This window comes from Notothenia rossii (genome assembly GCF_949606895.1).
Source record: "Notothenia rossii genome assembly, contig: scaffold_27, whole genome shotgun sequence".
NCBI classification, from domain to species: domain Eukaryota; kingdom Metazoa; phylum Chordata; class Actinopteri; order Perciformes; family Nototheniidae; genus Notothenia; species Notothenia rossii.
Genome location: NW_027639488.1, coordinates 434,974 through 507,062, shown reverse-complemented (window position 1 = coordinate 507,062; position 72,089 = coordinate 434,974).

Sequence of the window (72,089 nt, the reverse complement as noted above, 5' to 3'; positions counted from 1 at the left end):
TCAAGGGGAGTTTTCAAAGGACTCTACCCCCCTTATGAGGCACTATTTTCGAATACTTTTTTCCATTTTCACCCTTTTTCTATGGATCTCCAAAAAGTGATCTTTTACATTTTCTGAGTCTGGAGGAATTCAAGGGGAGTTTTCAGGGGAGTGCGTTCTCTCTGCCATCTCCTCCCTGTGTGTGTGTTGCTGCAGGCAGCAGCTGCGTGTGTGTGTAAACTGCCCCTCCCTCTCGCAAGCAGGCGGGGGAGAGAGAGATGTTTCGTCTCTATTTACACATGCTATGACTCCGGGGGTACTTCCATTCGCTTCGTCTTGATCTGTTGATGTTATTTCATGTCTCGTTTGTCCATTGTGACGGTGGCAAAGCCAGGGAAATGTCCCGGAGATATACTGAGAAATCTTTGTAACAGCATTTTCCTGCGATCACAGCTGTTCACAGCTACGAGGCTGGGACCGCTTCCATTCGCTTCGTCTTGATCTGTAGATGTTATTTCATGTCTCATTTGTTCATTTTGATGGAGAAAAAGTTGTACATTTAGTGAATTCAGAGTTTCTAAGATGCACAAGTAGGCATGTTTGAGTACTCAGGTCCAGTGGCTCACTGCGTTAACGCTCGCCCCTGGATGCGGTTGGTCGCGTGTTCGAGTCCATGCTGTGGCATACTTTTTTTCATTTTCACCCTTTTTCTATGGATCTCCAAAAAGTCAACTTTGACTTTTTCTGAGTCTGGAGGAATTCAAGGGGAGTTTTCAAGGGACTCTACCCGCCTTATGAGGCACTATTTTCGAATACTTTTTTCCATTTTCACCCTTTTTCTATGGATCTCCAAAAAGTGAACTTTTACATTTTCTGAGTCTGGAGGAATTCAAAGGGGAGTTTTCAGGGGAGTGCATTCTCTCTGCCATCTCCTCCCTCTGTGTGCGTTGCTGCATGCAGCAGCTGCGTGTGTGTGTGTAAACTGCCCCTCCCCTTCGCAAGCAGGCGGGGGAGAGAGAGATGTTTCGTCTCGATTTACACATGCTATGACTCCGGGGGTACTTCCATTCGCTTCGTGTTGATCTGTTGATGTTATTTCATGTCTCGTTTGTCCATTGTGACGGTGGCAAAGCCAGGGAAATGTCCCGGAGATATACTGAGAAATCTTTGTAAAAGCATTTTCCTGCGATCACAGCTGTTCACAGCTACGAGGCTGGGACCGCTTCCATTCGCTTCGTCTTGATCTGTAGATGTTATTTCATGTCTCATTTGTTCATTTTGATGGAGAAAAAGTTGTACATTTAGTGAATTCAGAGTGTCTAAGATGCAAAAGTAGGCATGTTTGAGTACTCATGTCCAGTGGCTCACTGCGTTAACGCTCGCCCCTGGATGCGGTTGGTCGCGTGTTCGAATCCATGCTGTGGCATACTTTTTTTCATTTTCACCCTTTTTTCTATGGATCTCCAAAAAGTCAACTTTGACTTTTTCTGAGTCTGGAGGAATTCAAGGGGAGTTTTCAAGGGACTCTACCCGCCTTATGAGGCACTATTTTCGAATACTTTTTTCCATTTTCACCCTTTTTCTATGGATCTCCAAAAAGTGAACTTTTACATTTTCTGAGTCTGGAGGAATTCAAGGGGAGTTTTCAGGGGAGTGCATTCTCTCTGCCATCTCCTCCCTGTGTGTGCGTTGCTGCATGCAGCAGCTGCGTGTGTGTGTAAACTGCCCCTCCCCTTCGCAAGCAGGCTGGGGAGAGAGAGATGTTTCGTCTCGATTTACACATGCTATGACTCGGGGTACCTCCATTCGCTTCGTCTTGATCTGTTGATGTTATTTCATGTCTCGTTTGTCCATTGTGACGGTGGGAAAGCCAGGGAAATGTCCCGGAGATATACTGAGAAATCTTTGTAACAGCATTTTCCTGCGATCACAGCTGTTCACAGCTACAAGGCTGGGACCGCTTCCATTCGCTTCGTCTTGATCTGTAGATGTTATTTAATGTCTCATTTGTTCATTTTGATGGAGAAAAAGTTGTACATTTAGTGAATTCAGAGTTTCTAAGATGCACAAGTAGGCATGTTTGAGTACTCATGTCCAGTGGCTCACTGCGTTAACGCTCGCCCCTGGATGCGGTTGGTCGCGTGTTCGAGTCCATGCTGTGGCATACTTTTTTTCATTTTCACCCTTTTTCTATGGATCTCCAAAAAGTCAACTTTGACTTTTTCTGAGTCTGGAGGAATTCAAGGGGAGTTTTCAAGGGACTCTACCCGCCTTATGAGGCACTATTTTCGAATACTTTTTTCCATTTTCACCCTTTTTCTATGGATCTCCAAAAAGTCAACTTTGACTTTTTCTGAGTCTGGAGGAATTCAAGGGGAGTTTTCAGGGGAGTGCGTTCTCTCTGCCATCTCCTCCCTGTGTGTGTGTTGCTGCATGCAGCAGCTGCGTGTGTGTGTAAACTGCCCCTCCCCCTCGCAAGCAGGCGGGGGAGAGAGAGATGTTTCATCTCGATTTACACATGCTATGACTCCGGGGGTACCTCCATTCGCTTCGTCTTGATCTGTTGATGTTATTTCATGTCTCGTTTGTCCATTGTGTCGGTGGGAAAGCCAGGGAAATGTCCCGGAGATATACTGATAAATCTTTGTAACAGCATTTTCCTGCGATCACAGCTGTTCACAGCTACGAGGCTGGGACCGCTTCCATTCGCTTCGTCTTGATCTGTAGATGTTATTTCATGTCTCATTTGTTCATGTTGATGGAGAAAAAGTTGTACATTTAGTGAATTCAGAGTTTCTAAGATGCAAAAGTAGGCATGTTTGAGTACTCAGGTCCAGTGGCTCACTGCGTTAATGCTCGCCCCTGGATGCGGTTGGTCGCGTGTTCGAATCCATACTGTGGCATACTTTTTTTCATTTTCACCCTTTTTCTATGGATCTCCAAAAAGTCAACTTTGACTTTTTCTGAGTCTGGAGGAATTCAAGGGGAGTTTTCAGGGGAGTGCGTTCTCTCTGCCATCTCCTCCCTGTGTGTGTGTTGCTGCATGCAGCAGCTGCGTGTGTGTGTAAACTGCCCCTCCCTCTCGCAAGCAGGCGGGGGAGAGAGAGATGTTTCGTCTCGATTTACACATGCTATGACTCCGGGGGTACCTCCATTCGCTTCGTCTTGATCTGTTGATGTTATTTCATGTCTCGTTTGTCCATTGTGTCGGTGGGAAAGCCAGGGAAATGTCCCGGAGATATACTGAGAAATCTTTGTAACAGCATTTTCCTGCGATCACAGCTGTTCACAGCTACGAGGCTGGGACCGCTTCCATTCGCTTCCTCTTGATCTGTAGATGTTATTTCATGTCTCATTTGTTCATTTTGATGGAGAAAAAGTTGTACATTTAGTGAATTCAGAGTTTCTAAGATGCAAAAGTAGGCATGTTTGAGTACTCAGGTCCAGTGGCTCACTGCGTTAATGCTCGCCCCTGGATGCGGTTGGTCGCGTGTTCGAATCCATACTGTGGCATACTTTTTTTCATTTTCACCCTTTTTCTATGGATCTCCAAAAAGTCAACTTTGACTTTTTCTGAGTCTGGAGGAATTCAAGGGGAGTTTTCAAGGGACTCTACCCGCCTTATGAGGCACTATTTTCGAATACTTTTTTCCATTTTCACCCTTTTTCTATGGATCTCCAAAAAGTGAACTTTTACATTTTCTGAGTCTGGAGGAATTCAAGGGGAGTTTTCAGGGGAGTGCATTCTCTCTGCCATCTCCTCCCTCTGTGTGCGTTGCTGCATGCAGCAGCAGCAGCTGCGTGTGTGTGTAAACTGCCCCTCCCTCTCGCAAGCAGGCGGGGGAGAGAGAGATGTTTCGTCTCGATTTACACATGCTATGACTCCGGGGGTACCTCCATTCGCTTCGTCTTGATCTGTTGATGTTATTTCATGTCTCGTTTGTCCATTGTGACGGTGGCAAAGCCAGGGAAATGTCCCGGAGATATACTGAGAAATCTTTGTAACAGCATTTTCCTGCGATCACAGCTGTTCACAGCTACGAGGCTGGGACCGCTTCCATTCGCTTCGTCTTGATCTGTAGATGTTATTTCATGTCTCATTTGTTCATTTTGATGGAGAAAAAGTTGTACATTTAGTGAATTCAGAGTGTCTAAGATGCAAAAGTAGGCATGTTTGAGTACTCATGTCCAGTGGCTCACTGCGTTAACGCTCGCCCCTGGATGCCGTTGGTCGCGTGTTCGAATCCATGCTGTGGCATACTTTTTTTCATTTTCACCCTTTTTCTATGGATCTCCAAAAAGTCAACTTTGACTTTTTCTGAGTCTGGAGGAATTCAAGGGGAGTTTTCAAGGGACTCTACCCACCTTATGAGGTACTATTTTCGAATACTTTTTTCCATTTTCACCCTTTTTCTATGGATCTCCAAAAAGTGAACTTTTACATTTTCTGAGTCTGGAGGAATTCAAGGGGAGTTTTCAGTGGAGTGCATTCTCTCTGCCATCTCCTCCCTCTGTGTGCGTTGCTGCAAGCAGCAGCTGCGTGTGTGTGTGTAAACTGCCCCTCCCCTTCGCAAGCAGGCGGGGGAGAGAGATATGTTTCGTCTCGATTTACACATGCTATGACTCCGGGGGTACTTCCATTCGCTTCGTCTTGATCTGTTGATGTTATTTCATGTCTCGTTTGTCCATTGTGACGGTGGCAAAGCCAGGGAAATGTCCCGGAGATATACTGAGAAATCTTTGTAACAGCATTTTCCTGCGATCACAGCTGTTCACAGCTACGAGGCTGGGACCGCTTCCATTCGCTTCGTCTTGATCTGTAGATGTTATTTCATGTCTCATTTGTTCATTTTGATGGAGAAAAAGTTGTACATTTAGTGAATTCAGAGTGTCTAAGATGCAAAAGTAGGCATGTTTGAGTACTCAGGTCCAGTGGCTCACTGCGTTAACGCTCGCCCCTGGATGCGGTTGGTCGCGTGTTCGAATCCATGCTGTGGCATACTTTTTTTCATTTTCACCCTTTTTCTATGGATCTCCAAAAAGTCAACTTTGACTTTTTCTGAGTCTGGAGGAATTCAAGGGGAGTTTTCAGGGGAGTGCATTCTCTCTGCCATCTCCTCCCTCTGTGTGCGTTGCTGCATGCAGCAGCTGCGTGTGTGTGTGTAAACTGCCCCTCCCCTTCGCAAGCAGGCGGGGGAGAGAGAGATGTTTCGTCTCGATTTACACATGCTATGACTCCGGGGGTACTTCCATTCGCTTCGTCTTGATCTGTTGATGTTATTTCATGTCTCATTTGTCCATTGTGACGGTGGCAAAGCCAGGGAAATGTCCCGGAGATATACTGAGAAATCTTTGTAACAGCATTTTCCTGCGATCACAGCTGTTCACAGCTACGAGGCTGGGACCGCTTCCATTCGCTTCGTCTTGATCTGTAGATGTTATTTCATGTCTCATTTGTTCATTTTGATGGAGAAAAAGTTGTACATTTAGTGAATTCAGAGTGTCTAAGATGCAAAAGTAGGCATGTTTGAGTACTCATGTCCAGTGGCTCACTGCGTTAACGCTCGCCCCTGGATGCGGTTGGTCGCGTGTTCAAATCCATGCTGTAGCATACTTTTTTTCATTTTCACCCTATGGATCTCCAAAAAGTCAACTTCGACTTTTTCTGAGTCTGGATGAATTCAAGGGGAGTTTTCAAGGGACTCTACCCGCCTTATGAGGCACTATTTTCGAATACTTTTTTCCATTTTCACCCTTTTTCTATGGATCTCCAAAAAGTCAACTTTGACTTTTTCTGAGTCTGGAGGAATTCAAGGGGAGTTTTCAGGGGAGTGCGTTCTCTCTGCCATCTCCTCCCTGTGTGTGTGTTGCTGCATGCAGCAGCTGCGTGTGTGTGTAAACTGCCCCTCCCCCTCGCAAGCAGGCGGGGGAGAGAGAGATGTTTCATCTCGATTTACACATGCTATGACTCCGGGGGTACCTCCATTCGCTTCGTCTTGATCTGTTGATGTTATTTCATGTCTCGTTTGTCCATTGTGTCGGTGGGAAAGCCAGGGAAATGTCCCGGAGATATACTGATAAATCTTTGTAACAGCATTTTCCTGCGATCACAGCTGTTCACAGCTACGAGGCTGGGACCGCTTCCATTCGCTTCGTCTTGATCTGTAGATGTTATTTCATGTCTCATTTGTTCATGTTGATGGAGAAAAAGTTGTACATTTAGTGAATTCAGAGTTTCTAAGATGCAAAAGTAGGCATGTTTGAGTACTCAGGTCCAGTGGCTCACTGCGTTAATGCTCGCCCCTGGATGCGGTTGGTCGCGTGTTCGAATCCATACTGTGGCATACTTTTTTTCATTTTCACCCTTTTTCTATGGATCTCCAAAAAGTCAACTTTGACTTTTTCTGAGTCTGGAGGAATTCAAGGGGAGTTTTCAGGGGAGTGCGTTCTCTCTGCCATCTCCTCCCTGTGTGTGTGTTGCTGCATGCAGCAGCTGCGTGTGTGTGTAAACTGCCCCTCCCTCTCGCAAGCAGGCGGGGGAGAGAGAGATGTTTCGTCTCGATTTACACATGCTATGACTCCGGGGGTACCTCCATTCGCTTCGTCTTGATCTGTTGATGTTATTTCATGTCTCGTTTGTCCATTGTGTCGGTGGGAAAGCCAGGGAAATGTCCCGGAGATATACTGAGAAATCTTTGTAACAGCATTTTCCTGCGATCACAGCTGTTCACAGCTACGAGGCTGGGACCGCTTCCATTCGCTTCCTCTTGATCTGTAGATGTTATTTCATGTCTCATTTGTTCATTTTGATGGAGAAAAAGTTGTACATTTAGTGAATTCAGAGTTTCTAAGATGCAAAAGTAGGCATGTTTGAGTACTCAGGTCCAGTGGCTCACTGCGTTAATGCTCGCCCCTGGATGCGGTTGGTCGCGTGTTCGAATCCATACTGTGGCATACTTTTTTTCATTTTCACCCTTTTTCTATGGATCTCCAAAAAGTCAACTTTGACTTTTTCTGAGTCTGGAGGAATTCAAGGGGAGTTTTCAAGGGACTCTACCCGCCTTATGAGGCACTATTTTCGAATACTTTTTTCCATTTTCACCCTTTTTCTATGGATCTCCAAAAAGTGATCTTTTACATTTTCTGAGTCTGGAGGAATTCAAGGGGAGTTTTCAGGGGAGTGCGTTCTCTCTGCCATCTCCTCCCTGTGTGTGTGTTGCTGCATGCAGCAGCTGCGTGTGTGTGTAAACTGCCCCTCCCTCTCGCAAGCAGGCGTTGGAGAGAGAGATGTTTCGTCCAGATTTACACATGCTATGACTCCGGGAGTACCTCCATTCGCTTCGTCTTGATCTGTTGATGTTATTTCATGTCTCGTTTGTCCATTGTGTCGGTGGGAAAGCCAGGGAAATGTCCCGGAGATATACTGAGAAATCTTTGTAACAGCATTTTCCTGCGATCACAGCTGTTCACAGCTACGAGGCTGGGACCGCTTCCATTCGCTTCCTCTTGATCTGTAGATGTTATTTCATGTCTCATTTGTTCATTTTGATGGAGAAAAAGTTGTACATTTAGTGAATTCAGAGTTTCTAAGATGCAAAAGTAGGCATGTTTGAGTACTCAGGTCCAGTGGCTCACTGCGTTAATGCTCGCCCCTGGATGCGGTTGGTCGCGTGTTCGAATCCATACTGTGGCATACTTTTTTTCATTTTCACCCTTTTTCTATGGATCTCCAAAAAGTCAACTTTGACTTTTTCTGAGTCTGGAGGAATTCAAGGGGAGTTTTCAAGGGACTCTACCCGCCTTATGAGGCACTATTTTCGAATACTTTTTTCCATTTTCACCCTTTTTCTATGGATCTCCAAAAAGTGAACTTTTACATTTTCTGAGTCTGGAGGAATTCAAGGGGAGTTTTCAGGGGAGTGCATTCTCTCTGCCATCTCCTCCCTCTGTGTGCGTTGCTGCATGCAGCAGCAGCAGCTGCGTGTGTGTGTAAACTGCCCCTCCCTCTCGCAAGCAGGCGGGGGAGAGAGAGATGTTTCGTCTCGATTTACACATGCTATGACTCCGGGGGTACCTCCATTCGCTTCGTCTTGATCTGTTGATGTTATTTCATGTCTCGTTTGTCCATTGTGACGGTGGCAAAGCCAGGGAAATGTCCCGGAGATATACTGAGAAATCTTTGTAACAGCATTTTCCTGCGATCACAGCTGTTCACAGCTACGAGGCTGGGACCGCTTCCATTCGCTTCGTCTTGATCTGTAGATGTTATTTCATGTCTCATTTGTTCATTTTGATGGAGAAAAAGTTGTACATTTAGTGAATTCAGAGTGTCTAAGATGCAAAAGTAGGCATGTTTGAGTACTCATGTCCAGTGGCTCACTGCGTTAACGCTCGCCCCTGGATGCCGTTGGTCGCGTGTTCGAATCCATGCTGTGGCATACTTTTTTTCATTTTCACCCTTTTTCTATGGATCTCCAAAAAGTCAACTTTGACTTTTTCTGAGTCTGGAGGAATTCAAGGGGAGTTTTCAAGGGACTCTACCCACCTTATGAGGTACTATTTTCGAATACTTTTTTCCATTTTCACCCTTTTTCTATGGATCTCCAAAAAGTGAACTTTTACATTTTCTGAGTCTGGAGGAATTCAAGGGGAGTTTTCAGTGGAGTGCATTCTCTCTGCCATCTCCTCCCTCTGTGTGCGTTGCTGCAAGCAGCAGCTGCGTGTGTGTGTGTAAACTGCCCCTCCCCTTCGCAAGCAGGCGGGGGAGAGAGATATGTTTCGTCTCGATTTACACATGCTATGACTCCGGGGGTACTTCCATTCGCTTCGTCTTGATCTGTTGATGTTATTTCATGTCTCGTTTGTCCATTGTGACGGTGGCAAAGCCAGGGAAATGTCCCGGAGATATACTGAGAAATCTTTGTAACAGCATTTTCCTGCGATCACAGCTGTTCACAGCTACGAGGCTGGGACCGCTTCCATTCGCTTCGTCTTGATCTGTAGATGTTATTTCATGTCTCATTTGTTCATTTTGATGGAGAAAAAGTTGTACATTTAGTGAATTCAGAGTGTCTAAGATGCAAAAGTAGGCATGTTTGAGTACTCAGGTCCAGTGGCTCACTGCGTTAACGCTCGCCCCTGGATGCGGTTGGTCGCGTGTTCGAATCCATGCTGTGGCATACTTTTTTTCAATTTCACCCTTTTTCTATGGATCTCCAAAAAGTCAACTTTGACTTTTTCTGAGTCTGGAGGAATTCAAGGGGAGTTTTCAAAGGACTCTACCCGCCTTATGAGGCACTATTTTCGAATACTTCTTTCCATTTTCACCCTTTTTCTATGGATCTCCAAAAAGTGATCTTTTACATTTTCTGAGTCTGGAGGAATTCAAGGGGAGTTTTCAGGGGAGTGCGTTCTCTCTGCCATCTCCTCCCTGTGTGTGCGTTGCTGCATGCAGCAGCTGCGTGTGTGTGTAAACTGCCCCTCCCCTTCGCAAGCAGGCGGGGGAGAGAGAGATGTTTCGTCTCGATTTACACATGCTATGACTCCGGGGGTACCTCCATTCGCTTCGTCTTGATCTGTTGATGTTATTTCATGTCTCGTTTGTCCATTGTGACGGTGAGAAAGCCAGGGAAATGTCCCGGAGATATACTGAGAAATCTTTGTAACAGCATTTTCCTGCGATCACAGCTGTTCACAGCTACGAGGCTGGGACCGCTTCCATTCGCTTCGTCTTGATCTGTAGATGTTATTTAATGTCTCATTTGTTCATTTTGATGGAGAAAAAGTTGTACATTTAGTGAATTCAGAGTTTCTAAGATGCACAAGTAGGCATGTTTGAGTACTCAGGTCCAGTGGCTCACTGCGTTAACGCTCGCCCCTGGATGCGGTTGGTCGCATGTTCGAGTCCATGCTGTGGCATACTTTTTTTCATTTTCACCCTTTTTCTATGGATCTCCAAAAAGTCAACTTTGACTTTTTCTGAGTCTGGAGGAATTCAAGGGGAGTTTTCAGGGGAGTGCGTTCTCTCTGCCATCTCCTCCCTGTGTGTGTGTTGCTGCATGCAGCAGCTGCGTGTGTGTGTAAACTGCCCCTCCCCCTCGCAAGCAGGCGGGGGAGAGAGAGATGTTTCATCTCGATTTACACATGCTATGACTCCGGGGGTACCTCCATTCGCTTCGTCTTGATCTGTTGATGTTATTTCATGTCTCGTTTGTCCATTGTGTCGGTGGGAAAGCCAGGGAAATGTCCCGGAGATATACTGATAAATCTTTGTAACAGCATTTTCCTGCGATCACAGCTGTTCACAGCTACGAGGCTGGGACCGCTTCCATTCGCTTCGTCTTGATCTGTAGATGTTATTTCATGTCTCATTTGTTCATTTTGATGGAGAAAAAGTTGTACATTTAGTGAATTCAGAGTTTCTAAGATGCAAAATTAGGCATGTTTGAGTACTCAGGTCCAGTGGCTCACTGCGTTAATGCTCGCCCCTGGATTCGGTTGGTCGCGTGTTCGAATCCATACTGTGGCATACTTTTTTTCATTTTCACCCTTTTTCTATGGATCTCCAAAAAGTCAACTTTGACTTTTTCTGAGTCTGGAGGAATTCAAGGGGAGTTTTCAAGGGACTGTACCCGCCTTATGAGGCACTATTTTCGAATACTTTTTTCCATTTTCACCCTTTTCTATGGATCTCCAAAAAGTGAACTTTTACATTTTCTGAGTCTGGAGGAATTCAAGGGGAGTTTTCAGGGGAGTGCATTCTCTCTGCCATCTCCTCCCTGTGTGTGCGTTGCTGCATGCAGCAGCTGCGTGTGTGTGTGTAAACTGCCCCTCCCCTTCGCAAGCAGGCGGGGGAGAGAGAGATGTTTCGTCTCGATTTACACATGCTATGACTCCGGGGGTACCTCCATTCGCTTCGTCTTGATCTGTTGATGTTATTTCATGTCTCGTTTGTCCATTGTGACGGTGGGAAAGCCAGGGAAATGTCCCGGAGATATACTGATAAATCTTTGTAACAGCATTTTCCTGCGATCACAGCTGTTCACAGCTACGAGGCTGGGACCGCTTCCATTCGCTTCGTCTTGATCTGGAGATGTTATTTCATGTCTCATTTGTTCATTTTGATGGAGAAAAGGTTGTACATTTAGTGAATTCAGAGTGTCTAAGATGCACAAGTAGGCATGTTTGAGTACTCAGGTCCAGTGGCTCACTGCGTTAACGCTCGCCCCTGGATGCGGTTGGTCGCGTGTTCGAATCCATGCTGTGGCATACTTTTTTTCAATTTCACCCTTTTTCTATGGATCTCCAAAAAGTCAACTTTGACTTTTTCTGAGTCTGGAGGAATTCAAGGGGAGTTTTCAAAGGACTCTACCCGCCTTATGAGGCACTATTTTCGAATACTTCTTTCCATTTTCACCCTTTTTCTATGGATCTCCAAAAAGTGATCTTTTACATTTTCTGAGTCTGGAGGAATTCAAGGGGAGTTTTCAGGGGAGTGCGTTCTCTCTGCCATCTCCTCCCTGTGTGTGTGTTGCTGCATGCAGCAGCTGCGTGTGTGTGTAAACTGCCCCTCCCCTTCGCAAGCAGGCGGGGGAGAGAGAGATGTTTCGTCTCGATTTACACATGCTATGACTCCGGGGGTACCTCCATTCGCTTCGTCTTGATCTGTTGATGTTATTTCATGTCTCGTTTGTCCATTGTGACGGTGGGAAAGCCAGGGAAATGTACCGGAGATATACTGAGAAATCTTTGTAACAGCATTTTCCTGCGATCACAGCTGTTCACAGTTACGAGGCTGGGATCGCTTCCATTCGCTTCGTCTTGATCTGTAGATGTTATTTAATGTCTCTTTTGTTCATTTTGATGGAGAAAAAGTTGTACATTTAGTGAATTCAGAGTTTCTAAGATGCAAAAGTAGGCATGTTTGAGTACTCATGTCCAGTGGCTCACTGCGTTAACGCTCGCCCCTGGATGCGGTTGGTCGCGTGTTCGAATCCATGCTGTGGCATACTTTTTTTCATTTTCACCCTTTTTCTATGGATCTCCAAAAAGTCAACTTTGACTTTTTCTGAGTCTGGAGGAATTCAAGGGGAGTTTTCAAGGGACTCTACCCGCCTTAGGAGGCACTATTTTCGAATACTTTTTTCCATTTTCACCCTTTTTCTATGGATCTCCAAAAAGTGATCTTTTACATTTTCTGAGTCTGGAGGAATTCAAGGGGAGTTTTCAGGGGAGTGCGTTCTCTCTGCCATCTCCTCCCTGTGTGTGTGTTGCTGCATGCAGCAGCTGCGTGTGTGTGTAAACTGCCCCTCCCTCTCGCAAGCAGGCGGGGGAGAGAGATGTTTCGTCTCGATTTACACATGCTATGACTCCGGGGGTACCTCCATTCGCTTCGTCTTGATCTGTTGATGTTATTTCATGTCTCGTTTGTCCATTGTGTCGGTGGGAAAGCCAGGGAAATGTCCCGGAGATATACTGAGAAATCTTTGTAACAGCATTTTCCTGCGATCACAGCTGTTCACAGCTACGAGGCTGGGACCGCTTCCATTCGCTTCCTCTTGATCTGTAGATGTTATTTCATGTCTCATTTGTTCATTTTGATGGAGAAAAAGTTGTACATTTAGTGAATTCAGAGTTTCTAAGATGCAAAAGTAGGCATGTTTGAGTACTCAGGTCCAGTGGCTCACTGCGTTAATGCTCGCCCCTGGATGCGGTTGGTCGCGTGTTCGAATCCATACTGTGGCATACTTTTTTTCATTTTCACCCTTTTTCTATGGATCTCCAAAAAGTCAACTTTGACTTTTTCTGAGTCTGGAGGAATTCAAGGGGAGTTTTCAAGGGACTCTACCCGCCTTATGAGGCACTATTTTCGAATACTTTTTTCCATTTTCACCCTTTTTCTATGGATCTCCAAAAAGTGAACTTTTACATTTTCTGAGTCTGGAGGAATTCAAGGGGAGTTTTCAGGGGAGTGCATTCTCTCTGCCATCTCCTCCCTCTGTGTGCGTTGCTGCATGCAGCAGCAGCAGCTGCGTGTGTGTGTAAACTGCCCCTCCCTCTCGCAAGCAGGCGGGGGAGAGAGAGATGTTTCGTCTCGATTTACACATGCTATGACTCCGGGGGTACCTCCATTCGCTTCGTCTTGATCTGTTGATGTTATTTCATGTCTCGTTTGTCCATTGTGACGGTGGCAAAGCCAGGGAAATGTCCCGGAGATATACTGAGAAATCTTTGTAACAGCATTTTCCTGCGATCACAGCTGTTCACAGCTACGAGGCGGGGACCACTTCCATTCGCTTCGTCTTGATCTGTAGATGTTATTTCATGTCTCATTTGTTCATTTTGATGGAGAAAAAGTTGTACATTTAGTGAATTCAGAGTTTCTAAGATGCAAAAGTAGGCATGTTTGAGTACTCAGGTCCAGTGGCTCACTGCGTTAATGCTCGCCCCTGGATGCGGTTGGTCGCGTGTTCGAATCCATACTGTGGCATACTTTTTTTCATTTTCACCCTTTTTCTATGGATCTCCAAAAAGTCAACTTTGACTTTTTCTGAGTCTGGAGGAATTCAAGGGGAGTTTTCAAGGGACTCTACCCGCCTTATGAGGCACTATTTTCGAATACTTTTTTCCATTTTCACCCTTTTTCTATGGATCTCCAAAAAGTGATCTTTTACATTTTCTGAGTCTGGAGGAATTCAAGGGGAGTTTTCAGGGGAGTGCGTTCTCTCTGCCATCTCCTCCCTGTGTGTGTGTTGCTGCATGCAGCAGCTGCGTGTGTGTGTAAACTGCCCCTCCCTCTCGCAAGCAGGCGTTGGAGAGAGAGATGTTTCGTCCAGATTTACACATGCTATGACTCCGGGGGTACTTCCATTCGCTTCGTCTTGATCTGTTGATGTTATTTCATGTCTCGTTTGTCCATTGTGACGGTGGCAAAGCCAGGGAAATGTCCCGGAGATATACTGAGAAATCTTTGTAACAGCATTTTCCTGCGATCACAGCTGTTCACAGCTACGAGGCTGGGACCGCTTCCATTCGCTTCGTCTTGATCTGTAGATGTTATTTCATGTCTCATTTGTTCATTTTGATGGAGAAAAAGTTGTACATTTAGTGAATTCAGAGTTTCTAAGATGCAAAAGTAGGCATGTGTGAGTACTCAGGTCCAGTGGCTCACTGCGTTAATGCTCGCCCCTGGATGCGGTTGGTCGCGTGTTCGAATCCATACTGTGGCATACTTTTTTTCATTTTCACCCTTTTTCTATGGATCTCCAAAAAGTCAACTTTGACTTTTTCTGAGTCTGGAGGAATTCAAGGGGAGTTTTCAAGGGACTCTACCCGCCTTATGAGGCACTATTTTCGAATACTTTTTTCCATTTTCACCCTTTTTCTATGGATCTCCAAAAAGTGAACTTTTACATTTTCTGAGTCTGGAGGAATTCAAGGGGAGTTTTCAGGGGAGTGCATTCTCTCTGCCATCTCCTCCCTCTGTGTGCGTTGCTGCATGCAGCAGCAGCTGCGTGTGTGTGTAAACTGCCCCTCCCTCTCGCAAGCAGGCGGGGGAGAGAGAGATGTTTCGTCTCGATTTACACATGCTATGACTCCGGGGGTACCTCCATTCGCTTCGTCTTGATCTGTTGATGTTATTTCATGTCTCGTTTGTCCATTGTGTCGGTGGGAAAGCCAGGGAAATGTCCCGGAGATATACTGAGAAATCTTTGGAACAGCATTTTCCTGCGATCACAACTGTTCACAGCTACGAGGCGGGGACCGCTTCCATTCGCTTCGTCTTGATCTGTAGATGTTATTTCATGTCTCATTTGTTCATTTTGATGGAGAAAAAGTTGTACATTTAGTGAATTCAGAGTGTCTAAGATGCAAAAGTAGGCATGTTTGAGTACTCATGTCCAGTGGCTCACTGCGTTAACGCTCGCCCCTGGATGCCGTTGGTCGCGTGTTCGAATCCATGCTGTAGCATACTTTTTTTCATTTTCACCCTTTTTCTATGGATCTCCAAAAAGTCAACTTTGACTTTTTCTGAGTCTGGAGGAATTCAAGGGGAGTTTTCAAGGGACTCTACCCGCCTTATGAGGCACTATTTTCGAATACCTTTTTCCATTTTCACCCTTTTTCTATGGATCTCCAAAAAGTGAACTTTTACATTTTCTGAGTCTGGAGGAATTCAAGGGGAGTTTTCAGGGGAGTGCATTCTCTCTGCCATCTCCTCCCTCTGTGTGCGTTGCTGCATGCAGCAGCTGCGTGTGTGTGTGTAAACTGCCCCTCCCCTTCGCAAGCAGGCGGGGGAGAGAGAGATGTTTCGTCTCGATTTACACATGCTATGACTCCGGGGGTACTTCCATTCGCTTCGTCTTGATCTGTTGATGTTATTTCATGTCTCATTTGTTCATTTTGATGGAGAAAAAGTTGTACATTTAGTGAATTCAGAGTGTCTAAGATGCAAAAGTAGGCATGTTTGAGTACTCATGTCCAGTGGCTCACTGCGTTAACGCTCGCCCCTGGATGCGGTTGGTCGCGTTTTCGAATCCATGCTGTGGCATACTTTTTTTCATTTTCACCCTTTTTCTATGGATCTCCAAAAAGTCAACTTTGACTTTTTCTGAGTCTGGAGGAATTCAAGAGGAGTTTTCAAGGGACTCTACCCGCCTTATGAGGCACTATTTTCGAATACTTTTTTCCATTTTCACCCTTTTTCTATGGATCTCCAAAAAGTGATCTTTCACATTTTCTGAGTCTGGAGGAATTCAAGGGGAGATTTCAGGGGAGTGCGTTCTCTCTGCCATCTCCTCCCTGTGTGTGTGTTGCTGCATGCAGCAGCTGCGTGTGTGTGTAAACTGCCCCTCCCCCTCGCAAGCAGGCGGGGGAGAGAGATATGTTTCGTCTCGATTTACACATGCTATGACTCCGGGGGTACCTCCATTCGCTTCGTCTTGATCTGTTGATGTTATTTCATGTCTCGTTTGTCCATTGTGTCGGTGGGAAAGCCAGGGAAATGTCCCGGAGATATACTGAGAAATCTTTGTAACAGCATTTTCTTGCGATCACAGCTGTTCACAGCTACGAGGCTGGGACCGCTTCCATTCGCTTCGTCTTGATCTGTAGATGTTATTTCATGTCTCATTTGTTCATTTTGATGGAGAAAAAGTTGTACATTTAGTGAATTCAGAGTTTCTAAGATGCAAAAGTAGGCATGTTTGAGTACTCAGGTCCAGTGGCTCACTGCGTTAATGCTCGCCCCTGGACGCGGTTGGTCGCGTGTTCGAATCCATACTGTGGCATACTTTTTTTCATTTTCACCCTTTTTCTATGGATCTCCAAAAAGTCAACTTTGACTTTTTCTGAGTCTGGAGGAATTCAAGGGGAGATTTCAGGGGAGTGCGTTCTCTCTGCCATCTCCTCCCTGTGTGTGTGTTGCTGCATGCAGCAGCTGCGTGTGTGTGTAAACTGCCCCTCCCTCTCGCAAGCAGGCGGGGGAGAGAGAGATGTTTCGTCTCGATTTACACATGCTATGACTCCGGGGGTACTTCCATTCGCTTCGTCTTGATCTGTTGATGTTATTTCATGTCTCGTTTGTCCATTGTGACGGTGGCAAAGCCAGGGAAATGTCCCGGAGATATACTGAGAAATCTTTGTAACATCATTTTCCTGCGATCACAGCTGTTCACAGCTACGAGGCTGGGACCGCTTCCATTCGCTTCGTCTTGATCTGTAGATGTTATTTAATGTCTCATTTGTTCATTTTGATGGAGAAAAAGTTGTACATTTAGTGAATTCAGAGTTTCTAAGATGCAAAAGTAGGCATGTTTGAGTACTCAGGTCCAGTGGCTCACTGCGTTAATGCTCGCCCCTGGATGTGGTTGGTCGCGTGTTCGAATCCATACTGTGGAATACTTTTTTTCATTTTCACCCTTTTTCTATGGATCTCCAAAAAGTCAACTTTGACTATTTCTGAGTCTGGAGGAATTCAAGGGGAGTTTTCAAGGGACTCTACCCGCCTTATGAGGCACTATTTTCGAATACTTTTTTCCATTTTCACCCTTTTTCTATGGATCTCCAAAAAGTGAACTTTTACATTTTCTGAGTCTGGAGGAATTCAAGGGGAGTTTTCAGGGGAGTGCATTCTCTCTGCCATCTCCTCCCTCTGTGTGCGTTGCTGCATGCAGCAGCTGCGTGTGTGTTTGTAAACTGCCCCTCCCCTTCGCAAGCAGGCGGGGGAGAGAGAGATGTTTCGTCTCGATTTACACATGCTATGACTCCGGGGGTACTTACATTCGCTTCGTCTTGATCTGTAGATGTTATTTCATGTCTCATTTGTTCATTTTGATGGAGAAAAAGTTGTACATTTAGTAAATTCAGAGTGTCTAAGATGCACAAGTAGGCATGTTTGAGTACTCAGGTCCAGTGGCTCACTGTGTTAACGCTCGCCCCTGGATGCGGTTGGTCGCGTGTTCGAATCCATGCTTTGGCATTCTTTTTTTCATTTTCACCCTTTTTCTATGGATCTCCAAAAAGTGATCTTTCACATTTTCTGAGTCTGGAGGAATTCAAGGGGAGATTTCAGGGGAGTGCGTTCTCTCTGCCATCTCCTCCCTGTGTGTGTGTTGCTGCATGCAGCAGCTGCGTGTGTGTGTAAACTGCCCCTCCCCCTCGCAAGCAGGCGGGGGAGAGAGATATGTTTCGTCTCGATTTACACATGCTATGACTCCGGGGGTACTTCCATTCGCTTCGTCTTGATCTGTTGATGTTATTTCATGTCTCGTTTGTCCATTGTGACGGTGGCAAAGCCATGGAAATGTCCCGGAGATATACTGAGAAATCTTTGTAACAGCATTTTCCTGCGATCACAGCTGTTCACAGCTACGAGGCTGGGACCACTTCCATTCGCTTCGTCTTGATCTGTAGATGTTATTTCATGTCTCATTTGTTCATTTTGATGGAGAAAAAGTTGTACATTTAGTGAATTCAGAGTGTCTAAGATGCAAAAGTAGGCATGTTTGATTACTCATGTCCAGTGGCTCACTGCGTTAACGCTCGCCCCTGGATGCCGTTGGTCGCGTGTTCGAATCCATGCTGTGGCATACTTTTTTTCATTTTCACCCTTTTTCTATGGATCTCCAAAAAGTCAACTTTGACTTTTTCTGAGTCTGGAGGAATTCAAGGGGAGTTTTCAAGGGACTCAACCCGCCTTATGAGGCACTATTTTCGAATACTTTTTTCAATTTTCACCCTTTTTCTATGGATCTCCAAAAAGTGATCTTTTACATTTTCTGAGTCTGGAGGAATTCAAGGGGAGTTTTCAGGGGAGTGCGTTCTCTCTGCCATCTCCTCCCTGTGTGTGTGTTGCTGCATGCAGCAGCTGCGTGTGTGTGTAAACTGCCCCTCCCTCTCGCAAGCAGGCGGGGGAGAGAGAGATGTTTCGTCTCGATTTACACATGCTATGACTCCGGGGGTACTTCCATTCGCTTCGTCTTGATCTGTTGATGTTATTTCATGTCTCGTTTGTCCATTGTGACGGTGGCAAAGCCAGGGAAATGTCCCGGAGATATACTGAGAAATCTTTGTAACAGCATTTTCCTGCGATCACAGCTGTTCACAGCTACGAGGCTGGGACCGCTTCCATTCGCTTCGTCTTGATCTGTAGATGTTATTTCATGTCTCATTTGTTCATTTTGATGGAGAAAAAGTTGTACATTTAGTGAATTCAGAGTTTCTAAGATGCAAAAGTAGGCATGTTTGAGTACTCAGATCCAGTGGCTCACTGCGTTAATGCTCGCCCCTGGATGCGGTTGGTCGCGTGTTCGAATCCATACTGTGGCATACTTTTTTTCATTTTCACCCTTTTTCTATGGATCTCCAAAAAGTGAACTTTGACTTTTTCTGAGTCTGGAGGAATTCAAGGGGAGATTTCAGGGGAGTGCGTTCTCTCTGCCATCTCCTCCCTGTGTGTGTGTTGCTGCATGCAGCAGCTGCGTGTGTGTGTGTGTAAACTGCCCCTCCCCTTTGCAAGCAGGCGGGGGAGAGAGAGATGTTTCGTCTCGATTTACACATGCTATGACTCCGGGGGTACTTCCATTCGCTTCGTCTTGATCTGTTGATGTTATTTCATGTCTCGTTTGTTCATTTTGATGGAGAAAAAGTTGTACATTTAGTGAATTCAGAGTTTCTAAGATGCAAAAGTAGGCATGTTTGAGTACTCAGGTCCAGTGGCTCACTGCGTTAATGCTCGCCCCTGGATGCGGTTGGTCGCGTGTTCGAATCCATGCTGTGACATACTTTTTTTCATTTTCACCCTTTTTCTATGGATCTCCAAAAAGTCAACTTCGACTTTTTCTGAGTCTGGAGGAATTCAAGGGGAGTTTTCAAGGGACTCTACCCGCCTTATGAGGCACTATTTTTGAATACTTTTTTCCATTTTCACCCTTTTTCTATGGATCTCCAAAAAGTGATCTTTTACATTTTCTGAGTCTGGAGGAATTCAAGGGGAGTTTTCAAGGGAGTGCGTTCTCTCTGCCATCTCCTCCCTATGTGTGTGTTGCTGCATGCAGCAGCTGCGTGTGTGTGTAAACTGCCCCTCCCCCTCGCAAGCAGGCGGGGGAGAGAGAGATGTTTCGTCTCGATTTACACATGCTATGACTCCGGGGGTACCTCCATTCGCTTCGTCTTGATCTGTTGATGTTATTTCATGTCTCGTTTGTCCATTGTGACGGTGGGAAAGCCAGGGAAATGTCCCGGAGATATACTGAGAAATCTTTGTAACAGCATTTTCCTGCGATCACAGCTGTTCACAGCTACGAGGCTGGGATCGCTTCCATTCGCTTCGTCTTGATCTGTAGATGTTATTTAATGTCTCATTTGTTCATTTTGATGGAGAAAAAGTTGTACATTTAGTGAATTCAGAGTTTCTAAGATGCAAAAGTAGGCATGTTTGAGTACTCAGGTCCAGTGGCTCACTGCGTTAATGCTCGCCCCTGGATGCGGTTGGTCGCGTGTTCGAATCCATGCTGTGACATACTTTTTTTCATTTTCACCCTTTTTCTATGGATCTCCAAAAAGTCAACTTTGACTTTTTCTGAGTCTGGAGGAATTCAAGGGGAGTTTTCAAGGGACTCTACCCGCCTTATGAGGCACTATTTTCGAATACTTTTTTCCATTTTCACCCTTTTTCTATGGATCTCCAAAAAGTGAACTTTTACATTTTCTGAGTCTGGAGGAATTCAAGGGGAGTTTTCAGGGGAGTGCGTTCTCTCTGCCATCTCCTCCCTGTGTGTGCGTTGCTGCATGCAGCAGCTGCGTGTGTGTGTAAACTGCCCCTCCCCTTCGCAAGCAGGCGGGGGAGAGAGAAATGTTTCGTCTCGATTTACACATGCTATGAATCCGGGGGTACCTCCATTTGCTTCGTCTTGATCTGTTGGTGTTATTTCATGTCTCGTTTGTCCATTGTGTCGGTGGGAAAGCCAGGGAAATGTCCCGGAGATATACTGATAAATCTTTGTAACAGCATTTTCCTGCGATCACAGCTGTTCACAGCTACGAGGCTGGGACCGCTTCCATTCGCTTCGTCTTGATCTGTAGATGTTATTTCATGTCTCATTTGTTCATTTTGATGGAGAAAAAGTTGTACATTTAGTGAATTCAGAGTTTCTAAGATGCAAAAGTAGGCATGTTTGAGTACTCAGGTCCAGTGGCTCACTGCGTTAATGCTCGCCCCTGGATGCGGTTGGTCGCGTGTTCGAATCCATACTGTGGCATACTTTTTTTCATTTTCACCCTTTTTCTATGGATCTCCAAAAAGTCAACTTTGACTTTTTCTGAGTCTGGAGGAATTCAAGGGGAGTTTTCAAGGGACTCTACCCGCCTTATGAGGCACTATTTTCGAATACTTTTTTCCATTGTCACCCTTTTTCTATGGATCTCCAAAAAGTGAACTTTTACATTTTCTGAGTCTGGAGGAATTCAAGGGGAGTTTTCAGGGGAGTGCATTCTCTCTGCCATCACCTCCCTGTGTGTGCGTTGCTGCATGCAGCAACTGCGTGTGTGTGTGTAAACTGCCCCTCCCCTTCGAAAGCAGGCGGGGGAGAGAAAGATGTTTCGTCTCGATTTACACATGCTATGACTCCGGGGGTACTTCCATTCGCTTCGTCTTGATCTGTTGATGTTATTTCATGTCTCGTTTGTCCATTGTGACGGTGGCAAAGCCAGCGAAATGTCCCGGAGATATACTGAGAAATCTTTGTAACAGCATTTTCCTGCGATCACAGCTGTTCGCAGCTACGAGGCTGGGACCGCTTCCATTCGCTTCGTCTTGATCTGTAGATGTTATTTAATGTCTCATTTGTTCATTTTGATGGAGAAAGGGTTGTACATTTAGTGAATTCAGAGTGTCTAAGATGCACAAGTAGGCATGTTTGAGTACTCAGGTCCAGTGGCTCACTGCGTTAACGCTCGCCCCTGGATGCGGTTGGTCGCGTCTTCGAGTCCATGCTGTGGCATACTTTTTTTCATTTTCACCCTTTTTCTATGGATCTCCAAAAAGTCAACTTTGACTTTTTCTGAGTCTGGAGGAATTCAAGGGGAGTTTTCAAGGGACTCTACCCGCCTTATGATACACTATTTTCGAATACTTTTTTCCATTTTCACCCTTTTTCTATGGATCTCCAAAAAGTGAACTTTTACATTTTCTGAGTCTGGAGGAATTCAAGGGGAGTTTTCAGGGGAGTGCATTCTCTCTGCCATCACCTCCCTGTGTGTGCGTTGCTGCATGCAGCAACTGCGTGTGTGTGTGTAAACTGCCCCTCCCCTTCGCAAGCAGGCGGGGGAGAGAGAGATGTTTCGTCTCAATTTACACATGCTATGACTCCGGGGGTACCTCCATTCGCTTCGTCTTGATCTGTAGATGTTATTTAATGTCTCATTTGTTCATTTTGATGGAGAAAAAGTTGTACATTTAGTGAATTCAGAGTTTCTAAGATGCAAAAGTAGGCATGTTTGAGTACTCAGGTCCAGTGGCTCACTGCGTTAATGCTCGCCCCTGGATGCGGTTGGTCGCGTGTTCGAATCCATACTGTGGCATACTTTTTTTCATTTTCACCCTTTTTCTATGGATCTCCAAAAAGTCAACTTTGACTTTTTCTGAGTCTGGAGGAATTCAAGGGGAGTTTTCAAGGGACTCTACCCGCCTTATGAGGCACTATTTTTGAATACTTTTTTCCATTTTCACCCTTTTTCTATGGATCTCCAAAAAGTGATCTTTTACATTTTCTGAGTCTGGAGGAATTCAAGGGGAGTTTTCAAGGGAGTGCGTTCTCTCTGCCATCTCCTCCCTATGTGTGTGTTGCTGCATGCAGCAGCTGCGTGTGTGTGTAAACTGCCCCTCCCCTTCGCAAGCAGGCGGGGGAGAGAGAAATGTTTCGTCTCGATTTACACATGCTATGAATCCGGGGGTACCTCCATTTGCTTCGTCTTGATCTGTTGGTGTTATTTCATGTCTCGTTTGTCCATTGTGTCGGTGGGAAAGCCAGGGAAATGTCCCGGAGATATACTGATAAATCTTTGTAACAGCATTTTCCTGCGATCACAGCTGTTCACAGCTACGAGGCTGGGACCGCTTCCATTCGCTTCGTCTTGATCTGTAGATGTTATTTCATGTCTCATTTGTTCATTTTGATGGAGAAAAAGTTGTACATTTAGTGAATTCAGAGTTTCTAAGATGCAAAAGTAGGCATGTTTGAGTACTCAGGTCCAGTGGCTCACTGCGTTAATGCTCGCCCCTGGATGCGGTTGGTCGCGTGTTCGAATCCATACTGTGGCATACTTTTTTTCATTTTCACCCTTTTTCTATGGATCTCCAAAAAGTCAACTTTGACTTTTTCTGAGTCTGGAGGAATTCAAGGGGAGTTTTCAAGGGACTCTACCCGCCTTATGAGGCACTATTTTCGAATACTTTTTTCCATTGTCACCCTTTTTCTATGGATCTCCAAAAAGTGAACTTTTACATTTTCTGAGTCTGGAGGAATTCAAGGGGAGTTTTCAGGGGAGTGCATTCTCTCTGCCATCACCTCCCTGTGTGTGCGTTGCTGCATGCAGCAACTGCGTGTGTGTGTGTAAACTGCCCCTCCCCTTCGAAAGCAGGCGGGGGAGAGAAAGATGTTTCGTCTCGATTTACACATGCTATGACTCCGGGGGTACTTCCATTCGCTTCGTCTTGATCTGTTGATGTTATTTCATGTCTCGTTTGTCCATTGTGACGGTGGCAAAGCCAGCGAAATGTCCCGGAGATATACTGAGAAATCTTTGTAACAGCATTTTCCTGCGATCACAGCTGTTCGCAGCTACGAGGCTGGGACCGCTTCCATTCGCTTCGTCTTGATCTGTAGATGTTATTTAATGTCTCATTTGTTCATTTTGATGGAGAAAGGGTTGTACATTTAGTGAATTCAGAGTGTCTAAGATGCACAAGTAGGCATGTTTGAGTACTCAGGTCCAGTGGCTCACTGCGTTAACGCTCGCCCCTGGATGCGGTTGGTCGCGTCTTCGAGTCCATGCTGTGGCATACTTTTTTTCATTTTCACCCTTTTTCTATGGATCTCCAAAAAGTCAACTTTGACTTTTTCTGAGTCTGGAGGAATTCAAGGGGAGTTTTCAAGGGACTCTACCCGCCTTATGATACACTATTTTCGAATACTTTTTTCCATTTTCACCCTTTTTCTATGGATCTCCAAAAAGTGAACTTTTACATTTTCTGAGTCTGGAGGAATTCAAGGGGAGTTTTCAGGGGAGTGCATTCTCTCTGCCATCACCTCCCTGTGTGTGCGTTGCTGCATGCAGCAACTGCGTGTGTGTGTGTAAACTGCCCCTCCCCTTCGCAAGCAGGCGGGGGAGAGAGAGATGTTTCGTCTCAATTTACACATGCTATGACTCCGGGGGTACCTCCATTCGCTTCGTCTTGATCTGTAGATGTTATTTAATGTCTCATTTGTTCATTTTGATGGAGAAAAAGTTGTACATTTAGTGAATTCAGAGTTTCTAAGATGCAAAAGTAGGCATGTTTGAGTACTCAGGTCCAGTGGCTCACTGCGTTAATGCTCGCCCCTGGATGCGGTTGGTCGCGTGTTCGAATCCATACTGTGGCATACTTTTTTTCATTTTCACCCTTTTTCTATGGATCTCCAAAAAGTCAACTTTGACTTTTTCTGAGTCTGGAGGAATTCAAGGGGAGTTTTCAAGGGACTCTACCCGCCTTATGAGGCACTATTTTTGAATACTTTTTTCCATTTTCACCCTTTTTCTATGGATCTCCAAAAAGTGATCTTTTACATTTTCTGAGTCTGGAGGAATTCAAGGGGAGTTTTCAAGGGAGTGCGTTCTCTCTGCCATCTCCTCCCTATGTGTGTGTTGCTGCATGCAGCAGCTGCGTGTGTGTGTAAACTGCCCCTCCCCCTCGCAAGCAGGCGGGGGAGAGAGAGATGTTTCGTCTCGATTTACACATGCTATGACTCCGGGGGTACCTCCATTCGCTTCGTCTTGATCTGTTGATGTTATTTCATGTCTCGTTTGTCCATTGTGACAGTGGGAAAGCCAGGGAAATGTCCCGGAGATATACTGAGCAATCTTTGTAACAGCATTTTCCTGCAATCACAGCTGTTCACAGCTACGAGGCTGGGACCGCTTCCTCTCGCTTCGTCTTGATCTGTAGATGTTATTTAATGTCTCATTTGTTCATTTTGATGGAGAAAAGGTTGTACATTTAGTGAATTCAGAGTTTCTAAGATGCAAAAGTAGGCATGTTTGATTACTCAGGTCCAGTGGCTCACTGCGTTAACGCTCGCCCCTGGATGCGGTTGGTCGCGTGTTCGAATCCATGCTGTAGCATACTTTTTTTCATTTTCACCCTTTTTCTATGGATCTCCAAAAAGTCAACTTTGACTTTTTCTGAGTCTGGAGGAATTCAAGGGGAGTTTTCAAGGGACTCTACCCGCCTTATGAGGCACTATTTTCGAATACTTTTTTCCATTTTCACCCTTTTTCTATGGATCTCCAAAAAGTGAACTTTTACATTTTCTGAGTCTGGAGGAATTCAAGGGGAGTTTTCAGGGGAGTGCGTTCTCTCTGCCATCTCCTCCCTGTGTGTGCGTTGCTGCATGCAGCAGCTGCGTGTGTGTGTAAACTGCCCCTCCCCTTCGCAAGCAGGCGGGGGAGAGAGAGATGTTTCGTCTCGATTTACACATGCTATGAATCCGGGGGTACCTCCATTTGCTTCGTCTTGATCTGTTGGTGTTATTTCATGTCTCGTTTGTCCATTGTGTCGGTGGGAAAGCCAGGGAAATGTCCCGGAGATATACTGATAAATCTTTGTAACAGCATTTTCCTGCGATCACAGCTGTTCACAGCTACGAGGCTGGGACCGCTTCCATTCGCTTCGTCTTGATCTGTAGATGTTATTTCATGTCTCATTTGTTCATTTTGATGGAGAAAAAGTTGTACATTTAGTGAATTCAGAGTTTCTAAGATGCAAAAGTAGGCATGTTTGAGTACTCAGGTCCAGTGGCTCACTGCGTTAATGCTCGCCCCTGGATGCGGTTGGTCGCGTGTTCGAATCCATACTGTGGCATACTTTTTTTCATTTTCACCCTTTTTCTATGGATCTCCAAAAAGTCAACTTTGACTTTTTCTGAGTCTGGAGGAATTCAAGGGGAGTTTTCAAGGGACTCTACCCGCCTTATGAGGCACTATTTTCGAATACTTTTTTCCATTGTCACCCTTTTTCTATGGATCTCCAAAAAGTGAACTTTTACATTTTCTGAGTCTGGAGGAATTCAAGGGGAGTTTTCAGGGGAGTGCATTCTCTCTGCCATCACCTCCCTGTGTGTGCGTTGCTGCATGCAGCAACTGCGTGTGTGTGTGTAAACTGCCCCTCCCCTTCGAAAGCAGGCGGGGGAGAGAAAGATGTTTCGTCTCGATTTACACATGCTATGACTCCGGGGGTACTTCCATTCGCTTCGTCTTGATCTGTTGATGTTATTTCATGTCTCGTTTGTCCATTGTGACGGTGGCAAAGCCAGGGAAATGTCCCGGAGATATACTGAGAAATCTTTGTAACAGCATTTTCCTGCGATCACAGCTGTTCGCAGCTACGAGGCTGGGACCGCTTCCATTCGCTTCGTCTTGATCTGTAGATGTTATTTAATGTCTCATTTGTTCATTTTGATGGAGAAAAAGTTGTACATTTAGTGAATTCAGAGTTTCTAAGATGCAAAAGTAGGCATGTTTGAGTACTCAGGTCCAGTGGCTCACTGCGTTAATGCTCGCCCCTGGATGCGGTTGGTCGCGTGTTTGAATCCATACTGTGGCATACTTTTTTTCATTTTCACCCTTTTTCTATGGATCTCCAAAAAGTCAACTTTGACTTTTTCTGAGTCTGGAGGAATTCAAGGGGAGTTTTCAAGGGACTCTACCCGCCTTATGAGGCACTATTTTCGAATACTTTTTTCCATTTTCACCCTTTTTCTATGGATCTCCAAAAAGTGAACTTTTACATTTTCTGAGTCTGGAGGAATTCAAGGGGAGTTTTCAGGGGAGTGCATTCTCTCTGCCATCTCCTCCCTCTGTGTGCGTTGCTGCATGCAGCAGCTGCGTGTGTGTGTGTGTAAACTGCCCCTCCCCTTCGCAAGCAGGCGGGGGAAAGAGAGATGTTTCGTCTCGATTTACACATGCTATGACTCCGGGGGTACTTCCATTCGCTTCGTCTTGATCTGTTGATGTTATTTCATGTCTCATTTGTTCATTTTGATGGAGAACAAGTTGTACATTTAGTGAATTCAGAGTTTCTAAGATGCACAAGTAGGCATGTTTGAGTACTCCGGTCCAGTGGCTCACTGCGTTAACGCTCGCCCCTGGATGCGGTTGGTCGTGTGTTCGAGTCCATGCTGTGGCATACTTTTTTTCATTTTCACCCTTTTTCTATGGATCTCCAAAAAGTCAACTTTGACTTTTTCTGAGTCTGGAGGAATTCAAGGGGAGTTTTCAAGGGACTCTACCCGCCTTATGAGGCACTATTTTCGAATACTTTTTTCCATTTTCACCCTTTTTCTATGGATCTCCAAAAAGTGAACTTTTACATTTTCTGAGTCTGGAGGAATTCAAGGGGAGTTTTCAGGGGAGTGCGTTCTCTCTGCCATCTCCTCCCTGTGTGTGTGTTGCTGCATGCAGCAGCTGCGTGTGTGTGTAAACTGCCCCTCCCTCTCGCAAGCAGGCGGGGGAGAGAGAGATGTTTCGTCCATATTTACACATGCTATGACTCCGGGGGTACCTCCATTCGCTTCGTCTTGATCTGTTGATGTTATTTCATGTCTCGTTTGTCCATTGTGACGGTGGGAAAGCCAGGGAAATGTCCCGGAGATATACTGAGAAATCTTTGTAACAGCATTTTCCTGCGATCACAGCTGTTCACAGCTACGAGACTGAGACCGCTTCCATTCGCTTCGTCTTGATCTGTAGATGTTATTTCATGTCTCATTTGTTCATTTTGATTGAGAAAAAGTTGTACATTTAGTGAATTCAGAGTGTCTAAGATGCACAAGTAAGCATATTTGCGTACTCAGGTCCAGTGGCTCACTGCGTTAACACTCGCCCCTGGATGCGGTTGGTCGCGTGTTCGAATCCATGCTGTGGCATTCTTTTTTTCATTTTCACCCTTTTTCTATGGATCTCCAAAAAGTGATCTTTTACATTTTCTGAGTCTGGAGGAATTCAAGGGGAGTTTTCAGGGGAGTGCGTTCTCTCTGCCATCTCCTCCCTGTGTGTGTGTTGCTGCATGCAGCAGCTGCGTGTGTGTGTAAACTGCCCCTCCCTCTCGCAAGCAGGCGGGGGAGAGAGAGATGTTTCGTCTCGATTTACACATGCTATGACTCCGGGGGTACCTCCATTCGCTTCGTCTTGATCTGTTGATGTTATTTCATGTCTCGTTTGTCCATTGTGACGGTGGGAAAGCCAGGGAAATGTCCCGGAGATATACTGAGAAATCTTTGTAACAGCTTTTTCCTGCGATCACAGCTGTTCACAGCTACGAGACTGGGACCGCTTCCATTCGCTTCGTCTTGATCTGTAGATGTTATTTCATGTCTCATTTGTTCATTTTGATGGAGAAAAAGTTGTACATTTAGTGAATTCAGAGTGTCTAAGATGCACAAGTAGGCATATTTGCGTACTCAGGTCCAGTGGCTCACTGCGTTAACACTCGCCCCTGGATGCGGTTGGTCGCGTGTTCGAATCCATGCTGTGGCATTCTTTTTTTTCATTTTCACCCTTTTTCTATGGATCTCCAAAAAGTCAACTTTGACTTTTTCTGAGTCTGGAGGAATTCAAGGGGAGTTTTCAAGGGACTCTACCCGGCTTATGAGGCACTATTTTCGAATACTTTTTTCCATTTTCACCCTTTTTCTATGGATCTCCATAAAGTGAACTTTTACATTTTCTGAGTCTGGAGGAATTCAAGGGGAGTTTTCAGGGGAGTGCGTTCTCTCTGCCATCTCCTCCCTGTGTGTGCGTTGCTGCATGCAGCAGCTGCGTGTGTGTGTAAACTGCCCCTCCCCTTCGCAAGCAGGCGGGGGAGAGAGAGATGTTTCGTCTCGATTTACACATGCTATGACTCCGGGGGTACCTCCATTCGCTTCGTCTTGATCTGTTGATGTTATTTCATGTCTCGTTTGTCCATTGTGACGGTGGGAAAGCCAGGGAAATGTCCCGGAGATATACTGAGAAATCTTTGTAACAGCATTTTCCTGCGATCACAGCTGTTCACAGCTACGAGGCTGGGACCGCTTCCATTCGCTTCGTCTTGATCTGTAGATGTTATTTAATGTCTCATTTGTTCATTTTGATGGAGAAAAAGTTGTACATTTAGTGAATTCAGAGTGTCTAAGATGCAAAAGTAGGCATGTTTGAGTACTCATGTCCAGTGGCTCACATTAACGCTCGCCCCTGGATGCGGTTGGTCGCGTGTTCGAATCCATGCTGTGGCATACTTTTTTTCATTTTCACCCTTTTTCTATGGATCTCCAAAAAGTCAACTTTGACTTTTTTTGAGTCTGGAGGAATTCAAGGGGAGTTTTCAAGGGACTCTGCCCGCCTTATGAGGCACTATTTTCGAATACTTGATTCCATTTTCACCCTTTTTCTATGGATCTCCAAAAAGTGAACTTTTACATTTTCTGAGTCTGGAGGAATTCAAGGGGAGTTTTCAGGGGAGTGCATTCTCTCTGCCATCTCCTCCCTCTGTGTGCGTTGCTGCATGCAGCAGCTGCGTGTGTGTGTGTGTAAACTGCCCCTCCCCTTCGCAAGCAGGCGGGGGAAAGAGAGATGTTTCGTCTCGATTTACACATGCTATGACTCCGGGGGTACTTCCATTCGCTTCGTCTTGATCTGTTGATGTTATTTCATGTCTCATTTGTTCATTTTGATGGAGAACAAGTTGTACATTTAGTGAATTCAGAGTTTCTAAGATGCACAAGTAGGCATGTTTGAGTACTCCGGTCCAGTGGCTCACTGCGTTAACGCTCGCCCCTGGATGCGGTTGGTCGTGTGTTCGAGTCCATGCTGTGGCATACTTTTTTTCATTTTCACCCTTTTTCTATGGATCTCCAAAAAGTCAACTTTGACTTTTTCTGAGTCTGGAGGAATTCAAGGGGAGTTTTCAAGGGACTCTACCCGCCTTATGAGGCACTATTTTCGAATACTTTTTTCCATTTTCACCCTTTTTCTATGGATCTCCAAAAAGTGAACTTTTACATTTTCTGAGTCTGGAGGAATTCAAGGGGAGTTTTCAGGGGAGTGCGTTCTCTCTGCCATCTCCTCCCTGTGTGTGTGTTGCTGCATGCAGCAGCTGCGTGTGTGTGTAAACTGCCCCTCCCTCTCGCAAGCAGGCGGGGGAGAGAGAGATGTTTCGTCCATATTTACACATGCTATGACTCCGGGGGTACCTCCATTCGCTTCGTCTTGATCTGTTGATGTTATTTCATGTCTCGTTTGTCCATTGTGACGGTGGGAAAGCCAGGGAAATGTCCCGGAGATATACTGAGAAATCTTTGTAACAGCATTTTCCTGCGATCACAGCTGTTCACAGCTACGAGACTGAGACCGCTTCCATTCGCTTCGTCTTGATCTGTAGATGTTATTTCATGTCTCATTTGTTCATTTTGATTGAGAAAAAGTTGTACATTTAGTGAATTCAGAGTGTCTAAGATGCACAAGTAAGCATATTTGCGTACTCAGGTCCAGTGGCTCACTGCGTTAACACTCGCCCCTGGATGCGGTTGGTCGCGTGTTCGAATCCATGCTGTGGCATTCTTTTTTTCATTTTCACCCTTTTTCTATGGATCTCCAAAAAGTGATCTTTTACATTTTCTGAGTCTGGAGGAATTCAAGGGGAGTTTTCAGGGGAGTGCGTTCTCTCTGCCATCTCCTCCCTGTGTGTGTGTTGCTGCATGCAGCAGCTGCGTGTGTGTGTAAACTGCCCCTCCCTCTCGCAAGCAGGCGGGGGAGAGAGAGATGTTTCGTCTCGATTTACACATGCTATGACTCCGCGGGTACCTCCATTCGCTTCGTCTTGATCTGTTGATGTTATTTCATGTCTCGTTTGTCCATTGTGACGGTGGGAAAGCCAGGGAAATGTCCCGGAGATATACTGAGAAATCTTTGTAACAGCTTTTTCCTGCGATCACAGCTGTTCACAGCTACGAGACTGGGACCGCTTCCATTCGCTTCGTCTTGATCTGTAGATGTTATTTCATGTCTCATTTGTTCATTTTGATGGAGAAAAAGTTGTACATTTAGTGAATTCAGAGTGTCTAAGATGCACAAGTAGGCATATTTGCGTACTCAGGTCCAGTGGCTCACTGCGTTAACACTCGCCCCTGGATGCGGTTGGTCGCGTGTTCGAATCCATGCTGTGGCATTCTTTTTTTTCATTTTCACCCTTTTTCTATGGATCTCCAAAAAGTCAACTTTGACTTTTTCTGAGTCTGGAGGAATTCAAGGGGAGTTTTCAAGGGACTCTACCCGGCTTATGAGGCACTATTTTCGAATACTTTTTTCCATTTTCACCCTTTTTCTATGGATCTCCATAAAGTGAACTTTTACATTTTCTGAGTCTGGAGGAATTCAAGGGGAGTTTACAGGGGAGTGCGTTCTCTCTGCCATCTCCTCCCTGTGTGTGCGTTGCTGCATGCAGCAGCTGCGTGTGTGTGTAAACTGCCCCTCCCCTTCGCAAGCAGGCGGGGGAGAGAGAGATGTTTCGTCTCGATTTACACATGCTATGACTCCGGGGGTACCTCCATTCGCTTCGTCTTGATCTGTTGATGTTATTTCATGTCTCGTTTGTCCATTGTGACGGTGGGAAAGCCAGGGAAATGTCCCGGAGATATACTGAGAAATCTTTGTAACAGCATTTTCCTGCGATCACAGCTGTTCACAGCTCCGAGGCTGGGACCGCTTCCATTCACTTCGTCTTGATCTGTAGATGTTATTTAATGTCTCATTTGTTCATTTTGATGGAGAAAAAGTTGTACATTTAGTGAATTCAGAGTGTCTAAGATGCAAAAGTAGGCATGTTTGAGTACTCATGTCCAGTGGCTCACTGCGTTAATGCTCGCCCCTGGATGCGGTTGGTCGCGTGTTCGAATCCATGCTGTGGCATACTTTTTTTCATTTTCACCCTTTTTTCTATGGATCTCCAAAAAGTCAACTTTGACTTTTTCTGAGTCTGGAGGAATTCAAGGGGAGTTTTCAAGGGACTCTACCCGCCTTATGAGGCACTTTTATCGAATACTTTTTTCCATTTTCACCCTTTTTCTATGGATCTCCAAAAAGTGAACTTTTACATTTTCTGAGTCTGGAGGAATTCAAGGGGAGTTTTCAGGGGAGTGCGTTCTCTCTGCCATCTCCTCCCTGTGTGTGCGTTGCTGCATGCAGCAGCTGCGTGTGTGTGTAAACTGCCCCTCCCCTATTTAGGGGCAATGGATGTCCACTTGCGGGAGACGACAGACAGTGGTGCGGTTAGCCAAAGTGACAATGGATGTCCACTTGCGGGAGACGACAGACAGTGGTGCGGTTAGCCAAAGTGACAGACCTAATGTTAGACCAATTTACAGGCAATGGACGTCCACTCTCGGGAGAGAGACCTCCAGCATGTGTCCCTGACATGGAGACTCTGTTTATTTCACTCATCCTAGACAGAGACCGGGGAAATCTCCTCTCTGTGGCCCCTCCAAGACCCCCAAAGGACGGACCACAGACCTCCAGCATGTGTCCCTGACATGGGCACCTCCATAACCTTGCACACCGTGAGTCCCCGGACTCCCGGACTTAAGCACTCCCCCACGGACTAAACCCAGATGTTCACACCCTACAGAACTCCATGCCCCTGGTTAACCTAAAGGGGGTGGATTTTGCGGTGCTTTACCGTCGGCACATCGGTATCCATATTCGGCCTTATTCACGGCACCACCACCCCTTCTGTGGAGGATATTCTCATGCTCCTGGTAACCCTTTAAATAGTCTGATACTGTCAGGGCTCATCACCGCACTTTACAAGCCATAAATAATGTTTAAATGGTCGGGGAAAGTGTTTTTAAATGTCTGGAAGAGAGTTGTAGCCTGTCATTTTGCAGGATATCATTTAACATGTAACCTCTCCTGGAAATGCACAGAATATGTCCATTTCCAGGAGAGGTTCCATGTTAAATTATATCCTGCAAAATGACAGGCTATAAGCCAGGAACAAGTGTTTGAAAGGCGGGGAAAAGTTGTTTAAAATAGTCGGAAAAGTGTTTTTAAACGTCTGGAAGAGAGTTGTTGCCTGTCATTTTGCAGGATATAATTTAACATGGAACCTCTCCTGGAAATGCGCAGAGTATGTCCATTTCCAGGAGAGGTTCCATGTTAAATTATATCCTGCAAAATGACAGGCTATAAGCCAGGAAAAAGTGTTTGAAAGGCGGGGAAAAGTTGTTTAAAATAGTCGGAAAAGTGTTTTTAAACGTCTGGAAGAGAGTTGTTGCCTGTCATTTTGCAGGATATAATTTAACATGGAACCTCTCCTGGAAATGCGCAGAGTATGTCCATTTCCAGGAGAGGTTCCATGTTAAATTATATCCTGCAAAATGACAGGCTATAAGCCAGGAAAAAGTGTTTGAAAGGCGGGGAAAAGTTGTTTAAAATAGTCGGAAAAGTGTTTTTAAACGTCTGGAAGAGAGTTGTTGCCTGTCATTTTGCAGGATATAATTTAACATGGAACCTCTCCTGGAAATGCGCAGAGTATGTCCATTTCCAGGAGAGGTTCCATGTTAAATTATATCCTGCAAAATGACAGGCTATAAGCCAGGAAAAAGTGTTTGAAAGGCGGGGAAAAGTTGTTTAAAATACTCTGATACCTCCAGGGCGCATCACCGCATTTTACAAGCCAGGGAAGGTGTCGGAATCCTGGGTAAACATTGTTTAAATAGTCTGACACCTGGCACTGTATTTGCCCCTGGGAGAGGTTCCATGTTAAATTATATCCTGCAAAATGACAGGCTATAAGCCAGGAAAAAGTGTTTGAAAGGCGGGGAAAAGTTGTTTAAAATACTCTGATACCTCCAGGGCGCATCACCGCATTTTACAAGCCAGGGAAGGTGTCGGAATCCTGGGTAAACATTGTTTAAATAGTCTGACACCTGGCACTGTATTTGCCCCTGGGAGAGGTTCCATGTTAAATTATATCCTGCAAAATGACAGGCTATAAGCCAGGAAAAAGTGTTTGAAAGGCGGGGAAAAGTTGTTTAAAATACTCTGATACCTCCAGGGCGCATCACCGCATTTTACAAGCCAGGGAAGGTGTCGGAATCCTGGGTAAACATTGTTTAAATAGTCTGACACCTGGCACTGTATTTGCCCCTGGGAGAGGTTCCATGTTAAATTATATCCTGCAAAATGACAGGCTATAAGCCAGGAAAAAGTGTTTGAAAGGCGGGGAAAAGTTGTTTAAAATACTCTGATACCTCCAGGGCGCATCACCGCATTTTACAAGCCAGGGAAGGTGTCGGAATCCTGGGTAAACATTGTTTAAATAGTCTGACACCTGGCACTGTATTTGCCCCTGGGAGAGGTTCCATGTTAAATTATATCCTGCAAAATGACAGGCTATAAGCCAGGAAAAAGTGTTTGAAAGGCGGGGAAAAGTTGTTTAAAATACTCTGATACCTCCAGGGCGCATCACCGCATTTTACAAGCCAGGGAAGGTGTCGGAATCCTGGGTAAACATTGTTTAAATAGTCTGACACCTGGCACTGTATTTGCCCCTGGGAGAGGTTCCATGTTAAATTATATCCTGCAAAATGACAGGCTATAAGCCAGGAAAAAGTGTTTGAAAGGCGGGGAAAAGTTGTTTAAAATACTCTGATACCTCCAGGGCGCATCACCGCATTTTACAAGCCAGGGAAGGTGTCGGAATCCTGGGTAAACATTGTTTAAATAGTCTGACACCTGGCACTGTATTTGCCCCTGGGAGAGGTTCCATGTTAAATTATATCCTGCAAAATGACAGGCTATAAGCCAGGAAAAAGTGTTTGAAAGGCGGGGAAAAGTTGTTTAAAATACTCTGATACCTCCAGGGCGCATCACCGCATTTTACAAGCCAGGGAAGGTGTCGGAATCCTGGGTAAACATTGTTTAAATAGTCTGACACCTGGCACTGTATTTGCCCCTGGGAGAGGTTCCATGTTAAATTATATCCTGCAAAATGACAGGCTATAAGCCAGGAAAAAGTGTTTGAAAGGCGGGGAAAAGTTGTTTAAAATACTCTGATACCTCCAGGGCGCATCACCGCATTTTACAAGCCAGGGAAGGTGTCGGAATCCTGGGTAAACATTGTTTAAATAGTCTGACACCTGGCACTGTATTTGCCCCTGGGAGAGGTTCCATGTTAAATTATATCCTGCAAAATGACAGGCTATAAGCCAGGAAAAAGTGTTTGAAAGGCGGGGAAAAGTTGTTTAAAATACTCTGATACCTCCAGGGCGCATCACCGCATTTTACAAGCCAGGGAAGGTGTCGGAATCCTGGGTAAACATTGTTTAAATAGTCTGACACCTGGCACTGTATTTGCCCCTGGGAGAGGTTCCATGTTAAATTATATCCTGCAAAATGACAGGCTATAAGCCAGGAAAAAGTGTTTGAAAGGCGGGGAAAAGTTGTTTAAAATACTCTGATACCTCCAGGGCGCATCACCGCATTTTACAAGCCAGGGAAGGTGTCGGAATCCTGGGTAAACATTGTTTAAATAGTCTGACACCTGGCACTGTATTTGCCCCTGGGAAACTTCAAGGTTATATTCATGTTTTATTATTTATTTAATAATCACATGATTTTTACAAAAACAGTATACACAGTATACATATATACAATAATAATAATAATAATAATATAACAATATACATAATAAAAACATGAAAAGTGGTGAAAATGAGAAAATGTATCCGAAAATAGTGCCTCCTAATGCGGGCATGTGGACAGTAGCCACAGACTCACAGGCACACACACACATGCAGAGATCCAGGGGGCGGAGCACATGGCTTTTTTTACCCAGAAATAAGTCTATGAGAGGCGGGGAGACTCAGAGGACAGGCTGCGTCACCTCACTTTGTAACCCAGGAAAAGAGCAGGAATTCTGGCTGCGTGAGTGTTAAAAGTGCATTCATCTGTGTTAATCCGACAGCCGCAGAGGTGCTGACGCAAAGCAGGCGGAACAAATTGATTATTTGAACCAGGAATAAATGTTTGCAAGGCGGGGAAAGTGTTCCTGCAGCCCCTCCATAACGGTAATAATGATTAGAAATGATTTCCAGGGCAGAAAGCGTTTTTTAAATGTGGAAAAAAATATGTTAAACTGTTTAAAAAGCACAAAGTGATTTGAGTGCAGTTCTCATGTGTCCCCACAGGAGGGCGCGTCGTCCCAGGGAGCACAGTACATGGTGACAAGGTACGATTTATACCCTAAAATAGCATGCTAAGTGTGGGTGGATTAGTTTCAAAGCATGCACACTCTGCTCGTGTCAGACTTCCATCAAATAGACCGGGGAAAACACCTCTCATTAGCCCCTCAAAGACCACCAAAGGACGGACTAAGCAGCTCCAGCACGGCTCCCTCACATGGAGCTCAGGTTATTTCATACCTCCAGGAGAGGGACCGGGAAAACCACCTCTCTGTAGCCCCTGACAGAGCCCCAAAGGACGGACTAAGGACCTCCGGCAACAGTGGCACTTCCATAACCTCGTGCACCGTGAGACCCCGGGCCCCCGGACTTAAGCACTCCCCCACGGACTAAACCCAGTTGTTCACACCCTGCAGAATCTCATGCCCCTGGTCACCTTTAAGGGGGGGTGGATTTTGCGGTGCTTTACCGTCCGAACACAAGCATCAATATTCGTCCTCCTTCACAGCAGCAGCAGCAGCAGCAGCAGCAGCAGCAGCAGCAGCAGCAGCAGCAGCAGCAGCAGCAGCAGCAGCAGCACCTTCCCTGCTGCACTTCCATAACCTCGTGCACCGTGAGACCCCGGGCCCCCGGACTTAAGCACTCCCCCACGGACTAAACCCAGATGTTCACACCCTGCAGAATCTCATGCCCCTGGTCACCTTTAAGGGGGGGTGGATTTTGCGGTGCTTTACCGTCCGAACACAAGCATCAATATTTGTCCTCCTTCACAGCAGCAGCAGCAGCAGCAGCAGCAGCAGCAGCAGCAGCAGCACCTGCCCTGCTGGAGGTTCACACTTTAACTTATTTGTATTCGTTTTTTTTTGTTCCCCTCCTCTGCCTTACACATCCTCCCACGCTCGAGCACTCCTCACTCGGACTAAACCCCTCCATGCACACCGCCAGAACCAGAACCTCACGCCCCTGGTGACCTTAAAGGTGTTTGTCTTTGTTTGTTTTTGTACTCCACATAGACAGGCAGGTGTTCAGCACCACGGACAGAGCGGGCCCGCTGCTGCTGCTGCTGGAAGGTGGAACACTTTGAGTCTTTTTATTTTCTCTTTTCTCCCTGCTCCTGCACACACCTTTTGTTACCCTCCTCTGCCTTACACATCCTCCCACGCTCGAGCACTCCTCACTCGGACTAAACCCAGATGTTCACACCCTACAGAACTTCATGCCCCTGGTTACCCTAAAGGGGTGGATTTTGCGGTGCTTTACCGTCCGCACATCGGCATACATATTCGGCCTTATTCATGACACTACCACCCCTTCTTTGGAGGATATTGCAGGATATAATTTAACATGGAACCTCTCCTGGAAATGCACAGAGTATGTCCATTTCCAGGAGAGGTTACATGTTAAATTATATCCTGCAAAATGACAGGCACTGTATTTGCCCCTGGGAACCTTCAAGGTTATACTAATGTTTTTTTTTTATTTTTTATTTAATTATCACACCACTTTTACAAAAACAGTATACAAAATAAACATAATAACAACATGATTAACAGGGGCCTGGGGGCCATATTAGCCGTCTAACTTGTACAGTGCACCGGGGAAAAAAGGTTGAGTCCACGGCCCCTTTCCCCTCATCAGGAGTACCAATCGGTCCTGAAGAAGAGGTATCGCTGCTCTCCGCCCCTGAATCCTCTTCGGAGGTAGCTGACGGTGGTAGACCTCCTTCTGATGATGATGCTGCTGCAGCTGCTGCCGCCGCCCTGAACATGGAGCGGATCTTCAATGCCTCCTTTATTCCAGGCGTATTCGCGTAGAACCGGTCTGCAGTGCTTACGTCGTGGCACATAAACCTAGCCAGAATCGACCTGCTTTCTGGATCTTGGTGATGCTTGATATTGTCAGCCAGGGCAGTGCGCAAGATGGTGAAGGTGACGGCTGTTTCTAGCCCAGCATCAGCCCAAGCCCTCTTCAAGTGAGCGTTCAGGTTCTTGGAAGCCTGCTTCCCCGATGTGAAAAGGAAGAATTCATTCTGAGGACCCGACAAGCCCTCTTTTATCCCCATCCACCGCATGACCCAGCTAAACTCCTTTATTGTAAGCACCAGCTGTGCTTCACCAAATGTCTTGGCAGTCTTGTGATCCTGCACGTGGATGATGTAGCCCTCAGCAGTGCCCCTTCTGTCCGCCTCAAAGACCTCCGTGTTGGTCATGTTTGCATACACACCCGGACGGTGGCCATACAGGAGGCTCCAATGGAGGGTTAGATAGCCATATAGCAGGTACTGGGTGATTGTGGTCGGATTGCTAGCCATCAGGTCAAGGAGATCAGGGATGCGCTTCTCAGCGGCCGCCATGGCGGCGAGAAGCTCCGCCTGGCTCGGCAGACGATCCAGCTTGTCCCTCTTCACCTTAAACTGGTGGAGAGTGACAGACTTTTTCAAATCGTTAATGTTGGCTTTCACCTCTCTGATGATGTTGGTCATATCAGACTGGGTGAGCCTGCACCCCCGGAGCTTTGATGCAGACAAGTACCTCAGGAAATGGTTCACAGTCTTCAGGAACAACAGCGATGTTGTGACTGTCCGGCCCGACTCTGAAATATACTTGCTCCAGCCACGGACCCTCTTTGTGTCTTTTAGAAACAGCCAGTCTGACAGCCGGTCAAAACCATGGGCCATGAATACTATGAAGTTCTTTATCCGGCTGACATTGGACATACAATTCTCTTTCCGTTTTACTGTCGGTGCAAGACCCTCACAATGACCTCTGTATGTCTGAATGTACGTCTCCATGCTTTTAGGCAACGTGATTTCACGCATGGTATTCCGCAGTCCCTTCCCAGTGCACCATTGATTTTGGGAAGAGGGCCAGTCCTTAGCCAGATTAGCTTTCAGCTTATTGGAGACAGACGCACGGGTCTTCTGGCATACAGGGGTCTCACTACAGGAGGCTTCTACGGACCGCATGACAGTCTGCATCGGGGTCTTGCTTCCGGAGGCTTCTGGGGACCACATGACAGTCTTCACTGGGGTCTTGCTTCCGGAGGCTTCTGGGGACCGCATCACAGACTTGAGAGGGGTCTCTCTACCGGAGGCTTTGTCGGACCGCATGACAGTCTTCACCGGGGTCTTGCTTCCGGAGGCTTCTGGGGACCGCATGACAGTGTTCACCGGGGTCTCACTACCGGAGGCTTTGTCGGACCGCATGACAGTCTTCAACGGGGTCTTGCTTCCGGAGGCTTCTGGGGACCGCATCACAGACTTGAGGGGGGTCTCACTCGCAGAGGCTTCTATGGACCGCATGACAGTCTTCACCGGGGTCTTGAGAGGGGTATTGCTGCCGGAGGCTACTGAGTTCATGTCGGGGGTACTTGGGATTGCTACGCCCTTAAATCGTATACATTCTTCGTCTTCCTCAAGCAGAGCAGCAGTGGCATTCTGCTTCCTGGGTTTTAGACCCTGTTTTAGCCTGGAGCGCAGGGTCTTCACCTCATCAATGAGGGCATCCTTCTGAGCCCTCAATGCCACATTGTCCAGCCTCACCTGCATGCAGTCCTCTTCGTCACACTCGGTATGTGGGGAGAAGGGTGGAGGGTGCACCGGGTATTCCTCCTCATTGTCTATATCCAATGATGTAGCCATTCCAATGATGGGATTAGTCTCTCGGAGGTCATGGAGCAACTGCAGGGCCACACTATGCTTCAGCCTTGCCATGACCTGATGTGCCTCATCTCGGGAGAACTCAGGGTGGTCACGAGTTACATGACGGTGTAGTTTCCTCCCAGCATACGAACACCCTGTGATGGGACAGGGTTTGGTCCGAACATTTATTCTACCACTGGCCATTTTAAGAATGATGCCTCTTTCATCCAGGTTCCGCACTGCATGTTTGTGCTTAAGGTGCTTATTCAAAGCCAGATAGCGGAGGCTGCACACCGGGCATTCGGTCAACATCCTTCCAAAAACACACACAATGAATTATATTTAAATGGTTTTCTGTTTCTCCGTTTATATGCGTTAGCCAACTGCTGATTGCAACCATGGGTCCGATGCTTCAATGCAGGGAACACGGACCAAGGGGAGGACTTGGGTTACCACCTGGTTAAAATGGTCCCACCTCCGCACCAACGCGACTGGCGATGGGTCCGATACATTGATTGTTTTTTGTTTCATGGTTCTGCCACGAACTCACAAGACAGTTTTGGGTACAAAACGTGGGGGTAACAGTACCTCCGGGCGCTCCGTCCCGCTCCGGCTTTCGCCGCAGCGGGGGGAGGAGGCATTGAACCCCTCGCACCTGCCCCCGGAGGAGGCAGGGGAGTCAGGTATCCGGAGGCGCACGGTGGACGGCCAGGGCGAGACCGCCACACCGCACTGGAGTCAGAGTTCCGAGTTTTTCGAGCCAGGTCCCGGTGAAACGCAGTACGGAGCACCCGGCAGGAACCTCCAGCAGACCCCCCCGCGCGGTTCCCTCGTCCCTCGGAAGAGGCGGAGAGGTGGGTGTTTTTCATCTGCTGGCGGACTGCCGGGGAGAACGTGCTGCTCGGGAGCCAGGCTCAGAGTTAGTGGAAGTGAGAGCCCGTGCACCTGCCTTTTACAGCAGGCACGCGCTGGTATCGGGGTGGGGAGAGAAGGTAGATGCAGAGGCTGCAGAAACAGCCAGAGCCTTTCCCCTCTAACACACCCCTCATTTGGTTCATGAGCACTGGGCAGAGTCCCCTGTCAACTCTCCTTATATTCCTCCGGAGACCAGTTGGGAAATGGCAGCATCCCACTTCACCTGGTAGACCAATATCGTTAAATGAGCTCAGTAATGTACTGCACAACATCACATGGGTAAAATGAGCTATATCATGCACTGCAAAATCACATTTGGTTTATTTCCAAAAAGCCTGGAAAAAACACATATCCATCATGTCCTGTAAAATATCATTCTTTGTTTATGTCCGCTCCAGGATTACCCGTAGTTTGGATGAACCGACCGCCAAGCACCGGAAGCTGGACCCGGGGAGGAGGCCCTCCGATGGCGGGTCAAAGTTGATGATACCGCAGCTGGCTGGACACTAGCCGTAGAAGAACACCTGGGCGGGACCAGGCATGTCCCTCTTTGCAGACAAGCATATGTGCTCCCAGGAGCAGAGTCAATCACACAGTTTGGAGGAACCGACCGCCTAGCACCGGAAGCTGGACCCGGGGAGGAGGCCCTCCGATGGCGGGTCAAAGTTGATGATACCGCAGCTGGCTGGACACTAGCCGTAGAAGAACACCTGGGCGGGACCAGGCATGTCCCTCTTTGCAGACAAGCATATGTGCTCCCAGGAGCAGAGTCAAACCCACAGTTTGGAGGAACCGACCGCCAAGCACCGGAAGCTGGACCCGGGGAGGAGGCCCTCCGATGGCGGGTCAAAGTTGATGATACCGCAGCTGGCTGGACACTAGCCGTAGAAGAACACCTGGGCGGGACCAGGCATGTCCCTCTTTGCAGACAAGCATATGTGCTCCCAGGAGCAGAGTCAAACCCGCAGTTTGGAAGAACCGACCGCCAGAGCACCGGCACGAAGCCGGGCCGGCGGAGGCCTTCCGATGGCGGGTCACGTTTGCCATTCGATCAATGTCTTTGCAGACAAGCATATATGTGGTTGTTACGCAGGATCAAATAGGTAGTTTGATGAAGTAGGGTCCTGTGCCCGGAGCAAGGCCAATTGCTGAATGCCGCAGCCGACTAAGGCCGCTATGCCACAGTGGAGGATGAGAGAAACAGGTGTTTGTTTTGCATTCCGCGGCAAAGAGGGGAGGTGGAACTTCCACCCCGCTACGGAACCTGTGGTGGGACCCCTGAGTCAGACGGTTCGTCTTGGAAACGCTTCATATCGGTCGGCCTGGGAGGTAAGAGACACGCAGGGTAACGGACACGCAGGGTTACCCCCACGTAGCCCACGCAACACGGAGGAGGCAGGGGAGTCTGGTACCCGGAGGCGCATGGCCGCAACACCGCACTGGAGTCAGGGTTTCAAGTTTTTCGAGCCAGGTCCCAGTGAACGCAAGACTCCAGCAGGAGCCTCCAGCAGACCCCCCCGACGTTTCCCTCGTCCCTCCCGGCCATCAGAGTCGAACCCGCAGTTCGGAGGAACCGACCGCCAGAGCACCGGCACGAGGCCGGGCCGGCGGAGGCCCTCCGATGGCGGGTCACGTTTGCCATTCGATCAATGTCTTTGCAGACAAGCATATATGTGGTTGTTACGCAGGATCAAATAGGTAGTTTGATGAAGTAGGGTCCTGTGCCCGGAGCCTCCAGCAGACCCCCCCGACGTTTCCCTCGTCCCTCCCGGCCATCAGAGTCGAACCCGCAGTTCGGAGGAACCGACCGCCAGAGCACCGGCACGAGGCCGGGCCGGCGGAGGCCCTCCGATGGCGGGTCGCGTTTGCCATTCGATCAGTGAGAAATCAGAAGAGGAAGGGGGAAGAAAAAAGACTAACTTGTCTTTTTGGAGAACCATCAAAAATGGGTGAAAATGAAAAAATGTATCCGAGAATAGTGCCCCATAAGGCGGGTAAAGTCCCCTGTCAACTCCCCTCACCTTCCTCCACACTCTGAAAAAGTCAGAGTTATTTTTTGGAGAACCATCAAAAATGGGTGAAAATGAAAAAATGTATCCGAGAATAGTGCCCCATAAGGCGGGTAAAGTCCCCTGTCAACTCCCCTCACCTTCCTCCACACTCTGAAAAAGTCAGAGTTATTTTTTGGAGAACCATCAAAAATGGGTGAAAATGAAAAAATGTATCCGAGAATAGTGCCCCATAAGGCGGGTAAAGTCCCCTGTCAACTCCCCTCACCTTCCTCCACACTCTGAAAAAGTCAGAGTTATTTTTTGGAGAACCATCAAAAATGGGTGAAAATGAAAAAATGTATCCGAGAATAGTGCCCCATAAGGCGGGTAAAGTCCCCTGTCAACTCCCCTCACCTTCCTCCACACTCTGAAAAAGTCAGAGTTATTTTTTGGAGAACCATCAAAAAGGGCTAAAAGTGTTGAAATGTATCCGAGAATAGTGCCCCATAAGGCGGGTAAAGTCCCCTGTCAACTCCCCTCACCTTCCTCCACACTCTGAAAAAGTCAGAGTTATTTTTTGGAGAACCATCAAAAAGGGCTAAAAGTGTTGAAATGTATCCGAGAATAGTGCCCCATAAGGCGGGTAAAGTCCCCTGTCAACTCCCCTCACCTTCCTCCACACTCTGAAAAAGTCAGAGTTATTTTTTGGAGAACCATCAAAAAGGGCTAAAAGTGTTGAAATGTATCCGAGAATAGTGCCCCATAAGGCGGGTAAAGTCCCCTGTCAACTCCCCTCACCTTCCTCCACACTCTGAAAAAGTCAGAGTTATTTTTTGGAGAACCATCAAAAATGGGTGAAAATGAAAAAATGTATCCGAGAATAGTGCCCCATAAGGCGGGTAAAGTCCCCTGTCAACTCCCCTCACCTTCCTCCACACTCTGAAAAAGTCAGAGTTATTTTTTGGAGAACCATCAAAAATGGGTGAAAATGAAAAAATGTATCCGAGAATAGTGCCCCATAAGGCGGGTAAAGTCCCCTGTCAACTCCCCTCACCTTCCTCCACACTCTGAAAAAGTCAGAGTTATTTTTTGGAGAACCATCAAAAAGGGCTAAAAGTGTTGAAATGTATCCGAGAATAGTGCCCCATAAGGCGGGTAAAGTCCCCTGTCAACTCCCCTCACCTTCCTCCACACTCTGAAAAAGTCAGAGTTATTTTTTGGAGAACCATCAAAAAGGGCTAAAAGTGTTGAAATGTATCCGAGAATAGTGCCCCATAAGGCGGGTAAAGTCCCCTGTCAACTCCCCTCACCTTCCTCCACACTCTGAAAAAGTCAGAGTTATTTTTTGGAGAACCATCAAAAAGGGCTAAAAGTGTTGAAATGTATCCGAGAATAGTGCCCCATAAGGCGGGTAAAGTCCCCTGTCAACTCCCCTCACCTTCCTCCACACTCTGAAAAAGTCAGAGTTATTTTTTGGAGAACCATCAAAAAGGGCTAAAAGTGTTGAAATGTATCCGAGAATAGTGCCCCATAAGGCGGGTAAAGTCCCCTGTCAACTCCCCTCACCTTCCTCCACACTCTGAAAAAGTCAGAGTTATTTTTTGGAGAACCATCAAAAAGGGCTAAAAGTGTTGAAATGTATCCGAGAATAGTGCCCCATAAGGCGGGTAAAGTCCCCTGTCAACTCCCCTCACCTTCCTCCACACTCTGAAAAAGTCAGAGTTATTTTTTGGAGAACCATCAAAAAGGGCTAAAAGTGTTGAAATGTATCCGAGAATAGTGCCCCATAAGGCGGATAAAGTCCCCTGTCAACTCCCCTCACCTTCCTCCACACTCTGAAAAAGTCAGAGTTATTTTTTGGAGAACCATCAAAAAGGGCTAAAAGTGTTGAAATGTATCCGAGAATAGTGCCCCATAAGGCGGATTGAGTCCCCTGTCAACTCCCCTTACCTTCCTCCACACTCTGAAAAAGTCAGAGTTATTTTTTGGAGAACCATGAAAAAGGGCTAAAAGTGTTGAAATGTATCCGAAAATAGTGCCTCATGAGGCGGATTGAGTCCCCTGTCAACTCCCCTTACCTTCCTCCAGAGCCCAGTTCAAAAACTTTAAGTTTGGTAAGAACCATGCTGGGGGGTCTCCAGGCAACAAAATGTATCCGAGCCAAAGTGCACATACAGCGGATGAATTCCTCCATGAAGTTACACAGCCGTTTTTTTTCTGAGTCCTCTCAAAAACCGGGTTTCCGATTTCGTGCAGAAGGTAGCTTGTAAAACATGAACGGTTTTTTACAACGGAGGAGGGGAAGTCTGGATTCCCCTCTCCGTTGTACCTTGCAACGGGGTAGGGGAAAAGTGTTCGGCGCTTCGTCCCGAAGCGCCGAACACTTTTCCCCTTCTCCAATTTTTCAGATCCCCATGTAATTTTAAAAGTTCATTTTTTGATTATTTTAACATATAATTGACCGTTTTCTTTCATTTTTTTTTCATTCCACGGGTGGGGGCCTATGGCAGGCTGCCTATGAGCTCCCAAATTTGGCCCGGATCATCCGGGATTTGTGGGATAAGCTCCATAAACTGACAAAGTCATCCAAATATGTCGCTTTTATTGCCCAAAGATATATCATGCAAATACATTAAAATAGTAAAAGGTACGATTGTGCTCAGCATTAACCGGAATTTGATTTATATAGACCCCAAAAAATAATTAAAAATCATTTTCGTGGGGAAAAGTGTTAAAACGCCTGATTAAAGCATTTGCAGGACCCCAGCAAGCTCCAGACTATGTGCATTGTGTCGGGGACCCTGGATAATGATAAAACACATCATTTAAATGCCAAAAACACCATTAAAAGTCACTTTTAGGGGCAAAAAACAGCCTCTGTCCACTTCGTTAACAAAGTGATGGGGAAAAGGACAAAATCGTGATTAAAGCATTTTGCGGGACCCCAGCGAGCTCCAGACTATGTGCATTGCGTCGGGGACCCTGGAGAAAAATAAAACACATCATTTAAATACAAAAAACACCATTAAAAGTCACTTTTAGGGGCAAAAAACAGCCTCTGTCCACTTCGTTAACAAAGTGATGGGGAAATGGACCAAATCGTGATTAAAGCATTTTGCGGGACCCCAGCGAGCTCCAGACTAGTTTCATTGTGTCGGGGACCCTGGATAATGATAAAACACATCATTTAAATGCCAAAAACACCATTAAAAGTCACTTTTAGGGGCAAAAAACAGCCTCTGTCCACTTCGTTAACAAAGTGATGGGGAAAAGGACAAAATCGTGATTAAAGCATTTTGCGGGACCCCAGCGAGCTCCAGACTAGTTTCATTGTGTCGGGGACCCTGGAGAATGATAAAACCCATCATTTAAATGCCAAAAACACCATTAAAAGTCACTTTTAGGGGCGAAAAACAGCCTCTGTCCACTTCGTTAACAAACTGATAGGCAAATGGACAGAAGGGGGAACACGGCCCAGCCGCTGCTCCGCTGCTCCAGACTATGTGCATTGTGTCGGGGAGCCAGGTCAAACCCCTCCATGCACACCGCCAGAACCAGAACCTCACGACCCTGGTGACCTTAAAGGTGTTTGTCTTTGTTTGTTTTTGTACTCCACATAGACAGGCAGGTGTTCAGCACCGCGGGCCCGCTGCTGCTGCTGCTGCTGCTGGAAGGTGGAACACTTTGAGTCTTTTTATTTTCTCTTTTCTCCCTGCTCCTGCACACACCTTTTGTTACCCTCCTCTGCCTTACACATCCTCCCACGCTCGAGCACTCCTCACTCGGACTAAACCCCTCCATGCACACCGCCAGAACCAGAACCTCACGACCCTGGTGACCTTAAAGGTGTTTGTCTTTGTTTGTTTTTGTATTCCACATAGACAGGCTGGGGTTCAGCACCACGCACAGAGCCTACCCGCTACCTCCAGGGCGCATCACCAAATTTTACAAGCCAGGAAAGGTGCATGGATCCTGGGTAAACATTGATTAAGTGTTTTTAAATGTGTGGAACAGTGTTTTGTCACTTTCAAAACTCTCCTGTCATTGACCGGAGAATTTGGGTCGATTTTGTATTCAATCTGGCCATTAATATTCCAGTGAGACGAAGTACGTACATTGACCGGAGTGATCCCATGTTAATGTTGTCCAAATACCGGAACATTCCCTAACCCTATTTAGGGGCAATGGATGTCCACTTGCGGGAGACGACAGACAGTGGTGCGGTTAGCCAAAGTGACAATGGATGTCTACTTGCGGGAGACGACAGACAGTGGTGCGGTTAGCCAAAGTGACAGACCTAATGTTAGACCAATTTACAGGCAATGGACGTCCACTCTCGGGAGAGAGACCTCCAGCATGTGTCCCTGACATGGAGACTCTGTTTATTTCACTCATCCTAGACAGAGACCGGGGAAATCTCCTCTCTGTGGCCCCTCCAAGACCCCCAAAGGACGGACCACAGACCTCCAGCATGTGTCCCTGACATGGGCACCTCCATAACCTTGCACACCGTGAGTCCCCGGACTCCCGGACTTAAGCACTCCCCCACGGACTAAACCCAGATGTTCACACCCTACAGAACTCCATGCCCCTGGTTAACCTAAAGGGGGTGGATTTTGCGGTGCTTTACCGTCGGCACATCGGTATCCATATTCGGCCTTATTCACGGCACCACCACCCCTTCTGTGGAGGATATTCTCATGCTCCTGGTAACCCTTTAAATAGTCTGATACTGTCAGGGCTCATCACCGCACTTTACAAGCCATAAATAATGTTTAAATGGTCGGGGAAAGTGTTTTTAAACGTCTGGAAGAGAGTTGTAGCCTGTCATTTTGCAGGATATCATTTAACATGTAACCTCTCCTGGAAATGCACAGAATATGTCCATTTCCAGGAGAGGTTCCATGTTAAATTATATCCTGCAAAATGACAGGCTATAAGCCAGGAACAAGTGTTTGAAAGGCGGGGAAAAGTTGTTTAAAATAGTCGGAAAAGTGTTTTTAAACGTCTGGAAGAGAGTTGTTGCCTGTCATTTTGCAGGATATAATTTAACATGGAACCTCTCCTGGAAATGCGCAGAGTATGTCCATTTCCAGGAGAGGTTCCATGTTAAATTATATCCTGCAAAATGACAGGCTATAAGCCAGGAAAAAGTGTTTGAAAGGCGGGGAAAAGTTGTTTAAAATACTCTGATACCTCCAGGGCGCATCACCGCATTTTACAAGCCAGGGAAGGTGTCGGAATCCTGGGTAAACATTGTTTAAATAGTCTGACACCTGGCACTGTATTTGCCCCTGGGAGAGGTTCCATGTTAAATTATATCCTGCAAAATGACAGGCTATAAGCCAGGAAAAAGTGTTTGAAAGGCGGGGAAAAGTTGTTTAAAATACTCTGATACCTCCAGGGCGCATCACCGCATTTTACAAGCCAGGGAAGGTGTCGGAATCCTGGGTAAACATTGTTTAAATAGTCTGACACCTGGCACTGTATTTGCCCCTGGGAGAGGTTCCATGTTAAATTATATCCTGCAAAATGACAGGCTATAAGCCAGGAAAAAGTGTTTGAAAGGCGGGGAAAAGTTGTTTAAAATACTCTGATACCTCCAGGGCGCATCACCGCATTTTACAAGCCAGGGAAGGTGTCGGAATCCTGGGTAAACATTGTTTAAATAGTCTGACACCTGGCACTGTATTTGCCCCTGGGAGAGGTTCCATGTTAAATTATATCCTGCAAAATGACAGGCTATAAGCCAGGAAAAAGTGTTTGAAAGGCGGGGAAAAGTTGTTTAAAATACTCTGATACCTCCAGGGCGCATCACCGCATTTTACAAGCCAGGGAAGGTGTCGGAATCCTGGGTAAACATTGTTTAAATAGTCTGACACCTGGCACTGTATTTGCCCCTGGGAGAGGTTCCATGTTAAATTATATCCTGCAAAATGACAGGCTATAAGCCAGGAAAAAGTGTTTGAAAGGCGGGGAAAAGTTGTTTAAAATACTCTGATACCTCCAGGTCGCATCACCGCATTTTACAAGCCAGGGAAGGTGTCGGAATCCTGGGTAAACATTGTTTAAATAGTCTGACACCTGGCACTGTATTTGCCCCTGGGAGAGGTTCCATGTTAAATTATATCCTGCAAAATGACAGGCTATAAGCCAGGAAAAAGTGTTTGAAAGGCGGGGAAAAGTTGTTTAAAATACTCTGATACCTCCAGGGCGCATCACCGCATTTTACAAGCCAGGGAAGGTGTCGGAATCCTGGGTAAACATTGTTTAAATAGTCTGACACCTGGCACTGTATTTGCCCCTGGGAAACTTCAAGGTTATATTCATGTTTTATTATTTATTTAATAATCACATGATTTTTACAAAAACAGTATACACAGTATACATATATACAATAATAATAATAATAATAATATAACAATATACATAATAAAAACATGAAAAGTGGTGAAAATGAGAAAATGTATCCGAAAATAGTGCCTCCTAATGCGGGCATGTGGACAGTAGCCACAGACTCACAGGCACACACACACATGCAGAGATCCAGGGGGCGGAGCACATGGCTTTTTTTACCCAGAAATAAGTCTATGAGAGGCGGGGAGACTCAGAGGACAGGCTGCGTCACCTCACTTTGTAACCCAGGAAAAGAGCAGGAATTCTGGCTGCGTGAGTGTTAAAAGTGCATTCATCTGTGTTAATCCGACAGCCGCAGAGGTGCTGACGCAAAGCAGGCGGAACAAATTGATTATTTGAACCAGGAATAAATGTTTGCAAGGCGGGGAAAGTGTTCCTGCAGCCCCTCCATAACGGTAATAATGATTAGAAATGATTTCCAGGGCAGAAAGCGTTTTTTAAATGTGGAAAAAAATATGTTAAACTGTTTAAAAAGCACAAAGTGATTTGAGTGCAGTTCTCATGTGTCCCCACAGGAGGGCGCGTCGTCCCAGGGAGCACAGTACATGGTGACAAGGTACGATTTATACCCTAAAATAGCATGCTAAGTGTGGGTGGATTAGTTTCAAAGCATGCACACTCTGCTCGTGTCAGACTTCCATCAAATAGACCGGGGAAAACACCTCTCATTAGCCCCTCAAAGACCACCAAAGGACGGACTAAGCAGCTCCAGCACGGCTCCCTCACATGGAGCTCAGGTTATTTCATACCTCCAGGAGAGGGACCGGGAAAACCACCTCTCTGTAGCCCCTGACAGAGCCCCAAAGGACGGACTAAGGACCTCCGGCAACAGTGGCACTTCCATAACCTCGTGCACCGTGAGACCCCGGGCCCCCGGACTTAAGCACTCCCCCACGGACTAAACCCAGTTGTTCACACCCTGCAGAATCTCATGCCCCTGGTCACCTTTAAGGGGGGGTGGATTTTGCGGTGCTTTACCGTCCGAACACAAGCATCAATATTCGTCCTCCTTCACAGCAGCAGCAGCAGCAGCAGCAGCAGCAGCAGCAGCAGCAGCAGCAGCAGCAGCACCTTCCCTGCTGCACTTCCATAACCTCGTGCACCGTGAGACCCCGGGCCCCCGGACTTAAGCACTCCCCCACGGACTAAACCCAGATGTTCACACCCTGCAGAATCTCATGCCCCTGGTCACCTTTAAGGGGGGGTGGATTTTGCGGTGCTTTACCGTCCGAACACAAGCATCAATATTTGTCCTCCTTCACAGCAGCAGCAGCAGCAGCAGCAGCAGCAGCAGCAGCAGCAGCACCTGCCCTGCTGGAGGTTCACACTTTAACTTATTTGTATTCGTTTTTTTTTGTTCCCCTCCTCTGCCTTACACATCCTCCCACGCTCGAGCACTCCTCACTCGGACTAAACCCCTCCATGCACACCGCCAGAACCAGAACCTCACGCCCCTGGTGACCTTAAAGGTGTTTGTCTTTGTTTGTTTTTGTACTCCACATAGACAGGCAGGTGTTCAGCACCACGGACAGAGCGGGCCCGCTGCTGCTGCTGCTGGAAGGTGGAACACTTTGAGTCTTTTTATTTTCTCTTTTCTCCCTGCTCCTGCACACACCTTTTGTTACCCTCCTCTGCCTTACACATCCTCCCACGCTCGAGCACTCCTCACTCGGACTAAACCCAGATGTTCACACCCTACAGAACTTCATGCCCCTGGTTACCCTAAAGGGGTGGATTTTGCGGTGCTTTACCGTCCGCACATCGGCATACATATTCGGCCTTATTCATGACACTACCACCCCTTCTTTGGAGGATATTGCAGGATATAATTTAACATGGAACCTCTCCTGGAAATGCACAGAGTATGTCCATTTCCAGGAGAGGTTACATGTTAAATTATATCCTGCAAAATGACAGGCACTGTATTTGCCCCTGGGAACCTTCAAGGTTATACTAATGTTTTTTTTTTATTTTTTATTTAATTATCACACCACTTTTACAAAAACAGTATACAAAATAAACATAATAACAACATGATTAACAGGGGCCTGGGGGCCATATTAGCCGTCTAACTTGTACAGTGCACCGGGGAAAAAAGGTTGAGTCCACGGCCCCTTTCCCCTCATCAGGAGTACCAATCGGTCCTGAAGAAGAGGTATCGCTGCTCTCCGCCCCTGAATCCTCTTCGGAGGTAGCTGACGGTGGTAGACCTCCTTCTGATGATGATGCTGCTGCAGCTGCTGCCGCCGCCCTGAACATGGAGCGGATCTTCAATGCCTCCTTTATTCCAGGCGTATTCGCGTAGAACCGGTATGCAGTGCTTACGTCGTGGCACATAAACCTAGCCAGAATCGACCTGCTTTCTGGATCTTGGTGATGCTTGATATTGTCAGCCAGGGCAGTGCGCAAGATGGTGAAGTTGACGGCTGTTTCTAGCCCAGCATCAGCCCAAGCCCTCTTCAAGTGAGCGTTCAGGTTCTTGGAAGCCTGCTTCCCCGATGTGAAAAGGAAGAATTCATTCTGAGGACCCGACAAGCCCTCTTTTATCCCCATCCACCGCATGACCCAGCTAAACTCCTTTATTGTAAGCACCAGCTGTGCTTCACCAAATGTCTTGGCAGTCTTGTGATCCTGCACGTGGATGATGTAGCCCTCAGCAGTGCCCCTTCTGTCCGCCTCAAAGACCTCCGTGTTGGTCATGTTTGCATACACACCCGGACGGTGGCCATACAGGAGGCTCCAATGGAGGGTTAGATAGCCATATAGCAGGTACTGGGTGATTGTGGTCGGATTGCTAGCCATCAGGTCAAGGAGATCAGGGATGCGCTTCTCAGCGGCCGCCATGGCGGCGAGAAGCTCCGCCTGGCTCGGCAGACGATCCAGCTTGTCCCTCTTCACCTTAAACTGGTGGAGAGTGACAGACTTTTTCAAATCGTTAATGTTGGCTTTCACCTCTCTGATGATGTTGGTCATATCAGACTGGGTGAGCCTGCACCCCCGGAGCTTTGATGCAGACAAGTACCTCAGGAAATGGTTCACAGTCTTCAGGAACAACAGCGATGTTGTGACTGTCCGGCCCGACTCTGAAATATACTTGCTCCAGCCACGGACCCTCTTTGTGTCTTTTAGAAACAGCCAGTCTGACAGCCGGTCAAAACCATGGGCCATGAATACTATGAAGTTCTTTATCCGGCTGACATTGGACATACAATTCTCTTTCCGTTTTACTGTCGGTGCAAGACCCTCACAATGACCTCTGTATGTCTGAATGTACGTCTCCATGCTTTTAGGCAACGTGATTTCACGCATGGTATTCCGCAGTCCCTTCCCAGTGCACCATTGATTTTGGGAAGAGGGCCAGTCCTTAGCCAGATTAGCTTTCAGCTTATTGGAGACAGACGCACGGGTCTTCTGGCATACAGGGGTCTCACTACAGGAGGCTTCTACGGACCGCATGACAGTCTGCATCGGGGTCTTGCTTCCGGAGGCTTCTGGGGACCACATGACAGTCTTCACTGGGGTCTTGCTTCCGGAGGCTTCTGGGGACCGCATCACAGACTTGAGAGGGGTCTCTCTACCGGAGGCTTTGTCGGACCGCATGACAGTCTTCACCGGGGTCTTGCTTCCGGAGGCTTCTGGGGACCGCATGACAGTGTTCACCGGGGTCTCACTACCGGAGGCTTTGTCGGACCGCATGACAGTCTTCACCGGGGTCTTGCTTCCGGAGGCTTCTGGGGACCGCATCACATACTTGAGGGGGGTCTCACTCGCAGAGGCTTCTATGGACCGCATGACAGTCTTCACCGGGGTCTTGAGAGGGGTATTGCTGCCGGAGGCTACTGAGTTCATGTCGGGGGTACTTGGGATTGCTACGCCCTTAAATCGTATACATTCTTCGTCTTCCTCAAGCAGAGCAGCAGTGGCATTCTGCTTCCTGGGTTTTAGACCCTGTTTTAGCCTGGAGCGCAGGGTCTTCACCTCATCAATGAGGGCATCCTTCTGAGCCCTCAATGCCACATTGTCCAGCCTCACCTGCATGCAGTCCTCTTCGTCACACTCGGTATGTGGGGAGAAGGGTGGAGGGTGCACCGGGTATTCCTCCTCATTGTCTATATCCAATGATGTAGCCATTCCAATGATGGGATTAGTCTCTCGGAGGTCATGGAGCAACTGCAGGGCCACACTATGCTTCAGCCTTGCCATGACCTGATGTGCCTCATCTCGGGAGAACTCAGGGTGGTCACGAGTTACATGACGGTGTAGTTTCCTCCCAGCATACGAACACCCTGTGATGGGACAGGGTTTGGTCCGAACATTTATTCTACCACTGGCCATTTTAAGAATGATGCCTCTTTCATCCAGGTTCCGCACTGCATGTTTGTGCTTAAGGTGCTTATTCAAAGCCAGATAGCGGAGGCTGCACACCGGGCATTCGGTCAACATCCTTCCAAAAACACACACAATGAATTATATTTAAATGGTTTTCTGTTTCTCCGTTTATATGCGTTAGCCAACTGCTGATTGCAACCATGGGTCCGATGCTTCAATGCAGGGAACACGGACCAAGGGGAGGACTTGGGTTACCACCTGGTTAAAATGGTCCCACCTCCGCACCAACGCGACTGGCGATGGGTCCGATACATTGATTGTTTTTTGTTTCATGGTTCTGCCACAAACTCACAAGACAGTTTTGGGTACAAAACGTGGGGGTAACAGTACCTCCGGGCGCTCCGTCCCGCTCCGGCTTTCGCCGCAGCGGGGGGAGGAGGCATTGAACCCCTCGCACCTGCCCCCGGAGGAGGCAGGGGAGTCAGGTATCCGGAGGCGCACGGTGGACGGCCAGGGCGAGACCGCCACACCGCACTGGAGTCAGAGTTCCGAGTTTTTCGAGCCAGGTCCCGGTGAAACGCAGTACGGAGCACCCGGCAGGAACCTCCAGCAGACCCCCCCGCGCGGTTCCCTCGTCCCTCGGAAGAGGCGGAGAGGTGGGTGTTTTTCATCTGCTGGCGGACTGCCGGGGAGAACGTGCTGCTCGGGAGCCAGGCTCAGAGTTAGTGGAAGTGAGAGCCCGTGCACCTGCCTTTTACAGCAGGCACGCGCTGGTATCGGGGTGGGGAGAGAAGGTAGATGCAGAGGCTGCAGAAACAGCCAGAGCCTTTCCCCTCTAACACACCCCTCATTTGGTTCATGAGCACTGGGCAGAGTCCCCTGTCAACTCTCCTTATATTCCTCCGGAGACCAGTTGGGAAATGGCAGCATCCCACTTCACCTGGTAGACCAATATCGTTAAATGAGCTCAGTAATGTACTGCACAACATCACATGGGTAAAATGAGCTATATCATGCACTGCAAAATCACATTTGGTTTATTTCCAAAAAGCCTGGAAAAAACACATATCCATCATGTCCTGTAAAATATCATTCTTTGTTTATGTCCGCTCCAGGATTACCCGTAGTTTGGATGAACCGACCGCCAAGCACCGGAAGCTGGACCCGGGGAGGAGGCCCTCCGATGGCGGGTCAAAGTTGATGATACCGCAGCTGGCTGGACACTAGCCGTAGAAGAACACCTGGGCGGGACCAGGCATGTCCCTCTTTGCAGACAAGCATATGTGCTCCCAGGAGCAGAGTCAATCACACAGTTTGGAGGAACCGACCGCCTAGCACCGGAAGCTGGACCCGGGGAGGAGGCCCTCCGATGGCGGGTCAAAGTTGATGATACCGCAGCTGGCTGGACACTAGCCGTAGAAGAACACCTGGGCGGGACCAGGCATGTCCCTCTTTGCAGACAAGCATATGTGCTCCCAGGAGCAGAGTCAAACCCACAGTTTGGAGGAACCGACCGCCAAGCACCGGAAGCTGGACCCGGGGAGGAGGCCCTCCGATGGCGGGTCAAAGTTGATGATACCGCAGCTGGCTGGACACTAGCCGTAGAAGAACACCTGGGCGGGACCAGGCATGTCCCTCTTTGCAGACAAGCATATGTGCTCCCAGGAGCAGAGTCAAACCCGCAGTTTGGAAGAACCGACCGCCAGAGCACCGGCACGAAGCCGGGCCGGCGGAGGCCTTCCGATGGCGGGTCACGTTTGCCATTCGATCAATGTCTTTGCAGACAAGCATATATGTGGTTGTTACGCAGGATCAAATAGGTAGTTTGATGAAGTAGGGTCCTGTGCCCGGAGCAAGGCCAATTGCTGAATGCCGCAGCCGACTAAGGCCGCTATGCCACAGTGGAGGATGAGAGAAACAGGTGTTTGTTTTGCATTCCGCGGCAAAGAGGGGAGGTGGAACTTCCACCCCGCTACGGAACCTGTGGTGGGACCCCTGAGTCAGACGGTTCGTCTTGGAAACGCTTCATATCGGTCGGCCTGGGAGGTAAGAGACACGCAGGGTAACGGACACGCAGGGTTACCCCCACGTAGCCCACGCAACACGGAGGAGGCAGGGGAGTCTGGTACCCGGAGGCGCATGGCCGCAACACCGCACTGGAGTCAGGGTTTCAAGTTTTTCGAGCCAGGTCCCAGTGAACGCAAGACTCCAGCAGGAGCCTCCAGCAGACCCCCCCGACGTTTCCCTCGTCCCTCCCGGCCATCAGAGTCGAACCCGCAGTTCGGAGGAACCGACCGCCAGAGCACCGGCACGAGGCCGGGCCGGCGGAGGCCCTCCGATGGCGGGTCGCGTTTGCCATTCGATCAGTGAGAAATCAGAAGAGGAAGGGGGAAGAAAAAAGACTAACTTGTCTTTTTGGAGAACCATCAAAAATGGGTGAAAATGAAAAAATGTATCCGAGAATAGTGCCCCATAAGGCGGGTAAAGTCCCCTGTCAACTCCCCTCACCTTCCTCCACACTCTGAAAAAGTCAGAGTTATTTTTTGGAGAACCATCAAAAATGGGTGAAAATGAAAAAATGTATCCGAGAATAGTGCCCCATAAGGCGGGTAAAGTCCCCTGTCAACTCCCCTCACCTTCCTCCACACTCTGAAAAAGTCAGAGTTATTTTTTGGAGAACCATCAAAAATGGGTGAAAATGAAAAAATGTATCCGAGAATAGTGCCCCATAAGGCGGGTAAAGTCCCCTGTCAACTCCCCTCACCTTCCTCCACACTCTGAAAAAGTCAGAGTTATTTTTTGGAGAACCATCAAAAATGGGTGAAAATGAAAAAATGTATCCGAGAATAGTGCCCCATAAGGCGGGTAAAGTCCCCTGTCAACTCCCCTCACCTTCCTCCACACTCTGAAAAAGTCAGAGTTATTTTTTGGAGAACCATCAAAAAGGGCTAAAAGTGTTGAAATGTATCCGAGAATAGTGCCCCATAAGGCGGGTAAAGTCCCCTGTCAACTCCCCTCACCTTCCTCCACACTCTGAAAAAGTCAGAGTTATTTTTTGGAGAACCATCAAAAAGGGCTAAAAGTGTTGAAATGTATCCGATAATAGTGCCCCATAAGGCGGGTAAAGTCCCCTGTCAACTCCCCTCACCTTCCTCCACACTCTGAAAAAGTCAGAGTTATTTTTTGGAGAACCATCAAAAAGGGCTAAAAGTGTTGAAATGTATCCGAGAATAGTGCCCCATAAGGCGGGTAAAGTCCCCTGTCAACTCCCCTCACCTTCCTCCACACTCTGAAAAAGTCAGAGTTATTTTTTGGAGAACCATCAAAAAGGGCTAAAAGTGTTGAAATGTATCCGAGAATAGTGCCCCATAAGGCGGGTAAAGTCCCCTGTCAACTCCCCTCACCTTCCTCCACACTCTGAAAAAGTCAGAGTTATTTTTTGGAGAACCATCAAAAAGGGCTAAAAGTGTTGAAATGTATCCGAGAATAGTGCCCCATAAGGCGGATAAAGTCCCCTGTCAACTCCCCTCACCTTCCTCCACACTCTGAAAAAGTCAGAGTTATTTTTTGGAGAACCATCAAAAAGGGCTAAAAGTGTTGAAATGTATCCGAGAATAGTGCCCCATAAGGCGGATTGAGTCCCCTGTCAACTCCCCTTACCTTCCTCCACACTCTGAAAAAGTCAGAGTTATTTTTTGGAGAACCATGAAAAAGGGCTAAAAGTGTTGAAATGTATCCGAAAATAGTGCCTCATGAGGCGGATTGAGTCCCCTGTCAACTCCCCTTACCTTCCTCCAGAGCCCAGTTCAAAAACTTTAAGTTTGGTAAGAACCATGCTGGGGGGTCTCCAGGCAACAAAATGTATCCGAGCCAAAGTGCACATACAGCGGATGAATTCCTCCATGAAGTTACACAGCCGTTTTTTTTCTGAGTCCTCTCAAAAACCGGGTTTCCGATTTCGTGCAGAAGGTAGCTTGTAAAACATGAACGGTTTTTTACAACGGAGGAGGGGAAGTCTGGATTCCCCTCTCCGTTGTACCTTGCAACGGGGTAGGGGAAAAGTGTTCGGCGCTTCGTCCCGAAGCGCCGAACACTTTTCCCCTTCTCCAATTTTTCAGATCCCCATGTAATTTTAAAAGTTCATTTTTTGATTATTTTAACATATAATTGACCGTTTTCTTTCATTTTTTTTTCATTCCACGGGTGGGGGCCTATGGCAGGCTGCCTATGAGCTCCCAAATTTGGCCCGGATCATCCGGGATTTGTGGGATAAGCTCCATAAACTGACAAAGTCATCCAAATATGTCGCTTTTATCGCCCAAAGATATATCATGCAAATACATTAAAATAGTAAAAGGTACGATTGTGCTCAGCATTAACCGGAATTTGATTTATATAGCCCCCAAAAAATAATTAAAAATCATTTTCGTGGGGAAAAGTGTTAAAACGCCTGATTAAAGCATTTGCAGGACCCCAGCGAGCTCCAGACTATGTGCATTGTGTCGGGGACCCTGGATAATGATAAAACACATCATTTAAATGCCAAAAACACCATTAAAAGTCACTTTTAGGGGCAAAAAACAGCCTCTGTCCACTTCGTTAACAAAGTGATGGGGAAAAGGACAAAATCGTGATTAAAGCATTTTGCGGGACCCCAGCGAGCTCCAGACTATGTGCATTGCGTCGGGGACCCTGGAGAAAAATAAAACACATCATTTAAATACAAAAAACACCATTAAATGTCACTTTTAGGGGCAAAAAACAGCCTCTGTCCACTTCGTTAACAAAGTGATGGGGAAATGGACCAAATCGTGATTAAAGCATTTTGCGGGACCCCAGCGAGCTCCAGACTAGTTTCATTGTGTCGGGGACCCTGGATAATGATAAAACACATCATTTAAATGCCAAAAACACCATTAAAAGTCACTTTTAGGGGCAAAAAACAGCCTCTGTCCACTTCGTTAACAAAGTGATGGGGAAAAGGACAAAATCGTGATTAAAGCATTTTGCGGGACCCCAGCGAGCTCCAGACTAGTTTCATTGTGTCGGGGACCCTGGAGAATGATAAAACCCATCATTTAAATGCCAAAAACACCATTAAAAGTCACTTTTAGGGGCGAAAAACAGCCTCTGTCCACTTCGTTAACAAACTGATAGGCAAATGGACAGAAGGGGGAACACGGCCCAGCCGCTGCTCCGCTGCTCCAGACTATGTGCATTGTGTCGGGGAGCCAGGTCAAACCCCTCCATGCACACCGCCAGAACCAGAACCTCACGACCCTGGTGACCTTAAAGGTGTTTGTCTTTGTTTGTTTTTGTACTCCACATAGACAGGCAGGTGTTCAGCACCGCGGGCCCGCTGCTGCTGCTGCTGCTGCTGGAAGGTGGAACACTTTGAGTCTTTTTATTTTCTCTTTTCTCCCTGCTCCTGCACACACCTTTTGTTACCCTCCTCTGCCTTACACATCCTCCCACGCTCGAGCACTCCTCACTCGGACTAAACCCCTCCATGCACACCGCCAGAACCAGAACCTCACGACCCTGGTGACCTTAAAGGTGTTTGTCTTTGTTTGTTTTTGTATTCCACATAGACAGGCTGGGGTTCAGCACCACGCACAGAGCCTACCCGCTACCTCCAGGGCGCATCACCACATTTTACAAGCCAGGAAAGGTGCATGGATCCTGGGTAAACATTGATTAAGTGTTTTTAAATGTGTGGAACAGTGTTTTGTCACTTTCAAAACTCTCCTGTCATTGACCGGAGAATTTGGGTCGATTTTGTATTCAATCTGGCCATTAATATTCCAGTGAGACGAAGTACGTACATTGACCGGAGTGATCCCATGTTAATGTTGTCCAAATACCGGAACATTCCCTAACCCTTCGCAAGCAGGCGGGGGAGAGAGAGATGTTTCGTCTCGATTTACACATGCTATGACTCCGGGGGTACCTCCATTCGCTTCGTCTTGATCTGTTGATGTTATTTCATGTCTCGTTTGTCCATTGTGACGGTTCGAAAGCCAGGGAAATGTCCCGGAGATATACTGAGAAATCTTTGGAACAGCATTTTCCTGCGATCACAGCTGTTCACAGCTACGAGGCTGGGACCGCTTCCATTCGCTTCGTCTTGATCTGTAGATGTTATTTAATGTCTCATTTGTTCATTTTGATGGAGAAAAAGTTGTACATTTAGTGAATTCAGAGTTTCTAAGATGCAAAAGTAGGCATGTTTGAGTACTCAGGTCCAGTGGCTCACTGCGTTAATGCTCGCCCCTGGATGCGGTTGGTCGCGTGTTCGAATCAATGCTGTGGCATACTTTTTTTCATTTTCACCCTTTTTCTATGGATCTCCAAAAAGTCAACTTTGACTTTTTCTGAGTCTGGAGGAATTCAAGGGGAGTTTTCAAGGGACTCTACCCGCCTTATGAGGCACTATTTTCGAATACTTTTTTCCATTTTCACCCTTTTTCTATGGATCTCCAAAAAGTGAACTTTTACATTTTCTGAGTCTGGAGGAATTCAAGGGGAGTTTTCAGGGGAGTGCGTTCTCTCTGCCATCTCCTCCCTGTGTGTGCGTTGCTGCATGCAGCAGCTGCGTGTGTGTGTAAACTGCCCCTCCCCTTCGCAAGCAGGCGGGGGAGAGAGAGATGTTTCGTCTCGATTTACACATGCTATGACTCCGGGGGTACCTCCATTCGCTTCGTCTTGATCTGTTGATGTTATTTCATGTCTCGTTTGTCCATTGTGACGGTGGGAAAGCCAGGGAAATGTCCCGGAGATATACTGAGAAATCTTTGTAACAGAATTTTCCTGCGATCACAGCTGTTCACAGCTACAAGGCTGGGACCGCTTCCATTCGCTTCGTCTTGATCTGTAGATGTTATTTAATGTCTCATTTGTTCATTTTGATGGAGAAAAAGTTGTACATTTAGTGAATTCAGAGTTTCTAAGATGCACAAGTAGGCATGTTTGAGTACTCAGGTCCAGTGGCTCACTGCGTTAACGCTCGCCCCTGGATGCGGTTGGTCGCGTGTTCGAGTCCATGCTGTGGCATACTTTTTTTCATTTTCACCCTTTTTCTATGGATCTCCAAAAAGTCAACTTTGACTTTTTCTGAGTCTGGAGGAATTCAAGGGGAGTTTTCAAGGGACTCTACCCGCCTTATGAGGCACTATTTTCGAATACTTTTTTCCATTTTCACCCTTTTTCTATGGATCTCCAAAAAGTGAACTTTTACATTTTCTGAGTCTGGAGGAATTCAAAGGGGAGTTTTCAGGGGAGTGCATTCTCTCTGCCATCTCCTCCCTCTGTGTGCGTTGCTGCATGCAGCAGCTGCGTGTGTGTGTGTAAACTGCCCCTCCCCTTCGCAAGCAGGCGGGGGAGAGAGAGAGATGTTTCGTCTCGATTTACACATGCTATGACTCCGGGGGTACTTCCATTCGCTTCGTCTTGATCTGTTGATGTTATTTCATGTCTCGTTTGTCCATTGTGACAGTGGCAAAGCCAGGGAAATGTCCCGGAGATATACTGAGAAATCTTTGTAACAGCATTTTCCTGCGATCACAGCTGTTCACAGCTACGAGGCTGGGACCGCTTCCATTCGCTTCGTCTTGATCTGTAGATGTTATTTAATGTCTCATTTGTTCATTTTGATGGAGAAAAAGTTGTACATTTAGTGAATTCAGAGTTTCTAAGATGCAAAAGTAGGCATGTTTGAGTACTCAGGTCCAGTGGCTCACTGCGTTAATGGTCGCCCCTGGATGCGGTTGGTCGCGTGTTCGAATCCATGCTGTGGCATACTTTTTTTCATTTTCACCCTTTTTCTATGGATCTCCAAAAAGTCAACTTTGACTTTTTCTGAGTCTGGAGGAATTCAAGGGGAGTTTTCAAGGGACTCTACCCGCCTTATGAGGCACTATTTTCGAATACTTTTTTCCATTTTCACCCTTTTTCTATGGATCTCCAAAAAGTGAACTTTTACATTTTCTGAGTCTGGAGGAATTCAAAGGGGAGTTTTCAGGGGAGTGCATTCTCTCTGCCATCTCCTCCCTCTGTGTGCGTTGCTGCATGCAGCAGCTGCGTGTGTGTGTGTAAACTGCCCCTCCCCTTCGCAAGCAGGCGGGGGAGAGAGAGATGTTTCGTCTCGATTTACACATGCTATGACTCCGGGGGTACCTCCATTCGCTTCGTCTTGATCTGTTGATGTTATTTCATGTCTCGTTTGTTCATTGTGACGGTTCGAAAGCCAGGGAAATGTCCCGGAGATATACTGAGAAATCTTTGTAACAGCATTTTCCTGCGATCACAGCTGTTCACAGCTACGAGGCTGGGACCGCTTCCATTCGCTTCGTCTTGATCTGTAGATGTTATCTAATGTCTCATTTGTTCATTTTGATGGAGAAAAAGTTGTACATTTAGTGAATTCAGAGTTTCTAAGATGCAAAAGTAGGCATGTTTGAGTACTCAGGTCCAGTGGCTCACTGCGTTAATGCTCGCCCCTGGATGCGGTTGGTCGCGTGTTCGAATCCATGCTGTGGCATACTTTTTTTCATTTTCACCCTTTTTCTATGGATCTCCAAAAAGTCAACTTTGACTTTTTCTGAGTCTGGAGGAATTCAAGGGGAGTTTTCAAGGGACTCTACCCGCCTTATGAGGCACTATTTTCGAATACTTTTTTCCATTTTCACCCTTTTTCTATGGATCTCCAAAAAGTGATCTTTTACATTTTCTGAGTCTGGAGGAATTCAAGGGGAGTTTTCAGGGGAGTGCGTTCTCTCTGCCATCTCCTCCCTATGTGTGTGTTGCTGCATGCAGCAGCTGCGTGTGTGTGTAAACTGCCCCTCCCCCTCGCAAGCAGGCGGGGGAGAGAGAGATGTTTCGTCTCGATTTACAAATGCTATGACTCCGGGGGTACCTCCATTCGCTTCGTCTTGATCTGTTGATGTTATTTCATGTCTCGTTTGTCCATTGTGACGGTGGGAAAGCCAGGGAAATGTCCCGGAGATATACTGAGAAATCTTTGTAACAGCATTTTCCTGCGATCACAGCTGTTCACAGCTACGAGGCTGGGACCGCTTCCATTCGCTTCGTCTTGATATGTAGATGTTATTTAATGTCTCATTTGTTCATTTTGATGGAGAAAAAGTTGTACATTTAGTGAATTCAGAGTTTCTAAGATGCAAAAGTAGGCATGTTTGAGTACTCAGGTCCAGTGGCTCACTGCGTTAATGCTCGCCCCTGGATGCGGTTGGTCGCGTGTTCGAATCCATGCTGTGGCATACTTTTTTTCATTTTCACCCTTTTTCTATGGATCTCCAAAAAGTGAACTTTTACATTTTCTGAGTCTGGAGGAATTCAAGGGGAGTTTTCAGGGGAGTGCATTCTCTCTGCCATCTCCTCCCTCTGTGTGCGTTGCTGCATGCAGCAGCTGCGTGTGTGTGTGTAAACTGCCCCTCCCCTTCGCAAGCAGGCGGGGGAGAGAGAGATGTTTCGTCTCGATTTACACATGCTATGACTCCGGGGGTACTTCCATTCGCTTCGTCTTGATCTGTTGATGTTATTTCATGTCTCGTTTGTCCATTGTGACGGTGGCAAAGCCAGGGAAATGTCCCGGAGATATACTGAGAAATCTTTGTAACAGCATTTTCCTGCGATCACAGCTGTTCACAGCTACGAGGCTGGGACCACTTCCATTCGCTTCGTCTTGATCTGTAGATGTTATTTCATGTCTCATTTGTTCATTTTGATGGAGAAAAAGTTGTACATTTAGTGAATTCAGAGTTTCTAAGATGCAAAAGTAGGCATGTTTGAGTACTCAGGTCCAGTGGCTCACTGCGTTAACGCTCGCCCCTGGATGCGGTTGGTCGCGTGTTCGAATCCATGCTGTAGCATACTTTTTTTCATTTTCACCCTTTTTCTATGGATCTCCAAAAAGTCAACTTTGACTTTTTCTGAGTCTGGAGGAATTCAAGGGGAGTTTTCAAGGGACTCTACCCGCCTTATGAGGCACTATTTTCGAATACTTTTTTCCATTTTCACCCTTTTTCTATGGATCTCCAAAAAGTGATCTTTTACATTTTCTGAGTCTGGAGGAATTCAAGGGGAGTTTTCAAGGGAGTGCGTTCTCTCTGCCATCTCCTCCCTATGTGTGTGTTGCTGCATGCAGCAGCTGCGTGTGTGTGTAAACTGCCCCTCCCCCTCGCAAGCAGGCGGGGGAGAGAGAGATGTTTCGTCTCGATTTACACATGCTATGACTCCGGGGGTACCTCCATTCGCTTCGTCTTGATCTGTTGATGTTATTTCATGTCTCGTTTGTCCATTGTGACGGTGGGAAAGCCAGGGAAATGTCCCGGAGATATACTGAGAAATCTTTGTAACAGCATTTTCCTGCGATCACAGCTGTTCACAGCTACGAGGCTGGGACCGCTTCCATTCGCTTCGTCTTGATCTGTAGATGTTATTTAATGTCTAATTTGTTCATTTTGATGAATAAAAGGTTGTACATTTAGTGAATTCAGAGTTTCTAAGATGCAAAAGTAGGCATGTTTGAGTACTCAGGTCCAGTGGCTCACTGCGTTAATGCTCGCCCCTGGATGCGGTTGGTCGCGTGTTCGAATCCATACTGTGGCATACTTTTTTTCATTTTCAACCTTTTTCTATGGATCTCCAAAAAGTCAACTTTGACTTTTTCTGAGTCTGGAGGAATTCAAGGGGAGTTTTCAAGGGACTCTACCCGCCTTATGAGGCACTATTTTCGAATACTTTTTTCCATTTTCACCCTTTTTCTATGGATCTCCAAAAAGTGAACTTTTACATTTTCTGAGTCTGGAGGAATTCAAGGGGAGTTTTCAGGGGAGTGCATTCTCTCTGCCATCTCCTCCCTCTGTGTGCGTTGCTGCATGCAGCAGCTGCGTGTGTGTGTGTAAACTGCCCCTCCCCTTCGCAAGCAGGCGGGGGAGAGAGAGATGTTTCGTCTCGATTTACACATGCTATGACTCCGGGGGTACTTCCATTCGCTTCGTCTTGATCTGTTGATGTTATTTCATGTCTCGTTTGTCCATTGTGACGGTGGCAAAGCCAGCGAAATGTCCCGGAGATATACTGAGAAATCTTTGTAACAGCATTTTCCTGCGATCACAGCTGTTCACAGCTACGAGGCTGGGACCACTTCCATTCGCTTCGTCTTGATCTGTAGATGTTATTTCATGTCTCATTTGTTCATTTTGATGGAGAAAAAGTTGTACATTTAGTGAATTCAGAGTTTCTAAGATGCAAAAGTAGGCATGTTTGAGTACTCAGGTCCAGTGGCTCACTGCGTTAATGCTCGCCCCTGGATGCGGTTGGTCGCGTGTTCGAATCCATGCTGTGGCATACTTTTTTTCATTTTCACCCTTTTTCTATGGATCTCCAAAAAGTCAAGTTTGACTTTTTCTGAGTCTGGAGGAATTCAAGGGGAGTTTTCAAGGGACTCTACCCGCCTTATGAGGCACTATTTTCGAATACTTTTTTCCATTTTCACCCTTTTTCTATGGATCTCCAAAAAGTGAACTTTTACATTTTCTGAGTCTGGAGGAATTCAAGGGGAGTTTTCAGGGGAGTGCATTCTCTCTGCCATCTCCTCCCTGTGTGTGCGTTGCTGCATGCAGCAGCTGCGTGTGTGTGTAAACTGCCCCTCCCCTTCGCAAGCAGGCGGGGGAGAGAGAGATGTTTCGTCTCGATTTACACATGCTATGACTCCGGGGGTACCTCCATTCGCTTCGTCTTGATCTGTTGATGTTATTTCATGTCTCGTTTGTCCATTGTGACTGTGGGAAAGCCAGGGAAATGTCCCGGAGATATACTGAGAAATCTTTGTAACAGCATTTTCCTGCGATCACAGCTGTTCACAGCTACGAGGCTGGGACCGCTTCCATTCGCTTCGTCTTGATCTGTAGATGTTATTTAATGTCTAATTTGTTCATTTTGATGAAGAAAAGGTTGTACATTTAGTGAATTCAGAGTTTCTAAGATGCAAAAGTAGGCATGTTTGAGTACTCAGGTCCAGTGGCTCACTGCGTTAACGCTCGCCCCTGGATGCGGTTTGTCGCGTGTTCGAATCCATGCTGTAGCATACTTTTTTTCATTTTCACCCTTTTTCTATGGATCTCCAAAAAGTCAACTTTGACTTTTTCTGAGTCTGGAGGAATTCAAGGGGAGTTTTCAAGGGACTCTACCCGCCTTATGAGGCACTATTTTCGAATACTTTTTTCCATTTTCACCCTTTTTCTATGGATCTCCAAAAAGTGAACTTTTACATTTTCTGAGTCTGGAGGAATTCAAGGGGAGTTTTCAGGGGAGTGCATTCTCTCTGCCATCTCCTCCCTCTGTGTGCGTTGCTGCATGCAGCAGCTGCGTGTGTGTGTGTAAACTGCCCCTCCCCTTCGCAAGCAGGCGGGGGAGAGAGAGATGTTTCGTCTCGATTTACACATGCTATGACTCCGGGGGTACTTCCATTCGCTTCGTCTTGATCTGTTGATGTTATTTCATGTCTCGTTTGTCCATTGTGACGGTGGCAAAGCCAGGGAAATGTCCCGGAGATATACTGAGAAATCTTTGTAACAGCATTTTCCTGCGATCACAGCTGTTCACAGCTACGAGGCTGGGACCGCTTCCATTCGCTTCGTCTTGATCTGTAGATGTTATTTAATGTCTCATTTGTTCATTTTGATGGAGAAAAAGTTGTACATTTAGTGAATTCAGAGTTTCTAAGATGCAAAAGTAGGCATGTTTGAGTACTCAGGTCCAGTGGCTCACTGCGTTAATGCTCGCCCCTGGACGCGGTTGGTCGCGTGTTCGAATCCATACTGTGGCATACTTTTTTTCATTTTCACCCTTTTTCTATGGATCTCCAAAAAGTCAACTTTGACTTTTTCTGAGTCTGGAGGAATTCAAGGGGAGTTTTCAAGGGACTCTACCCGCCTTATGAGGCACTATTTTCGAATACTTTTTTCCATTTTCACCCTTTTTCTATGGATCTCAGAAAAGTGAACTTTTACATTTTCTGAGTCTGGAGGAATTCAAGGGGAGTTTTCAGGGGAGTGCATTCTCTCTGCCATCTCCTCCCTCTGTGTGCGTTGCTGCATGCAGCAGCTGCGTGTGTGTGTGTAAACTGCCCCTCCCCTTCGCAAGCAGGCGGGGGAGAGAGAGATGTTTCGTCTCGATTTACACATGCTATGACTCCGGGGGTACTTCCATTCGCTTCGTCTTGATCTGTTGATGTTATTTCATGTCTCGTTTGTCCATTGTGACGGTGGGAAAGCCAGGGAAATGTCCCGGAGATATACTGATAAATCTTTGTAACAGCATTTTCCTGCGATCACAGCTCTTCACAGCTACGAGGCTGGGACCGCTTCCATTCGCTTCGTCTTGATCTGGAGATGTTATTTCATGTCTCATTTGTTCATTTTGATGGAGAAAAGGTTGTACATTTAGTGAATTCAGAGTGTCTAAGATGCACAAGTAGGCATGTTTGAGTACTCAGGTCCAGTGGCTCACTGCGTTAACGCTCGCCCCTGGATGCGGTTGGTCGCGTGTTCGAATCCATGCTGTGGCATACTTTTTTTCATTTTCACCCTTTTTCTATGGATCTCCAAAAAGTCAACTTTGACTTTTTCTGAGTCTGGAGGAATTCAAGGGGAGTTTTCAAAGGACTCTACCCGCCTTATGAGGCACTATTTTCGAATACTTTTTTACATTTTCACCCTTTTTCTATGGATCTCCAAAAAGTGAACTTTTACATTTTCTGAGTCTGGAGGAATTCAAGGGGAGTTTTCAGGGGAGTGCATTCTCTCTGCCATCTCCTCCCTCTGTGTGCGTTGCTGCATGCAGCAGCTGCGTGTGTGTGTGTAAACTGCCCCTCCCCTTCGCAAGCAGGCGGGGGAGAGAGAGATGTTTCGTCTCGATGTACACATGCTATGACTCCGGGGGTACTTCCATTCGCTTCGTCTTGATCTGTTGATGTTATTTCATGTCTCGTTTGTCCATTGTGACGGTGGGAAAGCCAGGGAAATGTCCCGGAGATATACTGATAAATCTTTGTAACAGCATTTTCCTGCGATCACAGCTCTTCACAGCTACGAGGCTGGGACCGCTTCCATTCGCTTCGTCTTGATCTGGAGATGTTATTTCATGTCTCATCTGTTCATTTTGATGGAGAAAAGGTTGTACATTTAGTGAATTCAGAGTGTCTATGATGCACAAGTAGGCATGTTTGAGTACTCAGGTCCAGTGGCTCACTGCGTTAACGCTCGCCCCTGGATGCGGTTGGTCGCGTGTTCGAATCCATGCTGTGGTATACTTTTTTTCATTTTCACCCTTTTTCTATGGATCTCCAAAAAGTGAACTTTTACATTTTCTGAGTCTGGAGGAATTCAAGGGGAGTTTTCAGGGGAGTGCGTTCTCTCTGCCATCTCCTCCCTCTGTGTGCATTGCTGCATGCAGCAGCTGCGTGTGTGTGTAAACTGCCCCTCCCCTTCGCAAGCAGGCGGGGGAGAGAGAGATGTTTCGTCTCGATTTACACATGCTATGACTCCGGGGGTACCTCCATTCGCTTCGTCTTGATCTGTTGATGTTATTTCATGTCTCGTTTGTCCATTGTGACGGTGGGAAAGCCAGGGAAATGTCCCGGAGATATACTGAGAAATCTTTGTAACAGCATTTTCCTGCGATCACAGCTGTTCACAGCTACGAGGCTGGGACCGCTTCCATTCGCTTCGTCTTGATATGTAGATGTTATTTAATGTCTCATTTGTTCATTTTGATGGAGAAAAAGTTGTACATTTAGTGAATTCAGAGTTTCTAAGATGCAAAAGTAGGCATGTTTGAGTACTCAGGTCCAGTGGCTCACTGCGTTAATGCTCGCCCCTGGATGCGGTTGGTCGCGTGTTCGAATCCATGCTGTGGCATACTTTTTTTCATTTTCACCCTTTTTCTATGGATCTCCAAAAAGTCAACTTTGACTTTTTCTGAGTCTGGAGGAATTCAAGGGGAGTTTTCAAGGGACTCTACCCGCCTTATGAGGCACTATTTTCGAATACTTTTTTCCATTTTCACCCTTTTTCTATGGATCTCCAAAAAGTGATCTTTTACATTTTCTGAGTCTGGAGGAATTCAAGGGGAGTTTTCAAGGGAGTGCGTTCTCTCTGCCATCTCCTCCCTATGTGTGCGTTGCTGCATGCAGCAGCTGCGTGTGTGTGTGTAAACTGCCCCTCCCCTTCGCAAGCAGGCGGGGGAGAGAGAGATGTTTCGTCTCGATTTACACATGCTATGACTCCGGGGGTACTTCCATTCGCTTCGTCTTGATCTGTTGATGTTATTTCATGTCTCGTTTGTCCATTGTGACGGTGGCAAAGCCAGGGAAATGTCCCGGAGATATACTGAGAAATCTTTGTAACAGCATTTTCCTGCGATCACAGCTGTTCACAGCTACGAGGCTGGGACCACTTCCATTCGCTTCGTCTTGATCTGTAGATGTTATTTCATGTCTCATTTGTTCATTTTGATGGAGAAAAAGTTGTACATTTAGTGAATTCAGAGTTTCTAAGATGCAAAAGTAGGCATGTTTGAGTACTCAGGTCCAGTGGCTCACTGCGTTAACGCTCGCCCCTGGATGCGGTTGGTCGCGTGTTCGAATCCATGCTGTAGCATACTTTTTTTCATTTTCACCCTTTTTCTATGGATCTCCAAAAAGTCAACTTTGACTTTTTCTGAGTCTGGAGGAATTCAAGGGGAGTTTTCAAGGGACTCTACCCGCCTTATGAGGCACTATTTTCGAATACTTTTTTCCATTTTCACCCTTTTTCTATGGATCTCCAAAAAGTGATCTTTTACATTTTCTGAGTCTGGAGGAATTCAAGGGGAGTTTTCAAGGGAGTGCGTTCTCTCTGCCATCTCCTCCCTATGTGTGTGTTGCTGCATGCAGCAGCTGCGTGTGTGTGTAAACTGCCCCTCCCCCTCGCAAGCAGGCGGGGGAGAGAGAGATGTTTCGTCTCGATTTACACATGCTATGACTCCGGGGGTACCTCCATTCGCTTCGTCTTGATCTGTTGATGTTATTTCATGTCTCGTTTGTCCATTGTGACGGTGGGAAAGCCAGGGAAATGTCCCGGAGATATACTGAGAAATCTTTGTAACAGCATTTTCCTGCGATCACAGCTGTTCACAGCTACGAGGCTGGGACCGCTTCCATTCGCTTCGTCTTGATCTGTAGATGTTATTTAATGTCTAATTTGTTCATTTTGATGAATAAAAGGTTGTACATTTAGTGAATTCAGAGTTTCTAAGATGCAAAAGTAGGCATGTTTGAGTACTCAGGTCCAGTGGCTCACTGCGTTAATGCTCGCCCCTGGATGCGGTTGGTCGCGTGTTCGAATCCATACTGTGGCATACTTTTTTTCATTTTCAACCTTTTTCTATGGATCTCCAAAAAGTCAACTTTGACTTTTTCTGAGTCTGGAGGAATTCAAGGGGAGTTTTCAAGGGACTCTACCCGCCTTATGAGGCACTATTTTCGAATACTTTTTTCCATTTTCACCCTTTTTCTATGGATCTCCAAAAAGTGAACTTTTACATTTTCTGAGTCTGGAGGAATTCAAGGGGAGTTTTCAGGGGAGTGCATTCTCTCTGCCATCTCCTCCCTCTGTGTGCGTTGCTGCATGCAGCAGCTGCGTGTGTGTGTGTAAACTGCCCCTCCCCTTCGCAAGCAGGCGGGGGAGAGAGAGATGTTTCGTCTCGATTTACACATGCTATGACTCCGGGGGTACTTCCATTCGCTTCGTCTTGATCTGTTGATGTTATTTCATGTCTCGTTTGTCCATTGTGACGGTGGCAAAGCCAGCGAAATGTCCCGGAGATATACTGAGAAATCTTTGTAACAGCATTTTCCTGCGATCACAGCTGTTCACAGCTACGAGGCTGGGACCACTTCCATTCGCTTCGTCTTGATCTGTAGATGTTATTTCATGTCTCATTTGTTCATTTTGATGGAGAAAAAGTTGTACATTTAGTGAATTCAGAGTTTCTAAGATGCAAAAGTAGGCATGTTTGAGTACTCAGGTCCAGTGGCTCACTGCGTTAATGCTCGCCCTTGGATGCGGTTGGTCGCGTGTTCGAATCCATGCTGTGGCATACTTTTTTTCATTTTCACCCTTTTTCTATGGATCTCCAAAAAGTCAAGTTTGACTTTTTCTGAGTCTGGAGGAATTCAAGGGGAGTTTTCAAGGGACTCTACCCGCCTTATGAGGCACTATTTTCGAATACTTTTTTCCATTTTCACCCTTTTTCTATGGATCTCCAAAAAGTGAACTTTTACATTTTCTGAGTCTGGAGGAATTCAAGGGGAGTTTTCAGGGGAGTGCATTCTCTCTGCCATCTCCTCCCTGTGTGTGCGTTGCTGCATGCAGCAGCTGCGTGTGTGTGTAAACTGCCCCTCCCCTTCGCAAGCAGGCGGGGGAGAGAGAGATGTTTCGTCTCGATTTACACATGCTATGACTCCGGGGGTACCTCCATTCGCTTCGTCTTGATCTGTTGATGTTATTTCATGTCTCGTTTGTCCATTGTGACGGTGGGAAAGCCAGGGAAATGTCCAGGAGAGATACTGAGAAATCTTTGTAACAGCATTTTCCTGCGATCACAGCTGTTCACAGCTACGAGGCTGGGACCGCTTCCATTCGCTTCGTCTTGATCTGTAGATGTTATTTAATGTCTAATTTGTTCATTTTGATGAAGAAAAGGTTGTACATTTAGTGAATTCAGAGTTTCTAAGATGCAAAAGTAGGCATGTTTGAGTACTCAGGTCCAGTGGCTCACTGCGTTAACGCTCGCCCCTGGATGCGGTTTGTCGCGTGTTCGAATCCATGCTGTAGCATACTTTTTTTCATTTTCACCCTTTTTCTATGGATCTCCAAAAAGTCAACTTTGACTTTTTCTGAGTCTGGAGGAATTCAAGGGGAGTTTTCAAGGGACTCTACCCGCCTTATGAGGCACTATTTTCGAATACTTTTTTCCATTTTCACCCTTTTTCTATGGATCTCCAAAAAGTGAACTTTTACATTTTCTGAGTCTGGAGGAATTCAAGGGGAGTTTTCAGGGGAGTGCATTCTCTCTGCCATCTCCTCCCTGTGTGTGCGTTGCTGCATGCAGCAGCTGCGTGTGTGTGTAAACTGCCCCTCCCCTTCGCAAGCAGGCGGGGGAGAGAGAGATGTTTCGTCTCGATTTACACATGCTATGACTCCGGGGGTACCTCCATTCGCTTCGTCTTGATCTGTTGATGTTATTTCATGTCTCGTTTGTCCATTGTGACGGTGGGAAAGCCAGGGAAATGTCCCGGAGATATACTGAGAAATCTTTGTAACAGCATTTTCCTGCGATCACAGCTGTTCACAGCTACGAGGCTGGGACCGCTTCCATTCGCTTCGTCTTGATCTGTAGATGTTATTTCATGTCTCATTTGTTCATTTTGATGGAGAAAAAGTTGTACATTTAGTGAATTCAGAGTGTCTAAGATGCAAAAGTAGGCATGTTTGAGTACTCATGTCCAGTGGCTCACTGCGTTAACGTTCGCCCCTGGATGCGGTTGGTCGCGTGTTCGAATCCATACTGTGGCATACTTTTTTTCATTTTCACCCTTTTTCTATGGATCTCCAAAAAGTCAACTTTGACTTTTTCTGAGTCTGGAGGAATTCAAGGGGAGTTTTCAAGGGACTCTACCCGCCTTATGAGGCACTATTTTCGAATACTTTTTTCCATTTTCACCCTTTTTCTATGGATCTCCAAAAAGTGAACTTTTACATTTTCTGAGTCTGGAGGAAT